This window comes from Mus musculus, chromosome 2 (assembly GCF_000001635.26).
Source record: "Mus musculus strain C57BL/6J chromosome 2, GRCm38.p6 C57BL/6J".
Classification (NCBI taxonomy): Eukaryota; Metazoa; Chordata; class Mammalia; order Rodentia; family Muridae; genus Mus; species Mus musculus.
Genome location: NC_000068.7, coordinates 167835206 through 167906033, shown reverse-complemented (window position 1 = coordinate 167906033; position 70828 = coordinate 167835206). Strand labels below are relative to the sequence as shown.

Here is a 70828-nt window from a genome sequence, read left to right as displayed (position 1 = left end):
CTGTCATCCACGAACATGCGCCCACAACCCCCACAACCCCGCCCCCCAAACACACACAAGCACGTATGTGCTCAGGCATGTACACACACACACACACACACACACACACACACACAATCAGCCTAGGCCAGGGTGTTTTCCATTAACATTCTCCTGCTCTCCGTTTGGGACCCAGGCTGTGTTCCCACATCCTTAGCCTGGCTGCGCCCACCCCGAAGGCATCAGTCGGTCACACCCTCGCAGGGGCTCCTTTGTTGCATTTCCTAGAAAGTGACTCTCACTGGAACAGAGTCCCCTGGTGGCTGGCTTTTGAGTCTCTAGCCTGAGGTGCCCCTGCTCCTGCTGGGAGGCTTTCTGGGAAAAGTCACTTGAAGTAAAAGTTGGCCCGAGGAAATCGGTTTGGTTCTACACTTGACTTTGTTAGAAGATGTTATGGAGGAAGGGGGCGGCTGGGGGTGGGGTGGGGTGGGGTGGGGTGGTGGTGGTTTGTGCGTAAAGAGTTGCTGGGTGAGCAAGAAGACCTGAGCTTAGATCCCCAGAACCCACACAAAGCCTGTCTGGGATGGTGAGCCCATCGCCGCAGCCGTCCTATACAGAAATGGGAGTGGAGACAGGAAGGGCTCCAGGGCTCTATTCTAGCGCACAGAGCAGCAAAGGACAAGACAGACACTGGAGGTTGTCCTAGACTCCCACAAGTGCACTGTGGACACATACTCAAACTGGAACACAGGTCTGTGCATTTATAGACACAGAAATGTACACAAGACTCAGAATTGGGGTTGGAGAGCCGGCTGGAGAGCACTTTTTCTTTCGGAGAACTGGCTTCAGCTCCCAGCACCCACAACCCTCCGTAATTCAGTTCCAGGGGATCCGACGCCCTCTTGTGTCCTCTGTGAATACTGCACCCATGCAGTGCACAGACATTCAGGCACCTAAAATTAAATACATCCCAAATAAAAGTTGCAAAAGACCAAAATTGTCATCTTTTGTGATTCTCTCCACTTCCCAGTGTGTCAGTTCAAGTTGTCTGCTGACTCCCGACCCTGCGTCTACAGCCTTTGCCTCCTGCTAGAACCTGCCATTTTCTGGTAGAGAGTCATTTATTCCAGGAGTTTTTTGTCTCTCAAAAAATTCCCGTAAGCCTCCGCTCCAACAAGGAGCGTGTAACTTAGCACCAGCCAATCAGAGGGTTCAAAACACAATCACTACGGTGATTGGCTTAGGGTGGCCATATGGGATTAAACTGGTCCAATCAGAGCTCATCTTAGGGTTGATCGCCAATATGGCATGTTGGGGCTAGGTTCCTAACACTGTTTCAAAGGACACACACACACATGCACACATATATACATATACACACACATATACACATATATATATACACACACACATATATACATATGTGTACACATATACATATATATGTGTATGTGTGTGTGTGTGTGTGTGTGCATATTTATTTCTCACCAAACACTGCTTGCTTTGAGCAAAGTCTACCTTTACAGTCATTTTTGCTTGTTTTAAAACAAAATCTCAGCCTGGCAGGTGGATCCCAGAGTTTGAAGGCAGCCAGCCTGGTCTCCAGAACACGTTCCAGGACAGTCAGGACCACACTCAGAAACCTTGCCTAGAGAAATTGAAACCTAAAATCAAATTAAATTGTAGTCTGGGGGCTGGGGAGAAAGCTCATAAGTAAGGTGCTTGCTGCACAGGTGTGGGAATCTGAATTTGAGTCCCCGAACGAATGTAAAGACGGTTGCAACTGAGCCCATCTGTTCTGCTGTGGGCAGAGGGGAGGCAAAAGGACCAGTCCTACGAAGGCTCTTGGCCCAGATAGCCTGGCACATGCAGCAGTGAACAGGAGACTCTTAAACAAGACTGAAGGGAGAACTGACCCCCAAGGCTGTCCTCTGACCTCCACACAGGGGCTGAGGTGCTGGCAAGTCAGTGGGACATGGGAGGGTCCCCTGTCCTGGATTGCAACTCCTTCAGAGCCCTGCAGTCTTGTTGCCAGCGCTCTGAACTCTGCCTCCCAGTCTAAGGTCTGTGAGGGGCTTTCGGCTAGGGGTGAAGGCCTGGCTGCTTGCTATCCTGGGGTTGCAGCAGCACAGACCCTATAATGGCTCCTCTGCGGGGAGTCCTGCACTGAGGTCCCCCTTTATCTCTGGACTACCGGTACTGCTGGCATCCAAGCTGGTTGGTCGGTGCTGGGGCCGAGGCCCGCTGTGCTCGATCTTAGGTGAGATGCCCGAACCTGCCCTGGTTCTGCAGGACACTCCCAGGACACTCCCCAACTCCCAGGGCACAGTTGCTATTTTCAGTGTCAAGTTCAGTGTCAAGGGTGCTCTGTGGGTCCCTCCCAGCTGGCTTCTGGAGAGATCTCTCCAGCCTTTTATACTTCCAGGAAGCCTAGTTTCTCCCCAGAAACTAAGGAAATAGGAATTTGCTCAACATCTGGATAGCCTTTGGGTGAATTAAAAAAAAAAATCTTTAATATTTCTTTCCCACTATTCAGCAGACAGGACAACAACTGAAGGCTGAGATTTCAAGAGTGGGGTGTGTTTGGGGTGGAGTGTGGCCAAGCAGTAGAGTGGGGGGTGGGGCTTAGCGGGAGAGCGCCTGGCCAGCATAGAAGGCTTTGGGGTTCCCTTCCAACACCTCTGTCACCAGTACAACACAGAAATCCAGGGCTAGGGAGATGGCTGCACCCACAAGCATTTGCCATACAACCACAAGGACCGATGGATCTCTGGTACCCGTGAGCTATGAGAGCTGTGGTGTGAGCTTGCAGTCCCTTAGCTAGGAAGGCAGAGGCAGAGGGATGGATCTGTGGGACCGGCTGGCCAACCAGTCCAGCAGCCAGGGAGCTCCAGTTCACTGAAAGACTGTCTCAAAGGTAAGGTGGAGAGCTGGAGGGGAGGCTGAGAGCAGGTACAGCAGAGGACTGTGTCCATGGTCCCCAACCACCTGCAACTCCAGTCCCAGGGGATCTGACACCTCTGGCCTCCAGGACACCTGCCTGCCTGTAGACACACCCACCCATTCCACTCTCTTCCAGAGAGGCTTCCCACAGCCACCCAGTCAGCTCCTTCCTGGAGCTGGGGAAGAAGAAAGCTCTGTTTCCTGTAGTTTCCTCCACGGAGGTTGGTGGCCAGCAGCCCTAGGAGAAGGCCTAGGATGATTCCATTCTCACTTATGCAGGGAAACCATACCAAGCAGAGCATTATGAGCCGAGGCAGCCAGAGAGGTGGGGATTCACCAGGCTCAGTCCTGGTGTTCCTCCCCACGGAGGCAGGTTTGGGTCCATCTCTTGCACATTTGGCTCAGTGAGGCCACTGCAGGAGGCTTGACCTGACGCTAATCCCTCACACCAGGCCGAGGCCACTCTGTCTCTTGGGCCTCAGGTCACAATGTGCATTTTCTTAGTGGCCACTCTTGTTCTGATACAGGGTCACTTGCAGCCCAGGCTGGCCCTAACCTTGAACAACATCTGCTCTTCCTGTCTCCACCTCCCAGGCGCTGGCACGGCAGGCATTTCAAGTACTATGTCGGGCCAGCCACACTCTGGAATGGTATGACTTGCTGATCTTGAGAACAGAGCCCATGTAGACTCAGTTGCCAAAATAACATTTAATTATTGTTATTATTATCGTGTGTGCTTGGGTGTTTTGCCTGCACGCATGTGTTTACAATGTGTTCAGTGCCTGCAGGGGCCAGAAGAGGGCGTCGGATCTCCTGGAACTGGAGTCACAGATGGTTGTTAACTGCTATGTGGGTCCTCTACAAGAGCAGCAAGTGCTTAAACCTCTGAGGCAGCTCTCCAGTTTCAAGACAGCATTTTAAAAATAACTTGAATGAGGCTTAGAGAAAATGACCCCATCTCTCCAGACTTCACCTTTCCCTCTCTGAAATGGGCACAATGATGGAAGTTATTTTATTTCGTTATTTTATCTTCTTTTTGTTTGTTTGTTCTGTTCTGTTTTTTGGGTTTTTGTTTTTGTGTTTGTTTGTTTGTTTGAAACAGGGTGTCTTGGGCTGGTGAGATGGCTCAGTGGGTAAGAGCACCCGACTGCTCTTCCAAAGGTCCAGAGTTCAAATCCCAGCAACCACATGGTGGCTCACAACCATCCGTAACAAGATCTGACGCCCTCTTCTGGTGTGTCTGAAGACAGCTACAGTGTACTTACATATAATAAATAAATAAATCTTAAAAAAAAAAAAAAAAAGAAAGAAAGAAACAGGGTGTCTTTATGTAGTCCTGGCAGTCCTGGAACTTGCTCTTTAGATTAGACTGGCCTCAAACCCAAAGAGATCCTCCTGCTTCTGCCTTCATGTGCTGGGATTAAAGGTGTGTGCCACTACACCTGGCTCAGAGCTAGTTTGTGTGCACGAGTATGCATTGCTGGAGATGGAGCACAGAGCCTTATGCAGTCTAGGTAGGAGATCTGCCACCGTACACCTCATGTTTTGTTTTAAAGTAGCATCATTGTAAAGTATATAAAGTGCTTCACAGGAAGGCAGAGGATTTGAACATTTCAATGGTCAAGACTATGTATTTCTCTTCCAGAAGGATCCATGCATGTTCAGTTCCCAGAATCTGTGTCAGGCAGCTCACAACTACCTGTAACTCCAGCTTCAGGGGACCTACTACCTCTGGCTTCTGAGGACACACACATGCATGTGCACATACAAACACACCTTTAAAAAAATAAAGAGCATCCCACAGATCTGTGGAAAGAGCAGTACTGACCCTGGGAAATTTCTCCTCTCTCCACCTGAGGATGCCTCCCTGACTGCTGTCTACCCCCCCAATGTGAAGTTTTCACTTTTCCCAGAATCTCTTGGAATAGCAGTGTGCATTTCACAGACGCTTGAGAGATGTGTTGGGTGGGAGGCTTGGCACCATGCTATCACGTTTTCATTTGTGTGTGTGTGTGAGTACACACTTGTGAAGTAATGGGTGCTGTGCAACATGTGATGCACAAGATGTTTTAGCGATTACAGGATGTGTGCACATGCTTGTGCGCTTGTGTGCGTGTGCTTGTGTGCATGTGCATGTTCGTGTAAAGAATATGTGCACTAAGGTGAACTCGCAGGCCATGGTAGAGGTGGCTCACAGGGGCGCGCAGACTGGGACAACTTGAGGATGCTGCTGTGAGCATTCCTAGCTGACCCTTGGTGTTCATAGGTCTGCGTTTTAGGACAGGCAGGGACTGTAGCTGGGATTCCCCACCATATATCTTGTTTATGCAGTAGAATCTGTTCTTATCCGTTCCCCTGCTTGCTCTGGCCTCACTGCCCTCGTGTGGACTTACTGATGTCATTCTCCGGTAGATGGTCCGGGCATGGGTTAATCATGGGTTCCTCTCTCAGATCTTTGAGCCCACAGCTAGGCGAGTGTGTCCCTAGCCACACTGAACCAGGGCTGGTGGCACTGTGGCTACAACACTCCCTTTAGAGACTTGTCCTGCTGTCATGGCCTCCCTGGCTGGATCTCACTGAACCATCCCTCCTCCTGTCCCCTGAAGTCATCCCAGCTTCCTCCCTGCCTCCTCCGTGATTCTCTCCACGTGGCAGCAAGATACTTCTGGAATGAGAACCAGTCATCTTCTTTTGAATGCTTTCCCACGCTTGGCCTGGACACCAGGTTCCTCAACGGTGGTCCGCAGGGCTCTGAGGCATCTGGCAGCCACCTGCTGCCTGTCATCGCTCCGCCGCTCCCTCTGGGGTCCTGAAATATAACACCCTTCAGTTATCTCGGGGTGGGGAGTGGGGGTGCGGGCCTCTGTGCACACTGCTCCCACTGGCCCTGCCTGGTTGTCCTCCACGGGGATGCTTGCTGCACCCCTCCCCCGTCCCCCAGTCTTCCCACCACACAGGAGGCTGTGGATGGTCTGTGCACCGCTCTGCACCTGACTCCTGAGCCCTGGCACTGCGCATGTCTGCTGACCGGCTCATACCCCACTCTCTCTACATTCTCCCCGCACTGCACTGCTCTCCCATCAGGGACTGCTGTTGCTCCGCACTAGCTCTCCACTAGCGGCCACCTGTTCCTGCGACCTTGCTGTTCAGAACTCCGAGGGCAGTGAGGCAACTTAGTGGGTTAAGGAACGTGTCCGTGTCCGTAAGCCTAATGACCTGAGTTTGTTTCCTGAGACTCACATGAGAAGGAGAGAGCTGACTCCTGCAAGTTGTCCCCTAGCCTCACCACAAACGGCACTGAATGCACACCCCCAGATACATAAATGTAAATTTAAAAGATCACGGCAGTGACGAGTCTCAGATTTGCCACAATGTGCATCTGAATTCAAGGTAAGTTCTAGAAGCAGGCCTGCCAGGGTCTCAGCCAAGGGCATGCTCAGTTTAATGCCACCTCCCAAATGCTTCTTTAGGAAGGGAGGCATTTTGTCATGAAGGCCTGAGCTGGCTCATGGTCTCACACCCATAAGTGGCACATGGTCTCCCAGTGGGATTTCGTGTATCAGAGTGATAGGGTGTGGCTTTCTCTCGCCTTTATTATTTGTAAAATGTTCCTCATTTTGGAAGTTTTTTCCCTTTTTCTTTTCTTTCTTTCTTTTTTTTTTTTGGTTTTTGTTTTTTTGTTTTGTTTTGTTTTGTCTTGTTTTTGTGTTTTGGTTTTTTGAGACAGGGTTTCCCTGTGTAGCCCTGGCTGTCCTGGAACTCACTTTGTAGACCAGGCTCAGAAATCCGCCTGCCTCTGCTGGAACTAAAGGCATGCGCCACCACCACCTGGCCTTTTTAAAAAAAAAATTTTGATTATTCTGTTTTCAGATTGGGTCTCCCTGCAAAGCTATTTCCAGGGAGAAGACAATTGGGGCTACCCTGATAGGATAAGGGCGGTAGACCAAGAACCAATCTATCCAAGTCTGTCTTGGCGAACTTTTGGATGCATGGGTGAGGGACTCTTACAGGATCGTGGGTGACTCCCCCACACACCCCTGCGTCTGCAAGGCTGCAACCCCTCCTCATTGTTTTTTCTTTGCTTGCCCATTTTCAGGCCACTTGGATACTCCAGAGGATTTAACCACCACGTGAAGCAGGGTAGGTACGGTGTCAGCTTGCTACAAGCTAGCATCATCTGGGAAGAGAACTGCAGTGAAGAATTGTCTGTACGGTGCTAGCTTGTGGACATGTCTGTGGGGGATTGTCTTAACTATGGTAATTACATTAGCTGACATGGGAAGACGCAGCCCGCAGCAGGCACAAGCAAGCAAGCAAGCAAGCAAGCAAGCAAGCAAGCAAGCAAGCGTGCAGGGAGCATGCGGTCATCCTCTATGCTCTTGACTGTGGATCTGACTAGCTGCTTCAAGCTCCGGCCTCGGGAACTGACCTGGCATTGTGGATTATAATTTGGAACCTTAGTTTGCTTTCGCCAGGATACTTTATCTCAATAACAGAAACTAGGAAAGACACACATCATCCTACAAGGGACCAGTAGGCCGGAGCCTCGTGCAGGCTCTGCCACTGGGCCTTACTGCCAGTTACTGTACCCTGCCTGCTGTCAGAGTTGCTTGATAACCCTCGTTAAGGAACTACATTTCGGCTGCTGGGCGCATGGTGCGTGCGGCTGCTGTGCGTATGCTCAAGTGCGCGAGGAGGAACCTTGGTGGTTCTCTTCCACTCATCCTGTTCCGACATGGGCTCACGCAACACGTGGGATCAGGGTTCCCCCAGGAAGTCAACTTTTTCAATTGGTCACCCAAATTCGCACATCTTCTCTGTCCTGAGCACGTGGGAAATAAGCCAGTCTCCCAGCGGATATAGGCGCTATGGTTGTCCTCATTTTACCGACTATGGAGAGGTTAAGTAACCCACTCAAAGCCGCACAGCTGGCCTGGTGGGAGGGCTTTTAAAACGACAATTCACCAGAACCCATCTGGTTCTGCAAAACTGGCCAAACTCCCGGGAGCTGTTTTCAAAAGGCGCCCATTCAGCCAGCCTGGGCATCAGGGCCTGGGGACTTGTAATGCCAGACAGTGATTCTAAAAAGCAGCTGAGACTTGGGGGAACCCTGGCTGGTGGCTTTCTTTAGATGGCCATAAGGATTTTCTCCACAGGACTCAAGTGACAAAGGAAAACAAACCTACCTACTACCACTTCCTGTTTAGAGGAGAGAAGAGAGATCTTCATGGACGCATGTTATGGAAATTTCCAAGCACACGAACGTTCTCAGAGCTGAGTGATTAAGAATTTTAATTAAATTAATTAATTAATTAATTAATTTTAAGAATTTGTAGACTCCGGAGCGCAGCGCAGAGCTGTGTGATAGATGTGATGGATGCCTGGGGGATGGGGTGTGTATGGGGGTGGGGTGAGGGTGAGGCCTGCATCTCAAAGGTTTCAGAGGTTGGTAATCACGCTTTGGGGTCCTGTGTTCTACACACATCCTATCACCATACCTTAGTCATGGGGCAAATCCTCGAGGCAAGAGCTGCTGGGAAATGCTAACCAGCAGTGGGCCTCCCCATGATCCTGTCATGAGGTGCAGAGAAAGGTGTTGTCATGGGTGTCTCCGTGCGTGCCACAGGGCCTGTGTGGAGTTTGTTCTTCTTTTCCACCTTTGTGTGGGTTCCGAGGTACTTAGCTTAGGTACCAGGCTTGCATGGTAAGTGCCTTTATCAATGGGGCCATCTTGCCAGCCCTTCCCCACCTTGTTTTTGGAGGCAGGGTCTCTCGAAGGAGACCGTCCCTTCTGCTAGGCTACCTGGCCCTAGGGGTTCAATTGTCACCACCTGCCCAGGCCTGAGACTACAAGACTGTGCCACCACACCTAGCCTTTACTGGGCTGTAGAAGCTTAACCCATGCTCTTGGGCGTTCATGACAGGCAGCTGACTGCCCGAGCCATCTCCCCTGCTCCTGCCCCCCCAGGCACCACAGAAGAGCATAAAGTTTGGACTCTGGGACACAACACATTCCTCACCCCCTGGAGGAGCCTGTGCCATATGGTTTCAGGATCGCATCTAACCATGACTGCCAACTTCAGGAGGCCCCACTTGGCCGGTCTCTGGCTTGGGCTATGCCGTATGGCTGGATAATGCAATAGACACATGTGGGGCCTTTGCATTATCAACAGTAACAGATTAGAGCCAACAACGCTTATTTTAAAATTTCTTCTCTGGGGTATTGTCATCAGGGTTAGGGTAGACATTAATTAATATTTTGCTGATTATGTAAGAAGCCACATGTGGGGACTCAGATCGCTTTTGGCTGGAGACTCTGACTCCCAGCAGCTCTTGCACCAGACGAGGGTAAGGTTTGTGGATGAAGATGAGGAGGGTGGACTTGATCTTGAGGCCACGAGGGGCCATGCAAGAGGTTATATCAGGAGAGAGCCCTGAACAGCATTTAATGCAAATTAAATACAAGGTGGCAGTCAGGCAGAGTCTATGCTGTGATCTGGACAATGTTTGGGAGATCCCAACATGAACCACAGCAACGGGGAGTAACGATCGTCACACTTAAAACGCTGGTCCCGTTTCTCCACCCATTGCCGTCTTTCCTACGTATGCTGCCATGTCTAGGGCACGTTCTTCTTTTAAAAGCACATATTTTTCCCTTACTTAAATATTTATTTTTGAGACAGGCTCTCAGGTCGGCACTGAATGCTCCAAAAAGTATAATGTGGTGTTGAACTCCTAGTCTCCTGACTACATTGCTCGTGTGTGTGTGTCCACCCCAGCTAACCTAGGGGTTTGTGCATGCTAGCCTGAACAAACCCTCTACCAACCAAGTTATCTCCCTAGCCCCAAGTGAGTTTGGTTTCTAGATTGTGTGTGTGTGTGTGTTGTTGTTGTTGTTGTTGTTGTTGTTGCTCTTGGAGATCAGAGGAGGAAATCCGATGCCCTGGAACTGGAGTTACATATGGTTACATGCTGCCAAGTGGGTCCTGGGAACTGGACTCCAGTCCTTTGGCAGAACCAAAAGTAGTCTTAGATACAGAGTGGTCTCTTCAGCCCAAGAATTTAGCTTTTAAAGGAAATCGCCTCACTCCATTGTGCACAACATCCCAGCTGGGGCTTTGCTGCCACTAAGAGACCCCAGATTCTCAGCAGCTTGTTAGGGGTGCTGGTAGCTGTCCTAGAACTCCTTCCTGGCCCTTCAGCCTCAGCCTCTGAAATGTTGGGGTCACAGAAGAGCACCCACACCCACTGTATGACTGGCTGGTCCTGGGATGGGCCACGTCTGTTTGTGTGTCATCCACCCCTGTTCAGCCGCAGACTCAGGAGCACAACTCCATCAAGCCATTGCTGCTACAGAGAGAAAAGAGTCAGACCCAAGGATGGCTTCCGAAGATCCTGTTCAGAAGTTCAGCTCACCTAGTAAAAATCTCCTGTGCCACGCCATCTACTACATGGTCTGCGATGGGAGCCGGGCTCTTGGCCTGTTGTAGTGTTATGTCTTCATTGGATCAGCCTTGTTCACTTGCAGGGATCTATCCTTATCAGGCCCGGGAACCTCAGACATTCCCTAGGAGAAGTGGGCGGGGGAGCTTCTCAGCCCCTCTTCCCATGCGAGTGTGTGTGAGAGTGAGTGAGTGAGTGAGTGAGTGAGTGAGAGTGAGTGAGTGAGTGAGTGAGTGAGTGAGTGAGTGAGTGAGTGAGTGAGTGAGTGAGTGTGCTGTGGTGTGCGCCCTGAGCTGGGCCCACCCGAAGTTCCCGCGTGAACGAACATCGATCGGGTGGGCATTTGCGGAACGATACTGCGGTCCATGAGCAGTTCCAGGCGCGCCCGCCAGGTGTCGCCCCTTCCCAGCGGTCGGAAGGCGCTGCTGAGCGGGCGGGTACCAGGGAGCCGGTGACGCACTGTTTGAACCAAGCTCATCCAGTCGGTCGGTCTCCCAGGTTAGGTTGCTTCTGAAGCCTTGATGCTCACGAGCCGCCCAGCATTTCTACGCGCCTCGTGTTGTATAGATGGGAAGTGAGGTTGAGGGAGTTGTAGAGCCTCAGGGGTCCCAGCTAGTAAATGGGAGACAGAATTCCACCTCGGACTGAGTCAGACACACGAAGAGTTCTGACACCCAGCAGGAGGCAGTAGGATCCATGTTATTTTAATAGGTACTCCGTCTCAGACAGACACTAGGCAAAAACAAACAAACAAACACCTGGGAGACTTCAAAAGTTTGTTGTTGTTTTTTTTTAGTCACTTAACTCTACTTTGAAAATCATTATTATTTTGATTTAGAAATCTCTAGGAGGTTGAGGCATGAGAATCAAGAGTTGAAGGTCAGCTTGATCTTCATAGAAGACATCCTTGGCTCCAAGGAGGAGGAAGAGGAGAAGGAGGAGGAGGGGGAGGGGGGAGGGGGAGGGGGGAGGAGAGGAGAAGGAGGAAGAGGAGGAAAACTACCCACTCTCAGGTCTTGAGGCAGTGCCTTCCTGACAATGATGTTATTCTTATTTCTCTTTGAAATCTTCATGGGCTGGCAAGATAGCTCAGTAGGTAAAGGTGCTTGCTGCCAACCTGGACAAACTTGATCCCAGGGATACACATGGTAGAAAGAGACTGCTTCTGCAAGCTGACCTTCACAAACATGCTGTGGTGTGAGTGTGCATACATACATACACACAAATAAATAAATAAATAAAAGAATGTCATTTCTTTAAAATTGTTTTTTTCTTCTTCTTCTGGTTTTTCCAGACAAGGTTTCTCTGTGCAACAGCCCTGGCTGTGCTGGAACCTGCCGATTTGTAGACCAGACTGACCTCGAACTCACAGAGATCCTCTTGCCTCTGCCTCCTGAGTGCTGGGATTAAAGGCATGCACCACCATGCCTGGCGTAATCTTTTAATCTTAAAATAAATCAGCTAAGAAATGAACACATATGGGAAAATGTTGTAATAGGAAACTGAGACCAGGGTGGGGGGGTGTTGACTTTGTAGTGCATGGCTCCTACGTGTAGAGTCACAACTCTACCCTAGACTGAGTTAGAGGGCTAGGACTCGGCTGCCTAAAGAGAGTGGGTTGTTCTCTGCGTCTGCTGACTGCCAGACCCGGTACCTCTCCTCCACCTCCCCTCCTGCAAACCCTCGTGGTCACTGTGTCTCAGGGATTGTTGCTGAGAGAGCCAGGAGGTAGGTGCTAGGCACGTGAGCAGATTCCTGTCCTCCCTGTTGCTCCACACCCTGTTCTGAGCAAGTTTGTTTTCTTTTTCCCCCTCTTAACAATGCACCTTGGTGATCCCTCCAGACCAACACCAGGAAAACGTGCTTCACACATTCCACAGTGCGAACATAAACTTGAACCTCGATGGGTGCCTGGCCATAGCTGTTTCTAAGCTTTGTAGCTAATAAACACCACACAATTATCGCCTGTGCGCTCAAGCCACTGCTCTGTTCCCTCTGATGCACTCCTAGAGACTCTGCTGTCCGTCACAGGACACAGGCTTTTGAAACTTCCACAATGATTGTCTAAATGTTTAAGGTTGAACCTACTCAGAGACATTCAGCCCAGATGCCAGGGAGGCCCTGGTTTTTCCTGCCTGGAGCCCGGGCCCACTACAGTCAGGCTCTATCTCCACCTGGCCAGTAGAGGACATAACTGTCCACAAGGTCTAGCCTGGAGCACTCATCATTTTATGTTAGGGCTTGAGTTTTAAAGTGCGTGTCCAGGATCAGTGAGGCGGCTCAACGGGTGAAGCAGCTTGCCACCAAGCCTGATGACTTGAGTTCGATTCCCTGGACCTGTATGGTGGAAGGAGAGAACAGACTCATTTGACAACACACACACACACACACACACACACACACACACACACCATGGCCTGCACATGCCCCTTCCCGGCCAAATAAATTTGAAAACATACTCTCTAAGAGATGCATGTGTGGGCCATTTGCCTTGCTTTTCTGTAGAGAGGCGAGTGTTTTGTTTATTCGTTTGTTTTCCCTATTTCTCTACTTCTAGCGAACAGTTGTATTTCTGACGGCTTGGCAGGATTGCTTCTTAAATGTTTATTTTAAGACAGGAGCTTGCTCTGTAGCCCAAGGGCTGACATGACAGGTGTGTGTTTACTCGGGGCTGGGGGGGTCTTTACTAGGGCTGAGGGAGTGCAGAGTTTGGCATCACATATGTTAGCAATGTACATGTTTTAAGCATATGTATGAAACAAAGACAGAACCCTCACGGGCCATGGCGGTTCACCCTCTCTTCTCTAAGTGTGCCTTTGCACTAAACTTATTTATTGTCTGTTTAAGGATTTTTAGTGGTGTAACAGGAAAGTCAGAAGTCCAAGGTCATCCTTGAGGACATAGCAAGATGGACCACGACAAGTCGCCCTGACGAACACAGCATCTGATCCACACCACCCTCCACGGGGTCTGACGAACACAGCATCTGATCCACACCACCCTGCACGCCGTCTGACGAACACAGCATCTGATCCACACCACCCTCCACGGGGTCTTTTTGTTTGTTTGTTTGGGTTTTTTTGTTTTTGTTTCGAGACAGGGTTTCTCGGTATAGCCCTGGCTGTCCTGGAACTCACTCTGTAAACCAGGCTGGCCTCGAACTCAGAAATCCGCCTGCCTCTGCCTCCCGAGTACTGGAATTAAAGGCGTGCGCCACCACGCCCGGCCCTCCATGCGATCTTAAGAAGATCCTGCCAACAAGACCAACCACCCGCTCCAGCTCCATTTTACAGATGGGCAAACCGAAGCTCAGAGGAGAAAGGTTTCACCTAAGGTCTCATGGCTGCTGAGTGACAGAGGGCTCAACTCCATATCCATATTTCTTTGCTACTTCTGCCATTACCCACTGTGACCCTTCTGCCTGAGGAACAGCCTTGGTGAACCGAGAGGGGTCCCACTCTGTACCCTCCGCCGGAAATATCTGTAGTTCAAGGTCCTGGCCACTGAGAGGCGCTGGAGACACGTTCCTTGCCTGGTGAGTAGGGCCAGGAACAGACTCCCTCCAGGCAGAGTCTCTGCTAGCTGGGGTGGCTCGGGGCAGAGCGACTATCTCCTGTCACACATGGGCAGCTCCTTCGGCCTTCACTTCCCTACAGGGACTTCAGGGTTGCAGAGCTGTGTGGCCCAGCTCAGCTGGGGACATGCTTTCCTGAGGCCGTCATCTTTCTCTGGGGATGGGGCTGTCCTGCACCCAGCAGGGAGTTTAACAGTGGTAGCTCTTCCCACTGAAATAGAGTCCAAGCCGTCTCTAGACTTTCCCGTGTGCCCCGTGGGAGGGCAGCGCATGCCCCCGCAGATGAGAATTTCTTTTGCACAGGTCACGTAGGGGACAGAATTCAACTCTGGCTCTGCTTCACACACAAGGACAGACCAGTGGCCTGCGAGGCAAGGATGGGCGCCAGACACCATGGTGATAACAGAGGGTGGAAGCTCAGAGAGGTTCGGAACCTGCCCACCCAGCTTCAGTGTCTGCGCCCCTGACCACTATGCCCCGTGGCCAGCAGAGAAACACGCAGCATTCATTCATGCCTCTCACTTTAATCACCTCCTCCACTCATACAAAACACACCCTTATTGTTAGTCTTCTTTTCTTTTTACATCTGTTTATTGTGTATGTAGAGGTCAGAGGACAGTTGTATGGAACCGGTTCTCTCTTTTCCCATATGGGCTCTGGGGATAGAACTCACGCAGTCAGATTTGGCAGCAAGCCCCTTAACCACTGAGCTCTCTTGCAGGCCCCTGCTGTCATTTCCTCGTGTTGTCGTTTTGGTGTTTTGAGTCAGGATCTCACTGTGTAGCAGAGGCTGTCCTCAAAGTCTTCCAGCTTCCTGCATGTTGGAATTCCAGGTGTGAGCCCCACGCCTGACTCAGTTTCCCACTTTTGATGAAAGCCAGGTTTAGAAGCAGAGTTTCATTTCCCCTATGGTTTTGTTATGAGGAGAACACTGGTGCCTGGGAGATGGGGAGTGGGGGTCCCCTGGGGCCAAGATCATTGTTTCTGATTCAGTTTTGCAAGAAAATCTATAAACACTTTCATGTGAGTTTCCTAATGTTTAATGGGAGTTCATTAAGAAATTAAAACTCCGGGAAGACAGCTCACAACTGGAGCCTGCTGCTGCTGAGAGCTGCCGGACCACAGACTTCCCCAGGACACAGGGACAGTCGCCAGGGACAGACGTGTTCTCCTCTGCCACTCAGCAATGGTTTCTTCTACTTGTCATGGGTGTCCCACCCTTCTATTGTCTACTAATCTGTCATTCACCTGTCCTTCCACCTACTCACCCACCTACCCACCATCTACCTCCCCACCCCCACCCACCCAACACCCCCCACCCATCATCCACCCCCACCCATCATCCACACATCTACCCACCCACTCATCCATCACCCACTATCCACTCACCCTTCCACCACCCACACACCATCTACCCACTCACTATACACACACATACACACACACACACACCCCCGCCCATCAACCATCTGCCCTTCCCCTATCTGCCCATCCTTCATCAATCCATCCTTCATCCACTCTCTCACCCGTCATCTACCCGTCAGTTTGGTCCCCACACTGTCCTCATGGGTTCTTTTTGTCTACCAAACCCTAGGCCACGTCCTCGGGTCACGGTGAAGGCCAGTATCCAATTCCTGTCCTCCAGAAGGCCATCGTGCAGTCCCTCGGACATGAGAAGAAAACCAGAGACAAAGATAGAACCAAACGGCGTTCCACTCCGATTCTATCTGTCAGCTGTCACGGGCGAACTCTTAAATGTTGGAGCCTGTTTTCCTTCTGTGTCACAGGCTGCCTTTTCCATTTTCCATTGCTGTGACAAAATCCTGGAGGCCTGGTAGCTGTTAAGTAACTGTGGGTTATCTTGGCCCACAGTTCTACAGGAAGGAAAGTCCAAAGTCACGAGGTCCCATCTGCATGCTTCAAAACATGGCAGAAATCACAGGGCAAAGGCGTAAATGGAGAAGCGAGACAGAGGCTGGCTCTATCACCAGGGGGCTCCTCTATTCAGCTCCCTTGGGACCACTGGGCACTTCATAATGTCGCCTTTGACAGGGTTGCACAGAAAGCCAACAAAGCACATCCAGACACCTGGGGGCAGGGATGGTGACCAGGGAGGCCCAGCTGAGGACTTTGCTCTCAAATGGTCTCAGCAGGCTTTTTGTGGGGTGGTATCAGAACACCCCAAAGCTCTGGGGTCAGCTTGTGACTGTCTAGCACCAAGCCCCATGCCCCAGCACTGCCTCCCCATCTCCTTCATCACTCTGAAGGGACCCACCACTTCTGGCCCCCGTGTGGGAACAGCGACAGAAAGGGAGGCCATGGCCCATTCGTTGCTGGATCCGCTGTGATTGAAGTTCCCATTTCAATAGAAACTGCTTCTGGAGGACATTAGGAAAACACATCAAACGTGAGAGAGGGAAAAAATTTCTTGTTTCATCCCTTCCGCTGCGACCACAGGAAAACAAGATAGTGTTGTTTTCTTCCTCCAAGCCAGGCTCCTGAGGCGCGCCCGCGCGCATGTTTGTGTGTGTGTGTGTGTGTGTGTGTGTGTGTGTGTGTGTGTGTGTGTGTGTTAGTCCTGTGGGGTTTTTCTGTCCCAGGCCCTCCTTCCCCTAATCATCTTCATGAACATATCTGGGGGTCACTTTAGTTTGTCTGCCAGATGTGAAGTGAACCGTGTTGAGGCTTTGGGGGGTGGGATGGGGAGCCGGGTGTAATAATGGCGCTGACTGATGCCTGGCACCTCTAAACATGTGTGTTAACTGTCATCTTCCTCCCATCCCGATGTGACATATGTACTATCACTGCCTGCTCTCCAGATGGGGGAACTGAGGTAGCATGGGATACTACTGGGTCACCCACAGAGCCTGGGCTCTGGCCATCCTGGCCATTCATGCAAACCGGAGCTTGGTCAGGGAGGCTGTGGCTACAGATGATCCTCTGGAAGAGGGACCTGGATCGTTTGGAGCATCCGGGAGGAGGAGCTGACGTGAGTGGGAGGTGGGAGGTGAGGGCAGCAGGCAGAGACCAGCGCTCTGGACTCTGGCTAGGGAGGGGCAGGACTGGGTGGTGGCCTTCAGCGTTTTAGATTTCCTGGGGAGCCAGAGAGTTCAAGCAGGACCTGACATGCCTGGGGAGGCCTTGCAGTGTCCCCTGCTCTGACCTGCTACCTACCTGTCCACCTACACACCAGATCACAAGCACATTTTTGGTGACAGAGCCTCATGAAACCCAGGCCAGCAAGGGTGACTTTAAAGTTCTGACTCTCCGGTTCCAGCTTGCGGAGTGCTGAGATCCACACAGCACCACTGTGCTTGGTTTATGCCACACCAGGGATGGAATCAGCCTTGCATGTTGAGCAAGCTGACCATTCGCACTACCAACGGAGCCCTTCCCCAGTCCAGCATCCTTCTCTCTCAGCCCTCTGGATGGGTTTAGTCCCCTGTTCTAGCCCAGATCACTGTCTAGCAGGCAAACACCACAAAGAGTTGACCATGGATGTATATCCGCACGGTTGAAATAGTGACATTCGGCCTACCACGCCATGTGGGTACTCGTGGAATCAGCTTCTTTGCCAGAAGGGTGCAAATCTCTTTGGGCTATGCCTTCAGACCTGTGGGACGTTGCTCTAACTTGCCCAGAGGGTCTGGTTTAGCTCGGGAAGCTGCAAAGATGGCCACATGTTTGATCTAGCTGCCCTAGGAGGTAGTGAGAAACTGGGGGCCCACGGCTGGGGTGTGGCCACCACCAACTTCTTTTCCTCCTAAGGCAGACCGTGACCCACCACCAAGGACACACAGCCCACTGCCCACAGTTACTAGGTACTTCGTCTCCAAGCCCCGCCTCTCCTGCCCCCTGTGCTCCCTGCCTTCCCTCTCTCTCAGCCCCTCAGCCTCAGCCAAGCTCGTATCTTATCAGCAAGCACTTCAGAGTTCAGGCCAAGAAGCCAAAGTCAATTTGAAAAAAAAAAGTCTGTAAAAGCCCAAACACAGCCAGCAGAAGGCGGGGCTCGGAAAGGGGAGGAGCTTAGGGAAGGGCGATCTTATCTCGGGTAGACTCTGAATCTACAGCTGACCTAAGTGGCTCTGAGCCATCGTAGGGGACAGATACATAAACAGCACAGGTCCCACTCCCCAAGCAAAGGACGGTTAATAATAGGAAAAGTCTCCAGGACAGACTCGGGTGGCAAGGCAGCAATCTTGTCATCGGACCCTTGGTAAACGGGACTGAGCGGGACACATCCCCTGCAGCCTGCATAGAGATGTGTGGAAGCACCTAGAGCTATCTGGGGGGCCGGAGTCAGAAGGACACAAACTCCCGTCCCTTGAGCCTTTTGAGCAACTGCACCAATGAGATCGTATAGGAAGAGGTGATAGGAACCTGGGGGAGGTTGCAGGTAACCGACCAATAGAGCAAAAGATGGGCGGGGTTTCGGTCGCAAAGGTCCAGAGCTCTGGGTCTTCAAGGTCTGTCTACCTCAAGTGGAATCCTAGACCTGGCCCCCCACCTCCCCCTCTGCTTCTGGGGAAATGTGCTGTATGCAAGCAATTCTTTCTGAGTTCCCTCGTGCTTTATAATCTCCCTGTTTTAAAACGTGGTTTCTGTATGCTCACTTGTGTGTCTAGTGTGGGCCAGAGAACAGCCTCAGCTGCCAGTCCTTAGATACCTTCCACCCTTTTCGTTTAGTTATTTATTTTTAGATTTTTTTTTTTTTTCAGACAAGGTCTCACAATGTAGCCCTGGTTGGCCTGGAGCTTGCTTTACAGATCAGGCTGGCCTCAGATTCACAGAGATCCACCTGGCTAAAGGCATTTATCACCACGTCAGCTGATTTTTTCCCCCACTTTGAATCTTTGTGAATGCATAGCACACATATGCAGAGTCTAAGGAGGCTGGAAGAGGACGCTGGATCTCCTGGGGCTGGAGTCACAGCTGGTTATGAGCCATGTATGTGCTGGGAGCTGAACCTGGCTGCTCTTAGACATCAAGCCACCTCTCCAGTCCTGACCTTGTTGTTTGTGTGTGTGGTGGGGTCTCTCCCTGCCTGGAGCTACTGAGTAGGCTAGGCTGTCTGCCCAGTGAGCCTCAGGGGTTCACAGGTCTGTCTCCGCCTCCCCAGCCCTGGGGTCACACACTTCTGGAACCCACACTTAGCTTTTATGTTGTATGTGGCCTCTGGGAATTGAACTCTGGTCTTCTTACCCAACAAGCCATCCCCCCAGACCCCGTCTCTTGGAAACTTCTGAGGGTTCTATGAAGCGAGGAACCAAACAGAGACAGGGCAGGAAACTGAGGCTCAAGAGGAGAAGTGACCAACTGGCCCAAGGTCCCATACTCAGCAGTGACTGAGCCAGGCTCTGAAACAAGGTTCTTGGTGCTGCTTCCTGTTCTTGAGATACATACAAGTGCCCCTCGTGGCAGAAACGTGAGCTGTGCACCCGATCAGCACAGCTACTACACCCTGAGAGCAGCTCATTAAAAATGTCTTCAGACACACATCCTACAGACGGGGATGAATCCTCACCAAGTGTACACACTTGTGCAATCCGCCCCCAGATGAACACAGAACATTCCAGAGCCCCTGTCTTGCTCCCTAGAAAGTCCTCTAAGGTTACCACCCACAGGTCTGAACTCAAGCCCTAGTTAGAACTCAGCAGAAATGGAAGCCACAGTGGGTGTTCCCCCGGTGTGGACTCTTAGTGCCTCACCAGGTTTGTGGGGTTCAGCAGAGACAACTGTGGTAGCAACTGGGGCAGAGGGAGCTTGCAGCAGTGTGCAGGGTGCAGCAGCAGGGTCTCTAAGGGAGAATGGCTGCACAGAGCCTCAAAGGGCTAAATGGGAGCCCCTTCTACTGTCACAGGCCTGTCATCCCGGCTGCTGGGGAGGCTGAGGCAGGAGGATCACAAGGTCAAGCCCTGCCTCATTTTTTAGAGTGAGTGCAAGTCTGCTTATCCTGTTTCAAAATAAAAAGGAGGAGGGCTAGGGATGTGGCTCAGCGGTAGATTACTTAGCACGCACAGAATGCTGTGTTCAGCCCCCCAGCTCCCACGTGTACACACCACACACCACACACACACACACAAATACAGTTGAATTTTTCTATGATTGAATTCCTGGATATCTATATTCGAGAAAACTATATATTAATGTAAAAACAAATGTCCATCAAACAACGAAAGGAAAACCAAAATGTGATCAGTTCCTACAAGGGAGTGCTATACAGCCACAAAAAGGAACAAAGGGCTGGTTGCTGCGTGAACCACTTTCCACTTTCCACGATAAAGGCAGAAGAGGCCCTGTGCGGTGGGATCCCTTTACGGGAAGAGGAAGGAGGCGGGAGGGGGGGGGGTGGTGGTGGTGGCTTCACAGCTTCGTGAAGGCCAGAAAACCCTGAATTGCACAATTTAGAAAGTGGATTTTTCTCTTTGGATTCTTTGTCAACAATGCTATTATGTTTTAATTTTTTAAAGTCATTATTGGGGATGAGGGGGGTGAGTTCTTGCTGAGCCATCTTGCTGGCCCCAGGCTGATGGGGGTGGGGTGGGGAGAGGAAGATACTGCAGGTGGCTCCAGCAACACCAGGTGAGCTGAGTGTGGTGCGCACTTGACGTGCAAGCACTCAGAAAGCTGAGGCAGCAAAGTCCTGCGCTTGAGGCTAGCCTGGGCTCCCTAGTGAGAGATACTATCTCAGAACCCCAAATCTGAACCCAAACAGAAACAAAGACCCAAGATCAAATCGTGTGTGTATGTGTGTGTGACTGCCACACGGAGTGCTCAGGATATGCTATCTTACACGACAAGATGAGCCGGGGTACAACGAAGCCTTAGACAGGAGGCTCCAGGTTCCACCGCTGCTAAGTGTATGGATGCAGCATCCAGGACTGAGCCCCGGCTGAGGCTTCATCTGCTGGCTCTCAGTGTCACTGTCTGCTAAGTGGGGGTGAGCCGCAGTGCCTCCTCCTCTCCATGACGAGGGCTGGGAACAGTGTCTGGGTGCACGGGTGTGGGGGCTGCTCTATCATTTCTGGCACTCGGTGCCCTTTGGGGAAGCTAGGGTCACACAACAGCAAAGACAATGACTGCAGAACCCACTTATCCGCTGTGGGGAGGAAGGAAAGGGAGTTGAGGGGGATGGAAGGCTGGGAGGGTGAGAGGCAGATGGAAGGAAGGACAGACAGCCTGGATGGAGGGTACAGCATCCCAAAGTGCAGAGGTTCAAGTCAGGAGGCTTCCAGGTTGCACAGCAGGGAAAACCCCGAACTCCAGCCTTGTATTGACATTGAACTTGCAATATTTCTCCTTGGCTCTGTGGGGACCATGCTCTTACAGCCACGTGGCCATCTTTTTTAAGACAAGGTCTCTCTCTCTCTTTCTTTCTCTCTCTCTCTCTCTCACCTAGGATACCTTCAAACTCATAGCAATTCTTCTGCCTCTGCTTCCTGTATGTGCATATGTGTGGATCACAGGTGTGTGTGTGTGTGTGTGTGAGACGGGTGTGTATGTGTGGATCACAGGTGTGTGTGGATCACGAGTGTGTATGTGCGTATCACGGGTGTGTATGTGTGGATCACAAGTGTGTGTGTGTGTGTGTGTGTGTGTGTGTGTGTGTGTGTGTGTGTGTGTGTGTGACGGGTGTGTATGTGTGGATCACAGGTGTGTGTGGATCACGAGTGTGTATGTGCGTATCACGGGTGTGTATGTGTGGATCACAAGTGTGTGTGTGTGTGTGTGTGTGTGTGTGTGTGTGTGTATCACGGGTGTGTATGTGTGGATCATGGGTGTGTATGTGTGGATCCCAGGCCTGCCCAGCTCCCTCTTGCTCTTCAGGCCACAGCAGCAGCACGCAGACCTCACCACAGGCTGAGTCAGATGCTCATGGTCCTTTGCTGTGACAGCCTGCACCTGGGGGACAAATCTGGATGTAAGAGTCAGTACTGCTTACAGAGGGGACACACTAGACATAAGCCACATAAACAAGGTGTCCCTGGTGGGCCTGGGAAGGTTAAGAATGCCCCTCGCCCTCCTGCTTTTTTTTTTTTTTTTTTTTTGGAGGCGTGTGTGCCTGCCCGTATCTGTACGTATGTTGATGTCGATAGACTTCAATTGCTCTCCACTTTAAAACAAACAAGCAAACAATTTAGATAGAATCTCCCAGTGGCTGTCTTGGAACTAGCTATGCAGACCAAGTTGCCTTTAAGCTCACAGAGACCCACCTGCCGATGCCTCCTGGTCTAGACACATAAACACACACACACACACACACACACTCACAAACACACACACACACTGTTTAAATGGGTGGCATATATGGGATAATGTAGGGGTAGAAAGATTGAGCAACGGTAGGGGTTTCTGAGCACATAAACCAAAGCTTAATTTAAAGTCAGGGACTTAATGAGTCAGGTGTCTCTGGTGGCACTCGCTGTAGCACCACGTGACTTGTCTGCAGCCCCAGTTCTGCGTGCTGACTGGGCTTCACCTGCCACCATGCCACACAGTGCCATTGACACTGCCCAAAGCACTCAGCCCCGACCCGACCCAGAGACGAGTGCTGCTGACAGGCACATTTTCAGTCCACAGACAACACTTCTGCTCCCATAGAGACAACAATTTAATTAGAGAAAGCAAAGGCTTCTAATATTTTCCTACCATTAACCCCCAGCAGGTGTGAATCATTGTCTTCGAATGTACATGTTAACATGTTTTAATTTTTAAAATTACTGTCTGAGTCGCTGAACCCCAGCAGGTGTGAATCACTGTATCTTCGGTTATACATGTTAGAATGTTTTAATTTTTAAAATTACTGTCTGAGTTGCTGACATGGTTTTTTATTTAAAAAAAAATCATTTGAAAAGCCAGGCATGGTGGTACATGCCTTTAATCGCACGCATGTGAAGCCAGTCTGGTATATGTAGCAAGTTCCAGGCCAGCCAGAACAGCATAGTGAAGCCCTGTCTTGATAAACAGAAACTTGTTAACTTTCTGTTAGAAAAAAAAATCATTCTTGGAATGGCCTTAAGAAGGCTTCTGCCTTTTGTATCACATGTGTGTGAAGTGGCATGCTGGATAGTTTTATGCCAACCTGACACAAAGTAGCATCATTTTCCATTAGGGAATCTCAACTGAGAAAATTCCTCTATAAGATGAGCCTGCAGGTAAGTCTGGAGAACAGTCTCTTAATTAGTGACTAATAGGGGAGGGACCAGATCACTGTGGGCAGAGCTGTCCCTGGTCTGGTGACATTGGTGCTGTAAGAAAGATGGCCGAGCAAACCATGAGAACAAGCCAGAAAAGAGCACCCCTTCATGGTCTCTGCAGCAGCTCTTGCCTTGACGTCCTGCCTGACTTCCTTCCTTCCTTTCTTCACTCTATGGGGAAATCAGCCCTTTTCCTCACCCGCAACTTGATTTAGTTATAGTGTTTCACGGTAGCAATAAAACCCTTAAGACAACTGGTACCAGGAGTGGGGTTTCACTATGACAGAGCTGACTATGTGTTTGGGGGAGGATTGTGTTGGGATCTGAACTTTGAGCTGGAAAAGCTGTCAAGTGCTCAGATGGGATGTTCTGTAGGAGCCTAGAAGAGGAGAGTCATGGGAGAAATATAAATGGTGGAGGGCCTGGCCTGTGAAGTTTCAGATGGAAGCCACGACTCCTTCAGGGCCATTTATGTGATATTTTGAATTATTAATCTGAGTTTCTGTGATTAATAGGGGACAAGATCATTTAAATTAATGCTTGGCTGGGACAAATTATGCTGGTCAGCTGGAGCTGAGAGATCAACCATGCTTAAGAGATTGCCATCATCAAGGCAAAAGTCTTCTGGGAAGTGTTTCCTCAAGGTCAGCACACAAAAGCTGTGGTCCAGAGGAGCAAAGGTTGTACCTTGTGCGGCCCTTGGTCATGTGTACGAAGTTCCCAATTTGCACTAGTTTTAAAGTCATGAAGGGGTCATGGAGAGAAGCTCAGGCTTGACACTGGGTGGCAGGGCTTGGAGAGACCATTGGTAAAGGGCTACCCTCAGCTACAGCAGAAGCCCCATGATTGAAAGGCTCACAGAGAGGCGCAGAGGCCAGGCACCATGTGATAGGGTGACAGTCCCTGAAGAGAGGCTGATGATAAAGGTGCAGCCCAGTTGTTGTGGACACTTGCTGTGTCACAAAACTTTTTCTGGGAAGACACAACACACACGTCTGCTCACCTACATCAGGCCAAAGTACAGTGCCACCAGAGTCCAACCTGATGAACCAATGAGCTTTACTGGGGTCACTTACATGGGTGAAAGGTTACTCACAGGAGCAGGAATGACTCAAAGACAACTACATCACCAAAGCCCACTCAGCACGGGTGACAGCTCACAAAGCTGTTAACCTGGAACCCACTGCACAGCCTGCAAGCAGCTCAACAGGTTGGAGAGTGTCCTCTCAGGTGTCTCAGCTGATCTCTTCTAGCAGCCTGGCTGGCAGTCAGCTCAGCCAGTTTCTGTGTCTTCCAGGCAGCTAATCTGGTCTGAGTCTTCTTTGCAGTTGGGCTCTGCTTACTCTGGCAGGGCAGGGCCTAGTGAGTCTGCTCAGCTTCAGGGAGTTCTTGAACTACTTTTTTGTTGTTGACCTCCCTGCTTGAGGAACTCCCTGAAGGATGGAATATTTTAATCTGGGAGGAGACTGTTACAGGAGACCCCAGCATTTTGGAGGTGTCAGCTCCATGGGATGACACTAAGGACAGCAGCACCGGTGGAGTGGACCTGGCCTGAGTCTGGGATAGCAGCAGTGTGTTTTGGATGGCGAGGCCAGAGAGGTGTTGTTGCCCACGTTCCTCGGAAGACTGCTAGAGGGTCCCAGGCAGCAAATGCTGAACTCTTTGCTGATTTTTGGTTTGGCTTCAATGACTACGGCTGTGTCCTGGTTCTTTCCGCTCAGAAGACAAAGGCATGTGTTTTATCATCTTTTTCTTTTTAAAAAATGTCCAGGGCCCACAGTTAAGGGATTTTGGAATTTTCGAGAAACTTTGAATATTTTAGAGGACAATTTAAACTTTTAGAGAGCTTTTGGATACCTTAAAGAGACCAAACTTTTGTTTGAATTTTTAGAGACTACGAGACCTTGAAAAATAGCCGAATGCTCAGTTGTGGTGATTATAGAATCAGAATATTAGTCAACCCTGAAGATGTCCTCTGCCCTGTGGTGTCAAATATTTATTCACTATTCACCTGTTTGTGTGAAGATAAATAACTGGGTTCAGGCACGTGGGGGAGAGACGTGTGGGAAGAGAGAAATGTTAATGAAGTGTGATGGGTAGGTATGCAAATGTACAGAGATAATAACCCTGTGGGCTGAAGGACCAATACAAATGTAAATAAGGCAGAGGACATGGCTCAGCAGCATGGAGCACATATGGTCCTTGCAGAGGAGCAGAGTTCAGTTCTCAACAGCCAAGGGCATCTGTCCATGCACAATGTCCATGCACACATGCACACTCACGCACACACACACACACACACACACACACACACACACACATACACACATACACACACACACACACACTCATACACTCACACAGAATAAATAATTATTTTTAAAAATTACATCTCACTTGTATACAGATTTGCTTTCATCTTTTTTTAAAATCACACTTTAATTTGTTTTGTGACCGTGCATCCGTATGGGCAGGTGTGTGCATGTTCCGTGCACACACGTAGAGATCAGAGGACAAGTTGAGAGAATTGTTCTCTTCTTTCATTACATGGGTCCCAGGCATCAAACTCAGAATGTTGGGCTTGGTGGCAAGCTCCTTTACCTACGGAGTCCTATCGCCGGCCCATGCTTCCACCTTTAATAAAGGATAAAACTGTATGTTTACAACAAACTGCTTTAAAGTGAATCTCCTTACTTGTTATCAGTATTGTTTGACTGGTTTGATGTTTTATGATCTCTTTAGGAGAAGGGGGTTGGTGAGGAAAATCTTTAAGAACTTCAGGGTAGAGTGGGTATGGGTGTGCTCTTGATCATGAAGGTACTTGCAAACGGTCTTCAGAGCTACTCCCCAGGGGGCTGGCTGCTTCCCTGCTCTGCAGCTCAGGCCGGAAGTCAAGAGAACCTTGCTTCTCCTGAGACTGGGACAAGGAACAGCATGAAACAGAAATGGTGAGATTGTTCTGCCTCCCATGGCCCCCGGAACCCCTCTGACTCTTCAGTGATCAGTTTCCTTCGTTTCCTAGGTGATAGCGGAGACCGAACCCAGGACCTTACAAATGCCAGGCACGTGCTCTACCAATTGAGTGACATCTTAGCTGTTTATAATTTTAAAAACGGCTTTTGGTTTTAATTGTGTGTATGTACATGTTTGCATGTATGAGTGCATGTGTGCGTGCGTTTGTATGAGTATCAGAAATGTTACATCCCCTAGAGCAGTTGTAAGCTGCAAGACATGTAGGCTGAAAAATCATACTTATGTCCTCTGGACACATAACAGCAGAGCCTGTTTCCAGCCCCACCCCCCTTCGAGACAGGGTTTCTCTCTGTATCTCTGGTTGGCCTGAAACTTGATATGTAGATCAGGCTGGCCCTCAAGTTCACAGAGGTCAGCCTGCCTCTGCTTCCTGAGTGCAAGGCTACACACACACACACACACACACACACACACACACACACACACACACACACAATTTTTTTTTTTTTTGAGACAGATATTCAATGTAGCTCAAGCTGACCTGGAACTTGCAGCAATCCTCCTGCCTCAGTTTCTCAAGTGCTGAGATTAACAGGCATGTTCCACCACAACCAACTAACGAAATTGTTAGGATGAGATATATAACATTTTTTTTGAAATGAAAAGATTTCACATTTTGGGGAACCTTGAAAATTCCTACAGGGACTCAATGTCCAGTAGCCTAGATGGGTGCCCCGCCTCTAGCGCCCTACAGTGGTGGTACCTCACGAGAAGTGGGGGAGGAGACCATGAAACCCTAAAACCCTCTAAGCCACTGGTGACATGGCAGAAGGGGATGAGCCCTGCTGCCCGGCCAGCAAGGAACCTTCCGTGTCCCAGTACCAAAGCTTGTCCCTTATCCCTATTCCCCCCCCCCCGCCCCACTCCCCCCCCATACCATCCCTCCTACCCACATACAGGAACACTCCCATCTCCTCTCTCCATCCCACCTTCTCCTCTACCCTCTGCCCTCACACTTCCACCCCCCCACTCCTCCCCCACATTCCAGCCTCATCCCCCGACACCCAGCCCACCACCAGGTACCTTTGCTAAACTTTGGAAAGTGCTGGTCTGGCACTGGGGACCGGTCTGTCAGCTGCCCTCGCTTCCTGCCAGCTGCCTAGTGCTGACCTCTTCCAGCTGGTCATGGGCTCAGGCCCCACGGAAGAAAGTGTGATTGATTTAAGTCCACTCAAGCAAGCCCATCTTCCTCAGCCTGGGATTGGTCCCAGGGGGGTGGGTGGGGGCATGGGTGGAGGCGTGAGTGGGGGTTCTGTGACCCATTTCTGGCCAAAGACAAACTCTGCGGGAGACTTCTGGGAAAGTGTTTCCTTTCTGATAAGAAAAAGGCAAATGGGGAGAGGCCGGGTTGCCCCTTCTCTTCTCTTCCTGCTTTGGACATGGTGGATGAAGAGGTGATGTGTGAGCTGTGGCAGCCATCTGTGACGTGAGGACCAGTCATTGACGAGCTCGGGTCCCATACAGCAACCTTCAGGCGCCAAACACACTCTCCAGCTCCGAGCTCCAGATGGCTCTTAAACAGTAGCTGCCTAGTCTAGTCTCCAGCATGGCAGCTGTGGCTCAGGTAGCATCCTGGTGTGGGCTTTCTGCTTCAGAGACAGGCTCTTGGGCTACTCTAGGGCTAGTTTGGGCTCATTCTTCAATACACCTTGTCTTCTGTTTGACCATGCTGGGCAGGTGAGTTCCCCTTTCCCAGCCTTAGGTTGTGGTTGGTTAGTTCTGAGACAGGGTCCCATGGAACCCAGGCTGGCCTCGACCTGTTTTACAGCTGAAGATGGTACTCAACTGATGCCCCTGCCTCAACCTCCCGAGTGCCGCCAGGCTGAGTTTTACGTGTGCCTGTGTAAGTAAAGCTTCGTGTGCAGCAGCAAGGACTTGCAGAATACAAACTGCATTCTCCAGCCGGAGACCTTAGTTTTCTGTCTGAAGAAGGGACATCTTTTTCAAGGAAAAAAAAAAAGAAGACTTAAAGTACTCAGCACATAGTAAACGCTAGCAGCCCTTTCTTTCAGGACCACGGCATCCTCAGTATTTAGCATAACGTGCTAAAAATAGGGGAGACAGCATGGACAGAGGCAGGAAATTAACTACACCTAATTAAAGGCCACCGGCTGGGTACAAGATGAACAGAGAAGGAGCTGAGTGTTGGAGCTGACCACAAGCTGCTCATGAGTCAGGGCCTTCAGAAGCCGGGGGGGGGGGGGGCAGGGAGGGGGGAGCTGGGTACCAAGCAAGGGAGGGAGCGAACGAGATAGCAGACTCCTGAGAGTGACCCCAGCTCTGTGACCGTGACTCACTCCTCTCCAGGAGCAGCAGATACACTGCTCATCCTCTCCATCAAAGGATGTGGGGAACTGTTCTGGGTCCCAAAGCTTCAGCAGTGGCCTTGGGCTATTGACACACAGACAGGGAGAGCAGGGCAAAGGTCAGCTCTGCCTCCTCCGGGAAGGGCTGAGTTCTGGAGCAGCTGATGGCTGAGCCACCAAAGCCTGAAGGAAGAGACAAAGCCAAGAGGTAGGAGCCTCCGGTGAGCTGGGGAACACGAGGTTCTACAGTGTGACCCCAGGAGCAGGTCTCCGTGCTCCAGATCTCAAGCTGTCCCTGTGTGTGGTGTGATCCATCCAGATCTCAAGCTGTCCCTGTGTGTGGTGTGATCCAGGCAGATCTCAAGCTGTCCCTGTGTGTGGTGTGATCCAGGCAGATCTCAAGCTGTCCCTGTGTGTGGTGTGATCCAGGCAGATCTCAAGCTGTCCCTGTGTGTGGTGTGATCCAGGCAGATCTCAAGCTGTCCCTGTGTGTGGTGTGATCCAGGCAGATCTCAAGCTGTCCCTGTGCGTGGTGTGATCCAGGCAGATCTCAAGCTGTCCCTGTGCGTGGTGTGATCCAGGCAGATCTCAAGCTGTCCCTGTGCGTGGTGTGATCCAGGCAGATCTCAAGCTGTCCCTGTGTGTGGTGTGATCCAGGCAGATCTCAAGCTGTCCCTGTGTGTGGTGTGATCCAGGCAGATCTCAAGCTGTCCCTGTGTGTGGTGTGATCCAGGCAGATCTCAAGCTGTCCCTGTGTGTGGTGTGATCCAGGCAGATCTCAAGCTGTCCCTGTGTGTGCTGTGATCCAGGCAGGCAATGGTTCCAGGGGGGAGGACAGACGGTAGTGCATTTGGCTGCAAGTAACCAGAGAGCCAGTAGGCTGTGGCTCAGCCCAGAGTTTGACTATGGGCCAGTAGGCAGCAGAGGTGGTTCTCAGGACCCTAGTGCTCTTAAAGATCACTGGAGACCCAGAGGTGGATTGCTCTTTGTATACAGCCAGAAGTTTTCAATGTAACCTAGCCTCACCTCCAACTCTTGCCACAGCCTCTAAAGAGTGGGCCTGTGGACTCATGGGCTCGTACGCTCAAGTGTTAATGGGCTCGTGGCTCATGGGCTCACAGGTTCATGGGTTTGTAGGCTTTGGGCTCATGAGCTCATGGGTTCATGGTTTTGTAGGCTTGTAGATTAGTGGGTCTGTGGGCTTGTGGGCTCATAGACTCATGTGAATGTAGGCTCTTGGACTCGTAGGCTTGTGGACTCTGGGCTTGTGAGTTTGTGGCCGCATGGGCTCATGAGTTCATTGGCTTATGGATTTATTGGCTCATCGTCCTGTAGGCTGGTGGGCTCATGGGCTTTGGGGTGGGAAGCCTGGGGTAAATTCAAAGCATTTCAGCCTCAGGATGACTTAGCTCTTATCTCACAGGCTGCCACGTGGCTGGGGATCCCAGTAGGTTTACAGAAAGCCCAGGGTGGAGTTCTACTGACATCCATGGCTGGAATGCATCCTAACCCTTCCTGCCTGCCCAGTTCTCTTTCATTCTGCTTGTGGGAACCTTCTAGAAAGCTTCTTCAACTTGAACCTCTGGGCTGCACTCTCTGGAGAAGCTGGTGCAGAAGGAAGTGGTTGGAAGGTTGAGCCAATGCCTACCTTGTGGGCATCATAATCAGATGCTAACACATGCATGCATACATGCATGCAGGCTACATGCATACATACATATATACATGTACATACACACACTCATATATATATACATAACATAGTCATTCACACACATATACATGCACAGATGTACACACACACACACACACACACACACACATATATATATATATACACACACACACACACATAGACATAGACATACACACACATTCATCCAGAGACATACACACATAAAAACATAAGCATACACATTAACATACACATGTACAGACACATAACTACATGCATATACACATACACATGTGCACATACATAGACACACACACACATAGACACACATACACACATGTACCATGCACATACATGTACACAGACATATACACACATGTGCACACACATATATACATATAATAGGCATACATAATACACATGCAAAACATACATAGCACACATATACACATATACATACCACACATGAACGCATACATACACATGATCTGTGTATGTACACAAACACACACACACACACACACACACACACACACACACACACACTGGTTTAAAGATCACAGTAAAGTGGTGGGCAGGAAGGCTCAGCACTTCTAGCTCCAGCAGCCCCCACAGCATGACTTTCTCCTGAGCGGTCAGAACTCTACTTGCCCACACCTTCCTGACCCCCATAGCTTGTGGTCAAAAGCGGGCCCACCCTAGGTGCTGTCCTATGGCCAAGGGCAAACATCTGGTGACACACACTTACCCCTCACGTTTTGCCAGAGTTAACTCAGCTGGGCCTGCCCACCACCTGGCCAAGGGGCCACCCCAGGAAGAGCCTCTTCAAGCTCGCTGCCAAGATGGAGAATGCCCTTTAATGCGATGAATAGTCTTCCTTCCCAGAATCCCCACCCCCAGCACAGCCCTGCCAGCTGTGAGGTTCTGTTGGGCCTGAGTCAGAACCGGGTACAACTTTGCCTTCTTCTGCCTTTCTTTGGTGCTGGCCAGAGCCCAGCTTGCCCTCAGTGCCCTGGGCTTCCCTGTTCTTCTGAAGACCCCCCCCCCCCGCCATGTGGGCGCTTGTCCTCCATGCTCCCCTCCATGCTGAATGCAAAGAGTGCGGCTCTCACCTACGAATCTATGATACATCTCTTCCCAAAACTAGTGCTCTGTGGTCTGTGAACTTCATTCTTTGAATTTTTGAGACAAGAACCTAAAAGCCACAGATTCAGGGCCACCTTGATGGCCGTTGCATTTTCCAGGATTCTATGCCCTGCACCCCAGGCTGAAAAAACTCTCAAAGACACCCCATATTTCTGTGTCCACATCACCTGGGGCCTTTGCACAGCCCAGAACTCCCTAGCTCTGGTGGCTCTCTCTCTCTCTCTCTCTCTCTCTCTCTCTCTCTCTCTCTCTCTCTCTAACTTCTGGCAAACCCTTTCACCATCCATATTTTCTCTTTTCCCATTGGCCTTCTGATATTTAAAAATTGCCTTTTCTTGCCATTCATGACCTCGTGTGAGCCTGCAGTGTCCACTCAGAAGGAAGCACTCTCAAGTCCAGGCCTCACCTGGGTTTTGTTTGCTTTATCTGCAGCGCTGGGGGTGGAACCAGGTCCTGCTCACACTGGGCAAGCACTCTCCCACTGAGCCACCTCCCAGCCCTAGGATGGTTGAGATAGGGCTTCACTCTGTAGCATAGGCTAGCCTTGTGCTACAGAAGTCTTTCTGCCTCTGACCCCCAAATGCGGGAGTTGGGGGTGTGTGCCATCTCACTCCTGGTCAGTACCGTGGTGTTCTCAGATGCGACCTGGGGTGGTGGTAGGCAGGAACAAGACAGCACACAAGCATGGCTTTAGAACTAGAAGCTGGGCAGGGAGATGGCTCAGTGAGTAGAGCGACTGTCACACAGGTGTAAAGACCAAACTCTATCCCCAGCACCCCATAGAAGCTGGACACTTGTAGACTTGAAAAAAAAAAAACCAACATTGGACCAGTAAGATAACTGAGCACGCAGAGGCAGCAGTCATCAAACATGATGGCATGTTCAATCCTTTGGACTCATACGGTAGAGTGTAAGAACTGCCTCTTGCGAATTGTCTTCTGATCTCCACAAACAAGCCGTACTTCACACACACACAAACACACACACACACACACACACACACCACACCACACACACATATCACACACACACAACCACACGTACACACTACCATATACATCACACACACACACAACCACACATACACACTACCATATACAGCACACACTCACACACACCCCACACACATGTACATATCACACACATACCATGAATATATACACACTACACACACAATGCACATACCACACATACACCACACACCATACACACCACACACACACCACACACACATATGCACTATACATACATACTGCACACTATATACATATATCCCATACTACACACACCACATATATCACACACTACACACACACATACACACACCACACACACACACACACACACACACACACACACACACACACCCCAATTTTAAAAACCCAAGTAGGTGGCTTTTAAGAAACAACACTAGTGACAGTGGTAGTGCACACCTTTAGTTCCAGCACTCAGGAGGCAGAGGCAGGTGGATCTCTGTGAGTTCGATGCCAGCCTGGTCTACAGAGTGAGTTCCAGGACAGCCAGGGCTACACAGAAAAAAATCCCGTTTTAAAAAAACAAAACAAACAAACAAACAAAAACAAGAAAAAACGAAAAAGACAAGGAAAGAACCCTGAGGCTGACCTCTGACCTCCACAAGCATCACAAACTAAAAGATCAGTAATGCTTCAAAAATCTCCAGAAATGAGGCTGAGACGTGGCTCAGTGATTAAGACTGGCTGCTCTTCCACAGGGCCCAGCTTCACTTTCCCAGATCCACATGGCCACTGGTTGTGAGTCCAGTTCTAGTGGGTCCAACACCCTCTTCTGGTCTCTGTGGGCACCAGGCATGCACACGGTATACAGATGTACACGCAGACAGAACACCCATACACATACAATAAACAATTTAAATCCCCAGACATCCACAGGCTGGTAGGCTAGAGCTGAGCAGAGGGAGACCTACACCATGGGAAGCCAAGTCCTCAGCCACCCACAGAAGGCTGAAGCTGACAGGGGAACCAGGCTGCCTGGTCCAGCCATGTGACCTTGGGTGAGTAACTTAACCTCTCTGTGTAACTTAGCTTCAGGGCTTGCCTTTTGGCCACAGTCTGTGTGATAGGAGCCCTCTTGGCACTGTGCAGTGCTAGGCTGTCCCTGACTGCTCAAAGCCCCTGTCTGGAAGACTGACCAGGTAATGGGGAAGTGTCCCAAAGAAAAGTGGGGCCATCATTTCTTCCCCGAGTCATGCGCTTACAGACATTTAGCATAGGAGTCACCCACTTCAAACAAGACAGCGAGAGCCTCAGAGGGACTTAGTCACTCACCTGGCTCCCAGTTAGCAATGGCTGGGAGCACCAGCAACGCTGAGAATGAAGCCCTGGCAGTGTATGCAAGCACACTTCTGTGACCCAGCACTTGGGGGGCCCAGGTGGAAGAATCTGAGGTTCTAGACCAGCCTGGGCTAACTTGAGGGAGTGAGGGAGTGGGGACAGACCAAAAAGGAAAGAAGGGAGGGAGGGAGGGAGGGAGAAGGTGAGAATCACACACATTTTGGACCCCGATTCTCACACCCGTCTCCTTTGCTGTGGGCGCCCGAAACTCCACTCGGTAGCAGAGCCGGATTGGTTCCCACAGGCCTGCAGGTGTGAGCAGGAGTCAAGTTCTTGGGGTTCACGGCCCAGTTCCCGACTGATTGCCCCGTGACCAGAGACTCACCCCAGCTTCCCTTTCATCCTCTATTTCAAAGCTCTCAAAACTCAGGCTAATTAGAGAAGACACCTTGGGCCGCAGTGAGGTGGGTATCTTCTTAATTAACTGCGTCCAGCCGCAGGGCCAGGAAGGCTGCAGACACAGCTCATTCCAGGCTGCCCACTCCCGGGATGTGGCCCAGGTTGCCTTGGCCTGGCTGACATTTCCATAGGGTCCAAGACGCCTTCCTTGCTTGCTGTTGCTCTGTTGTTTCTGCGTGGTGTTTGACTTGTGCGCTTAAAAAACTGGGTTTGTTTGCACATTGACCTAAAATAACAGCCACTCTCGTCTACAGTCACCAGGCTGTACACGATGTGTTCCTGCCTCCTACAGCCCGGAGAGCATCCCACTTGTTTGTTCATATCTGTGTGGTTAGAGTCTGTCTCCCCCACAACGACATTCATCTTGGTTACTTCCTGGTGCTCAGGGTACGAGCAGTGCCACACACACAGTAAGTGCCTTGAAATACAGATTGAATGAATTTGGATCCTGTGCTTATATGAGAGGTGTCTGTACAGACACAGGCAGCTCCTTCTGCCCAACTCCTTCTCTCTGTAGTTAGCTCAGGGACCAACAGAGCTGTGGCTTTCGGGTCCAGCTGTGGCCCTTCATCTGGGTTTGTGAATAAAGTTTTATTGAGACGCAGTCACGTCTGTTTTGTTTCAGGGTGGCAGAACTGCAAAGCTGCAAGAGACCCGGGAAACCAAACCAGCTAGGACCTACCTGGTCCAGGGAAGGTGTTCTCATCCCACTGGCTGGCTTTCCCTTGCCGAGGTGCATCCTCCTCCAGAGGGTGCACTGACTTCCCAGGTGAAGCTAAGAGCCTCACTGGGCGTTCCTACATGCCTCATCCCATAGTGCTTCCAAGTCTTCTCCTATCCCTAAGCCTTTAGAATTTTCCCAAGATCAGATTAATTTGCAATATAAACCTCAGGCTTGGCAGCTTGTCTGTGTTGTGAAGATACCTGGCCAATGTCACAGACGGCCACTCCATCTGTAGACCAAGCAGGACTCACAAGCCACTGTGTGGTCATGAGTGTCAGCACTTTTGAGAAGGCCAATTCAGGCAACACGTACTGTGTTTAGCACCTGTTGAGAACCTACTGTGTGCAGACCGTGTTCTAGGTTTGGATGGCACATAGTGAGGACGGCAATCATTCTCCTGCATCTGTATATAGTTCCTGGGGATGGTCCCTCAAACTTTTAGCAGGAGATCGGGCCCAGACTAGTTTACCTTCAGTGACAACTGTTTCCCAGAGGTCAGCACATAGTAGGCGCTTGATGAATTTAACAATTTGTTTCCCTGAGAGGCTGGGGAAGCTTGCATGGCTAGGGTGAGGCCAAGAGGGTAAATTAAGAGCCAGATATTGTTGGGTGGATAGTGGGTTTGGTATATTTCAGTGTGCCTACTGGAGGTTACTCAGTAAATCACCGTTTCGTTTTTTTTTTTTTTTTGTTTTTTGTTTTGTTTTTTTTTGTTTTTTTGGGGTTTTTTTTTTGTTTGTTTGTTTTTTTGGTTTTTTTTGTTTTGTTTTTTGTTTGTTTGTTTGTTTGTTTTTGGCGGTATAACCTGGACTGGGGGATGAGCAGCATCATTCCCAAACCTCTGTGATGTGACTGTCACACTTGTAGCCTCTGTTCAGATTCGTGCATCGATTTTTCAAAGGTTAAACAAACAAAACCACACGCCTGTGCTCACATGTGTACACACACACACACACACACACACACACACACACACACACACATAATTTTAAAAGTGACACATGTGCAGAAAGTAGATGTCTTGTGCCTGTTGGGAACTGGGACACCCTTGTCGAACTGCTGTGGGTCCTGGACAGAAAGGTCGGGACACCCCAGGCTCTCACTCCTCCTATTCCCACCTGTCCCCACTGTCAGCCCCATCCACTCAGCTGCCTTTCCTGTCCAGTTTCTAAAGCCACCTATGGCTCTGACCCCAGGTGTCATGGAAGGCCACAGACAGTGCCTCTTGAGGTGGGAGCTCTTCAGTTCCCCGTCTCCTCCTAGCCAGAGCAGCCATTTCTCCTGCTCCTTTGTGGTTCCTGCTCAGACCTGGCTGTTCCCCAGACCCTCCATTCTCCAGCCCTCATTATCAGCTGACTTCTAGGATGTAGTGCCTCCCCCCCGTCCCTCACGGCCCTGGGGGCAACACCAGCAGCCACTGCCTCTCAGCCCCTGTGCGACTGTGGCAAGGTCTCGGTTGCACTTAAGAAGGGGCTAGGAACCAGAGTTGGAAGCAGAGCTGGGCTTCTCTGGGGAGTCAGGAGGACCTCAGGCTCCTTGGTGCTGCGCTGCCCCTGACTCCAGCTTCTGGGAGTAATAGAGCAGGAGGAAGCGGTCCCCGAGGAGGTGTTGGTCACAGACACTTGCATGGGACAGGCAGGGCCAGACAACTGGAAAGGCTGCATGGGGGAGGGGACAGTGTCCCCAGGGATCATCCCAGAGAGTTGGGATGGAGAGGTGTGTGCTGAGGTCTAGAGGCTGGAGAAGGGGTTGGGTGGACAGAGGGGTTGACACGTGTTGATCCTTTACACAGAGCCCACTAGAGCCTTGTGCCTGCCAGGCTCTGGGCAAAGGAGAAAGAGGTTATAGGGGTAGGGAATATTCATGTGAGTGACATGGCCTAGCCCAGCTCCTTGCTTCCGGGAGACTACCACTCTGCCTGCGTGGAAGGTGACCTCAGCATGGAGGGTGACCAACAGGATCACAGGACAGGGAAATTTGATTTTGGAGAGCCAGGCCCAGGCTGGTCCCAAGCTCACAACCCTTCTACCTCGGCCTCCAAGGCGTTGAGTTGATACACCTGGCTCCTTCATACCTGTCTTGTATGCAGTTCAAGGAATTATTCATTTTTGTGTGTGTTTGTGTGCATGTGCACACATGTGCGTGCATGTATATATGCACACATGCATGCAATGCTTATGCTGTGTGTGTACACGCATGCATGTGTATATGTACGTGTATGTGCATTTGTGTGTTGAATGTGTATCTCCACACAGCATTTACCTCGGTTCTTGGGGAGCCAGCTGTGTGCAGTTCCAGTCGGCAGAGATATGCTGATGCTTGTCAGTCTTTGGGCATCAACATCTGTTCCCTCTCTGCTTGGCAACTGTCCTACCCTCTAGCTGGGGCTCCATGGGACAGCAAGCTGCCTGTGAGCCCAGCACACAGTAGGTCCAAAATGAGTGAGGAGCGCCTGGGGTCAGACTGGCTTGCCCCCCTTCACCCCCTGCTGCATCCTCTCGAAACCCCTCTGGTACTGGCACGCGAGGTCCCTCGTCTCCCATCTCTTCTTCCCATCTCTCTCCATCTCTTCTCATACGTCAGCTGCAGCATAACCTCCTCAGGGAAGGCTTCCCTGAGTACCAAGGCACAGCTGGGTCCCAGCAAGGCGTCCTAATCAGCCCCTAGTCTTTCCTACTGCTTAGACATGTCATGGACTTTCCAACACGCCCATAGAAGCCGGGATTGCTCTAGGTTTTGTTCAGGGTTCGAAAGTAATAGCTCATCCCCCTACCCTAGCTCTTAGCCCAAGATCGTTCAGCAGCACGTTGGCTTCCTACTGATTTGTGCTATTCAATGCACACAGGGGAAGGACAGTGAGGGAATGCCCAGCCGGGGATGGGCAACAGGCACCCAGGGAGATGTCTGAACACACAGGGCCCTGGGTAGCAGATTGGAGGAGGAAACACAAAGCCCTGGGGAAGCTGTGAGTGGGGTCTGGAGCTCAGGAGACAGCTCATATAAGGGGGGTGGCTCTTGTCCTGTGGTCCCGGGACCCTTTTGAAAGGTGAATGATTCCTTCACAAGGGCCATCTAAGACCATCAAAAAAATACAGGTATTTGCTTTATGATTCATACCAGTAGCAAAATTACAGTTATGAAGTAGCAACAAGAATAATGTTATGGTGGGGGGTCACCACCACATGAGGAACTGTGTTAAAGGGTCGCGGCATTAGGAAGGTTGAGAACCGCTGATGTAGATTCTTGAGAACAGAGGGCAGGGCGGTGTAGAGGCTTCAACACAGGGCCCAGTGTCTCCCTGAAGTCTGGTGTTGTCCAACTTCTGAGTCCTGGGCATTTGGGGATGGGGTGGGGACAGCCACATCTATCTGACCTACAAAATCCTGGGTCTCAACCTGGGACTGAGGCTGTCACCAGAAAGTTAAGGATGGGGACACGAGGCTAATGGGGGAAGGCAGCCCTCGCAGGGCCATTCTAGAGCTGGCACTGCCCAGTGGCCACTGAATCCCACAGAGAGTTCCTGGTCCCCGTACACAACACAAAACAACCTCCAAGACATTCTCACCAGGCAGCAGGGACTGGATGGGACAGACCCAGGCTCCATCAAACCCCTAGGTATTACCGAACTTGGGGCTCACAACCTTTGCCTCAACTTAGGTTCAGCCACCGGTCTCAGCCAGTTTTAAAGTAGAAAATAGAAAAAGAGCCTTATTCAGTGTGGTCATATCGGGAAGAGGGACAGAGAGATGTAGTGAGCTCCTGCCCAGCTCATTAATGTGAGGAAGATGGCTGTTGAAGGCACAGATGCTCAGTCACTTCCTGTGTGTCTTGTGTGGCCCTCAGAGCAAAGAGACAGATGTGCTGGTGACTGACGGCCATGAGGTGCTGGCACAGGGCTGGTGGGTGGAGGGATAGAGCAGCCACGGCTGCGGGCATAACCATCCCTGGGTAAACAAACAATTTTCCCTCAAGAAGAGGACCCAGAGAGAAAGAGCACTTTAGTGTGGCCAGCATACCCTCTTGCATTTTTTAATCGACTCCCAGAACTCCCCAGCCAGGAAGCTTTTGTTACACTTTCTTGGGAATATGTGAGGCTGGGATGGAAGATTCTGGAAATTTGCCCCACTGACCCAGGAATCTTGGGGCTTGCCACATCCTGGGAACTTGGGCAGAAGAGGTGAAGGCATTTCTCTAGGAAGCAGTCTGCAGTGGTCAGCACTCCGTTATCAGCCGGCCCTCTCCACAGCTTGGCGTGGGTCCCGCATTCCAGGAGCAAAAGGCCTGTCTGGCTTCCAGCTGGAACCGCCTGGGGGCGGATGGTACTGTGCAATGCACCCACCACATGGAAACGGGCCTGGCTGGGGGACAGACAGAGTATGACATCCTGGAAGTGTGTCCTATACCACCTTGGGATGGGCGGATGTGGCTGTTTACTTCAGAGATGGGCAAGGTAGGCGGTCCCCAGATGGAAACGTGGCTGAGGGGACAGAGGGCAAGTAAAAGACTTCCTAGCATGGGTGGGGGGGTCACACTTCTCCTAGAGCCCAGCAGACTCCCTGCCTCCCTAGGGTCACAGACACTGCCAGACACAACCCTGTTGGCAGGCTGGGCCCGATCTTTCTCCGCTGTTCTGGGCACAGGAAGAGGCATATTTGTCCTGGTGTCCTTTCCTAAATAGGGCCGTCAGTGAACACTCCATCACTACCAAGTGTCCCCCAGGGAGGCAGTGTCATCCTGGATGGCCCATGACATTGGGCCCAGGGTGGATTTGCTTTAATATTTTGCAATGGTCAGATGTGGATGTGCCATTCCCCACCATGGTTGCTGGGAGACAGTCAAATTTCTGTATCTGGCACAAGCCCACAGCCAGGTTCTCTGATTCCTAGACAGGAGGCAAGGGATGGGGTGCAAGTTCATGCGTGGACACCAATACCCTTGATGTAAACTCACTTCCCAGGTGGAAGTCCTGGCCCTGGGGTGTCTGCTGGCTAGGGACTGACTCCCAGACAGTGCCTCAGTGGGTGTCTGTGAAATGGGAGGAGCCACTGCAGGTGTGTCCAGGCTGGACTCTCACACTAGATTCTAACACTACATTCTTATGATGCCTAAGGCAAAAATGAAGATTGGGGACAGTACTGCCTGGCCCTTAAGAGACATGGTCTTCTCAGAGTATGAATCCCAGAAGGGCTTCTTGTGGTCTCACTGGCTAGAGCCAGGTCGCAGGAGATGACTGGCAAGCTCTTCCCTTCATCAGACACACAGCTCCAGGCTCTGCCCAGAGCTCCCCAAGTCTGCCACTTGTCACTATCTAAGATGGACATCTAAGTGTGAAGCCCAGAGAAGACTGTTCGCTAGCCCTGGTGATGCAGCTGGTATGGAAGACCTGGACTCCAGGGCTGGTTCCTGAGGGATTTGCACGCAGCACCCCTAGATGAGTTGCTGAGCATAGACTTACACGCTCTAGTGTGTCTCTGTCTATGCAGGACCAGATCCCCAGAGAAAACAGGCTGAGTCAGTCACAAGCATTGTTTGGGCACATAGACAAAGAAGTCATTTCTTGTTAATCTGTAAGTCAAATCCAGCTGTATCCTGTCTCCTTCTTCTTCTCCTCCCCTGCTTGGCTCTCCCCTCCTTTCTAGTTCTCTCTCTCTCTCTCTCTCTCTCTCTCTCTCTCTCTCTCTCTTTCTCTCCTTACCTTTACTAGTGGCTGTACCTTGGGCCTTGTGACTGCTAGACAAGCCCTCTACAACCAAAGTGTCCCCCCTCCCAGGACCTAGCTTCCCAGCTTCATCCTGGCCAGAGTGTCCTCCCAGACCTCCTACCCCTGATGCTCCCACCCCATTATCTACCACATGAGGGTTCTTTTGTCCCCCCTTTTAAGATTGGGTCTCGTTAGTTGACCAGGCTAGCCTTTAACTTCTGATCCTCTCTCAGTCTCTGTAGCAGCTGGCTCTGTATCCTATAATGTCCTATAATGTTGACAGCTCCACAGGTGTTCAGACGCAGGACCTCTAGTGTGACATGAGGTTCAGCCCACTGGGTGACAATCAGCAAGGACTATGAGGAAAGAGGGAAAGGGAATTGTCTTGTTTTTCATGGATTATTCTGTGTGTGCATGTGTGTGTGTGTGTGTGTGTGTGTGTGTGTGTGTGTGTGTGTTCGCAGGGGCATGTGTGTGCACGTGTATGTGCATGTGGAGGTCAAAGGTCCACATGTGGGTGTGTTCCTCTATCTTTCTCCACCTTAGTTTTTGAGATAGCGACTCTCACTAAACCCACTTGGCTATGGGTTGGCCTGCCAGGGAGCTCTGGGGATTTGTCTGTGTCCAGTCAGGTTTCTATGGCGGCGATAAACACCATAAGCAAGAGCAACTTGAGGAGGAAAGGGTTTGTTTCAGCGCTCAGATCATAGTCCATCCCTGCGGGAACTCAGGCCAGGAACCTGGAGGCAGGAACTGAGCAGAGGCCATGGAGGAGCGCCTCTTACTGGCCTGCTCCCCATAGCTTGCTCAGTTTGCCTTTTTATCCAACCCAGACCCACCTGCCCAGGGGTGGTGCCACCCACAGTGGGCTGGACCCTCCCACATCAATCACTAATTAAAAAGAAAAAAAAAGCCCCCACAGACTTGCCTGCAGGCCAATCATATGGAGGCATTTTCTCAGTTAAGCCAGCTGGGAAATAAGAATTCAGAACACCCGTGGGGTGCTCAAGTATTCAAAACAAAGCTCTCGGGGACACTTCCGATCCAACCCTTAATGGCCTGGCACCGGGCCCCGTGTTTAAACGGAAGTAGAAATGGAGTTTCTATGGGAAATACTTTAATCTGTGACGGTGGCTGAGATGGACCGGAGATGTCCTGTGGGTGAGAGGAAGTGCCTGTGCAGCCTGGCTCCTGTGTGTTCCTCTCTCCCATTTCCCCACTTCCATCTCCACCTCCCTTCCCCTCCTCTCTCCCTCTCCCCTCCCATTGTCTCCTCCCCTCTTCTAATCTCCTCTTCTCCTCCCTTCCTCTCCCCTCTCCTCCCTTCTCCTCTCCTCTCCTCCTTTTCTTTCTTTCCCTGTTTCTCATCTTCAATTCAATGAGGTAAAGACCTGGGCCTCAGATCCATTTCCACTGCATTCTAGAGGTGAGACCCTGGAGAGAGAGAGGTGTTCTCTTCTTGGGCCCCAGTTGCCCATCTGAGAGAGCAGCAGTTTGGTTGGAGGTCTGGATACAGTGCCAGGGATCTCCAAGTCACAGAAAGGTGCATGTCCCCTGTGAGCTATAAACAGGACAATGAACACTGCCCCTGCTTGTCCTGGATCCACTGCAGACCCTGACCAGGAATCGGGGATGAAACTCTAACTACGTCTCCCTTCAATCCGTCTCCCTCAGGACCCAGCCTCAGTCTCGGCTTGGCCAGAGCTCTTCCTCCCAGAATTCCTGTCCCTGACCTTGTTCTCGGCCCCCTCAAGGTCTCTGCAAGGACTAGTCCCTCTGCCTGAAGTGTTTGTTTCTTAGAGGCCCTAGATCAGCTTCCATGTCCTTCCTTGTCGTTCCTGTGGGAGGTAATGTCACCTCAACCAGAAACTCTGTTTCCCTGGCTGACACCTTCTGCCAACCCTTAGGAACAAACACCCTGACCAACTGTGAACTATGCCCACCTCCCGTCCCCTCCTGGTGGCTCCCTTTTCCTGTGTGGGACCAGAGGGGGGTGACACGGCTGCCCCAGCTGGGCACCTTGCACCCAGCCAAGTACAGAGCAGGCTTAGTCCATGCTTACTTCAGAGCAAAGGCACCGAGGGCTGCACGGAGCTTGCAGAGCACCCTGGGATTCCGCGCCCTCTCAATCTGGGTCACCATGCAGGCCGGCGGGCACTCGGCCTCCACGTCTGACACCTGTGGCTTCAGGGCTCCCCAGCGTCAGATGCTGGATTCATTTCTTACCCCCACAGGCCTGAGCAGCATCCCCGTTCCTTCTGCCTGAGGGTGCTGTTTCAGGTGGTGTTTGGTGGTGTTGAGTAGTGGGTGGCATGCAGGGTACATACGCTGCCTTTGGTCCAGGCCAAGGCTGTGCTGAAGTCACGAATTCCGATATAGGAGAGTGCAGCAGAAACTGCTCAGGCTTGTTACATGTCTGACTTTGAACTAAGTTTTGGTGGTTATGTGCTCAGAAACATTTCACAGTTGCTGAATTTTTTTTCACAACCCCACACTCATTTAGGTGGCACCGTGTGGGCTCAGGACCCACGGTGTAGGAAGATAACCCTTCCGGTTCTGCAGAACCTCAGCCGGAAATATCAGAAGGAGGAGGGGCCATTTACCTGCGGCTGTACAGCAGAGAAGTGGCCTGGCTGGCTTCAAACACCAGGGACCCAGATCCTGACCCCAGTTCACTTCCCAGAATTCCTTGCTGGAGACTACCTGAGACTGACAAGTGTCATAATTCTGGGTAGGTAGCCCTTATGACTCCTCAGGGTCCAGAACATGTTGGAAGTGACAAGGGCCAGTGGCACTGCCTGGCAAGATTGAAGCCCACCCAGCTCTGCAGGCTGGTTACTGTGCAGCCTGAGGAAGAGCCTCACCCTCTCTGATCTTCAGTTTCCCAGATGTCCAGTGTGTCCTGGAAATGTCAGTGGGGATGCAGGCTCTGTAAGGAAGGGTGAATGTCTGGCTCTCCGTGGAGCATGGAGTTCTGCTACATTGGGGTGGGGCTGTCCAGCGTCACTCACGTTAGGTGCCAATTAATTATAGGGCCAGCTCCCAGTTCAGATACTGATGTTGCCGTTAGCATCTGTGCGATCAGAGACATATCCGTTCCACAGCACCATTTCTGATTTTTTTTTTATCAAATAACGAACATATACCAGGCTCTACATCATATCAGGGACATTTCTAAGTGTGGGAGACTCACTGATGGACAAGGTCATTCCTCTTCTGAGAACAGGTCAGGCCATTCTCCACGTCCCCAGCATCCAGAAACGCCTGATGACAGATGACAAAGAAACAGCTGAGGAGATGGGTCAGAGGTGAGGCGCTTGCTGAGGGCCTCCATGTAAAGCTAAGCACTAGAGAGGCGGAGACAGGAGGATCATGGGACTTAGCAGTAGCCGCTTAGCCTGCTTGGCACAGTCCAGACAGGTGAGAGACCCTGTCTCAGTGAACAGTGTGGACGAAACCTTAGGAAGGGCACCCAGGCTGACCTTCAGCTTCCACGTGGTCATGCATACACGTGCCTCTTACCTCCCAGCTTAGTCCTTAACCTTGCCACTCCAGTGTTGGGGGCTGGAGGGTTCTCCGTGCTGGGTTATCCTGTGCATAGTAGGGTATTATGTGTGACTTGGTCTGTGCCCTTGAGTTGCCAGAACATCTCCATGGTGGAGATGTTTTCAGACAACCAAAGGTCTTTGGAGGGGGCAGGAGGATCAGCTCTGACAAAACTATGGCCATGTACGTGGTGACATCGTCATGGTACACAGTGGGACACAGGTGATACTCAAGCTGTTCAGAAAACAGAACTGTTACCTGTTCAGGGGACACTGTCTCTGCTTCCCCCTTGGGCAGTTGTCTGCAGAACTGCATACTAGTAGCTCGCTTAGTATACAGTAGGTGCTCGATTCTGAGGATGAAGAGGAGGAGGAGGGAGAAGAGAGGGCAAAGGCTTCTGGGACAGTGTGAAAGCATCGGAGAGGTGAGTGCCCCTGGGACCCTTGGGGGTCCCTGCACCCACAGAGAACACAGGTTTGGTCCCTCAGGGGGAGCTAGCTTAGCCCTCAGCCCTCCTGAATTTGATAATTAAGATGTATAAGTGTTCTGTGGCTGGAAGGCCAGAAGTGACCAGGCCTGGCCTTGCTTGGCTTTGGTGACGTGGTGGCCCTGAGACTATGGCCTTCTTAGGCCCATAAACAAGGAGTTGTGTGCCCCAAACCAGGTCAGCCAGGCGAAGGTCTGCACCATGGCCTCATGTTAAAGCCTCATTGTCAGAAGAGGGCTCTCCAGTGCTGGGCAGCAAGGCTGCAGAAGGCACCTCATTCCCAAGAGGCCACTGTCATCTCCCTCTCTCCCCACAGCCTGTACTTTATTAATCCCCTGCTGTATACAGGGCCAGCCAAAGCCTTTTCCATAATGTCCCCTTCCGCATCATGACTGGGGCTCTCTCTCTTGACCAGATGAGAGGCTTTGACACTGTCATCTCCAGGTCTGGGCAATGCTCCCAGGCTCCCAGAGGTAAGCCACCGGTCACCAGGACACAGCTAAGTAGAGTGGAGGACTGGAGTCCTCTACTCTGGCCCTGGCTCTCTTTTCCATGTCCGCCTAGCTTTCTCTGTTGTATTGCCTGTGGTCTCGGTCTGATTCTTCCTCTGTCTCCCCGCCCACCCCATTATCCACACCCTCTCTGCCTCCCTCTTCTCTCTCCATGTTCCTTCCTCTCAGCCTGTCTCTTCTGCCCCCTCCATCCCCGGTTCTCTGGATGGCCCCACCTTGCCTCTGCTGCACTCAGTCTTTGTCCTGACGCCAGCACATTATGTCCCTGGTCTGGTCAGAGCCTGACGTCAGGCAGGGCCTGGCGGGCAGCCATGGACACTGCTGCTGCTGTTGCTGCTGCCGGGCAGGCAGAAGAGCTAGGTTCCTGGTCCCCCAGCAGTGGCTGGTCCTCCACCTCAGCCTCAGCCTGCCCTGAAGAGGACAGTGCTCAGTGGCTGCCTTGCCTGTAAGTGGAGCTGCAGGCTGCTGGCTTTTTCTTTCTCTTCCTTGGACCCCCAGCTACACAAACAGCTCCTGCTGCTGCCAGGCCCAGAGAATGGATCTCACAGGGTCCAGTCCTGGCTGTGTGGCATTAGGCAAGTCACACAGCTTCTCTGAGCCTCTGTTCTGTGTAAGAAATGAGGCAGGCTAGGCAGTTCACCAAGCGGCTGGCTGGTGTCTGAAGGCCTGGCAAGCATGGGTTTAAACCATTGCCTGTCAAAGCCTTGCTTCTCCAGGAGAGGATGGCCAGCTGAGCTAGGAGAAACTGAGGTCATAGTGACAGGGCTCAGATGGCCATTGGCCATTGGCCATCTGTGCAGGCCTCAACGGTCCCAGGCAGAAGGGAGCCCTTTCCAAACTCCAAACAGGGTCCTGCTGAATGGGACATCCCAAGTCCAGCCTCTGGTCTCAGCCTGCCATAGGCTAAGTAAGTGGGGTTTTTAGAAAGGCCTTGTTTTTAAGTCACACACACACGTGTGTGTGTGTGTGTGTGTGTGTGTATGTGTGTGTGTGTGTGTGCAAGTGTGAGTACAGATTCCCCACCCCCACCCCGTAAAGAGTTACAGGCAGTAGTGAGTCTCCTGATCTGGATTCTGGGAATGGTACTTGGGACCTCTGGAAGAGCTAGAAGCACTTTTAACTGCTGAGCCATCTCTCCAGCCTCCAAATGCGTGCTTTGAAAAATGCAGCGTCTCTCGCTCACATCCCCACGTGTTTCTGAAGCAGCCGTGGCTCCGCTGAAGAGCGCTGAGGCCCCTGATGACATCATCAGGAAGCTGAAGCTGCCTGGTGGTGAGGTAGCATCAGGTTCAGACTTGGGTCTCACATAGCCAGCGGCTTTGTGTCCCAAGTCTGTCGGGGTGAGTTTTGGGGGGTGAAAAAGGAGTAGACCCTAGGAGGACAGACAGAGCCATGCTCTCCAGGGGGCCCAGGTCTCAGTGTGATGATCCGTCCTATCCTGCACACTTCCTTCCTGTGTCTAGTTCTTATTTGAAGCACGAGAGAAACAGACAAGTCCCAGAGAAACAGACAAGTCCCAGAGGATAAACTGGGCAACCCAGAAACATACTCTACAGCTTTCATGGAAATGTGGCTTAGTAACGTGTGTGCACCCGTGTGTTTATGTGTGTGTATGTATGTGTGTGTGTGCATGTGTATGTATATGTATATGTGAGTGTCTGTATGTGAGCATATATGTATGTGTGTGTTTAGGGGTATACATGTGTGTATGTGTGAGTGAATGTATATATGTGTATATGTGTGGGCAGGTGTGTGTGTGTTGTATGGGAGCATTTGTGTGCAGCTTCGCCTGTGCACACCTCATAGAGAGATGAGGAGGACCTGTGTGCCCTGCTCTCACTCCCTCTGCTGTGTTTCCTTTAAGACAGGGTCACTCACTGAGCCTAGAGTTAGGTTGGTGGCCAGGAAGCCCCAGGGATCCTCCTGTCCCCACTCCCCATGGCATCAGGGTTAGAGGCAAGGGAGTGACCATACCTTCTGTTAATGTAGGTTCTGGATATTTGAACGCAGGTCCTTGTGCTTGCTCAGCCAGCACCGTTTCCTACGTTTCCTACGGAGCCGTGGATTTGATCTTCCTGTGGCTTTCATTTGCATTTTTCACGAAAGCAAAGCGGGGGCCTTCCTATAGCTTTATCCTAGGATGCCTTCACCTGCCAATATTGTTTGGACCCGTTAAGGGTCTGGAGATGTCCTGTGCGAGCCAAGCCTCCTTCTGCCCCAGGCTCTGCTTTTCCTTCCTGCTAATGAAGTTGTCAAGTTCTTTCTCCGTCAGTCAGACACATGGTTCTCCAGGACCCGACTCCATCTCCTCTACACTTTGTTGCTGCTTTTGAGCCCCTCCCTATGACAATATAAAAAGAGGGGGGAGCAGAAGGAAGCCAGGCTCAGCCATCATCTCACTCCCTCTTCTGCAGGCCGGGAAGCATCCTGGCACCCCTCTCCCTGATGTGGAAGCGCTGTTCCAGCACGGAAGTCTGTGACGTTTGTGTGTGTGGTGTGGTTGTTGTCACGGGAGGCAGCGGCAGCCATGTCACTCTCCACAGACACATGGTAGGTCTGAGGAAATGAATGGATGAGCGTGTAGGTTTTCCAAAGAGTTCTCCAGCCTACGACTGCCCAGAGAGCTGCCTCCAGCTTCTCATTCTGATGCCTGTGCTGGAGACACCACAATAAACATCGTTTTGAAGTCGACCAGAAGCCTCTTTTGCTGCACAGATTTTTAATAAATTCCTTATGATCCGCTGCGCCCCAGCCCTCTGGCCAGCTGACTTGTCCCTGTCTCTACTCCCCATTGTTTCCTAGGACAAGTCCAGATTTACTGTCGGTCGCCCTTGACATCATGTTTTTCCAGAGAAGCTTGAGTAAATAATTGTCCCCTCCCCCACCCCAACCCCAAAGCACTGGGGTCACGAACCTGGGTATAATGCTGGCCTCTCTGGCCACCTAGCTAAGGATGGCCTGTGCCACACCTGTTCCTACCTGTGGTGGTTTGTACATGCTCGACCCAGGGACTGGCACTATTAGAAGGTGTGTCCTTATTGGAGTAGGTGTGTCACTGTGATCGTGAGCTTTAAGACCCTCATCCTAGTTGCCTGGAAGCCAGTATTCTGCTAGCAGCCTTCAGATGAAGATGTAGAACTCTCAGCTCTTCCTGCACCATTCCTGTCTGGATGCTGCCATGCTCCCACCTTGATGATACTGGACTGAACCTCTGAACTTGTAAGCCAGGCTCAATGAAATGTCGCCTTTTATAAGACTTGCCTTGCTCATGGTGTCTGTTCACAGCAGTAAAACCCTGAGACACTACCCTAGGGCCTTTGCCCTGGCTGATCCATCTGCCTGCAGCCTGCTTCCCGTGGAGAACTGCTGGGCTCACACCGTTACTTTCTCTGGATCTCTGTTCTCCTTCTCAGGGAGGACTTACCGGCATCTTGACACCAGTTACACGGCTTCTTTTTTTCTGTGACCATTGCTCTCATCTGCTCTTATCGTTTTGAAGTCGACCAGAAGCCTTGCTGTGCTGTGTTAATATGCAGGAGCTTTCTTTTTACTGTGCTTTGCTCCAACGAGGGCCTGAGGACTTTTCTCTCCTATGGAAGAAGACCCAACCAATAGACAAAGCCAGGCCTGGAGCCTTGAAGGAGCTAGAACTTCATTTCTGGAGAGAAATGGCCTCTACCCACGCACTGTAGTTTCTGAACACCCGTGCAAGCCTGGGCTCCCAGCCACTGGAGGCACTGATGTTGTGGTCTGGGCCCTGGCTCTCCCTTATCCTTGCAGAACTAGGTGACATAAACATGCCAGCCCTCTCTGTGCTGTTCTCTGACTTGAGCTGAGGAGAGGTTCACCCCGGTCCAGGAAGGTGCTGGAATCCTTCCTGCATTCCTGTGCAGGCCCAGCCAGGCCTTTACCTGGAGAGCTGACCTTTGCCCCACTTCCTAGCCTCCAGCATCTGGCCCACGCAGAGGGAGTTTCCCTGCCCTGAGAGATGCCAGAAGACTTATTTTCCCAGCGTCCCTTGCGTCGTGGGTACGTGCACCGAAAGGTTTTGCCAGTCTGGAATCCTCACCAGAGACATTTAGCTATGGGAGGGCTGCAGAAAGGCCCAGGGGAGGCCACCCAACCTCAGGGGACTGTAAAGTGGACACTGGATGGAAGTGTCACTTAAGTTGTCAGGTCAGAGCATGGAGACAGTGACATGCCAGGTTCAGCTACTTGCTCCGACAGGACAGTGAGAGACAGAATCATGCTGAGGAGCATAGACATCAGATAAACAGCCCCAGTGACCCCCAAATCCATCTTTGGGGCCCCAACACAAGGTGTAGGTTTAAAAGAGGGAAAGAGGTTGCAAAGCTAAGCAGTTCCAGTCAGGGAGTGGCCCCATCAACCGTTTACTGTTTTCTTTTAAGACACGGTGTTCTGTCTGGCAATGTCGGCCCACGTCTTTAGTCACAGCACCTGGAAGGCAGAGGCAAGCGGATCTCTGTGAGTTTGAGGCCAGCCTGATCTACAAACCGAGTTCCAGGACAGATAGGGATGTTACCTAGAGAAAGCCTGTCTTTAAAAACAAACTAAAAACAAATAAACAAAAGGACAGAGTTTTCTGTAGTTCAGGTTGGCCTTGAACTGTCTGTAGCCGAGGACAACCTTGAACTTCTGCTTATCCTGCTCCTGCTCCTGCTCCTGCTCCTGCTCCTGCTCCTCCTCCTCCTCCTCCTCCTCCCCATGCTCCTCCTCCTCCCCATCCCCGATCCCCTCCCCTGCAGGATTGGCAGGCATAAACCTTCTATAGAACTAGGCCTCCCTGCTGGCCACTCCCCAGCTCCACTGGACTCTGGTTACCTTTGTTTGGCTCCAGCCTCTGCTGAGAAATGGTCTGACTGTTGTCAGGACCGGAGGACTAGGTGAACTTTCCCAGAGTCCAGCTCCCCTCTGGCAGGAACTAGGGCCAGCTTGGCCTCTCTTCACTGTGCATGGGGTTCCTAGAAGGTAAAGCTTCTCTGAGACGTCTGCCACGAAAGGGGAGCTGTAGTGAGAATTTTGGTTTTGTTGAAAAACACGGAAATTTTATGGGGCTGGGTTTCAGCATTACCCAGGTGTGGGATACAGGCTGCTTGTCCACAGCTGCTGACTGTACTTCCATTGTGTGCTCGCAGGGCTGTGATTTTGCCTTATGCAGATAGTGTGCCGTTTCTGCAATTGTGTGACGTTTGAAACTCTAAGGACTTTTCAGAGGGCCTATAAATGTTAGGGCCCCGAGAGGCAGGGTGGGCTGTTGGTTGCCATTGGTTGAGGTTTGTTAAGGAGCCCTGTACAAAGAAGAAAGAAGAAATTAGATATCCTGACATTGAAGACTAAACTTGCCCCTAAGGAACTCAATGCCCCGCCGCTCATCAGCAGGAATTAGTCTAACAATACTGGTACCCCCTCTCCCCTCTAGCCTTCTTTCTGTCTTACTTAGTGTTAGGGGTTGAAAGGGTGGAGAAGGGTAGAAGAAAGAAGATCCTACAAAGCAGCCAAAGACTAGTTACAGGGAGCAACACAGCATCCCTGCTAAGATTATACTTACAAGAGCAGAAGATAGAACCCTGTGCCCTGTGGATGGAGGTGTTCACAGAGAGGTCTCCCCTGGATCCAGCTGGTAGCTGAGTCTCCCTCAGGTTCTGTCAGCCAACAACAACCTTTCCCAACACCCCTCCCTGTGAACTAGTTAGGTGGTGGATTTGGTCATCTCCAAGGCACTGACAGACACTGGGTCATCACGGGCGGGCAGCTTTGAGATGGTTTGTGTCCTCTGGTTACCAAGTTCTTCCTCTGGGGTCCCCTGCAGAGGAAATTATCACTGAGGGTGAAGACTGCACAATGGAATTCATTACAGCTACCTGCACACCCCACATGGGTAACTGTCATGGTAAAGACAGATCTTCACAGTGTAACAGCAAAACACAGGACTCAGGTCACCACTCAGTCAGAAAATCCCCAATAAATAGATGAAATGAACCCTGCTCCTCTCTTCCATAAAGTGGAGGAGCGGTACCTGGGCTGGCAGAATGGCTTCATGAGTTCATTAGGTACTGGCCACCCTTTTCTCTATTGCTCCTCTTTGGCCCAAGATAGTCACACAGATTCTAGCCATCACATCTGCTTTCCAAACAACCAGAAGGAAGTTGGTAGGAAGAGACACCCTTCTCTATAGACATGTCTTAGCAGTTACTCAGATGCTATTGCCCAGAATTTAGTCACATGGCCACACATAGCTGCAAGGGAGTCAGGAAAGTGTAGTGTTCCCCACCCCATCCCACCCCCTGCCTCCGACTGACCCATAATCTAGCAAAAGTTTGGGATTCCTATTGTGAAAGAAGAGAGAGAGAGAGACAGACAGACAGACAGACAGAGACAGAGACAGAAACAGAGACAGAGACAGAGACAGAGAGAGAGCAAAGCAGCAGGGAGGGACAGCAGGGACCTTAATAAAATTAGTAACAATGAAAACAACAATCTAAGAAGAGTCTTCAGTCACAGGGTACCACTGTACAATGTGGGGAACAGAAGAAGGGCTTGGAGATCCATATAAACATGATTGTAACTTTCTAATAAAATTTCAAAATAGGGTCTGGACAGAGGGTGGCTCAGTGGTAAGAACACTGGCTGCTGTTATAGAGGCTCCGAGTTGACTTTCCAGCACCCAGGTGTCAGCTCACAGCCTTCTGAAACTCCCTCTAGTCCCAGGGGACCTGCTGCTCTCTCTGGCCTCTGGAGACATCAGGCACACATGCAGCACACAGACACACAAGCAGGCAAAACACCCCAAACACATAAGAAAAATTTTTAAAGTTTTTAAATTCAAACTGGAGAAGGTGACTCAAGGTAAAACTGGCCTTTAAGGGACACAATATGATTTGTTTTGTTTTGTTTTGTTTTCCCTGCTTTTATTTTACAAAGTGTCTTTTGAAGATGTGTTTGTTACTCATGTATTTTGCGGATTTTCACTAATTGGATAAACTTAATTTTCCAAAGGAAAGGACTCCCTGTCTCAAAAAAGAAAGAAGAAAAGATGGAATGGAGGGGGAGGGCACAGAAATGGTCGGCAATGACCTGACCACTCCGGTGCGGTTCATGCTGAGAGCTCTGTCCTACAGTGAGCTGGGGCAGCCATATGGGAAGTGCCTGTGCTGTGGCACTTGCCCAAGAAGCAGGTCTTCCCGGGAGTGGTGCTGGAGAGGGTGACCCATGATGCTTTGCAGCTTCCGTGCCCAGAACAGTGAGCTTTAAACCTAAGGGCTCAGCCCAGGCCATTTTGTCCCCAGGGACTTTCAGCAACATTTGGAGGCTGAACTGGTCCTGACTGCGTGAACTGGGGAAGCTGCTGAGGCGGTGCCGGACATCCATGCCTGAGGACATGTGTGGGCATTTCCCCAGGATAGTACAGCGTCCCCATCTCACCCCTACAGACCTGGCACAGACCTCGCCTGTGCCTCCTCCCCCTTCTCACTGTGGCCCTGTGTCAGAGGTGGGGACAGTGTCTGTCTGCACCAGGGAACTGGAGGAAGTCTGGCCGCAGGGCAGGCACTGTTCTGAGTGCCCATATGGGCCCACACATTTGTTGACGGCTTGATTAACATCCCTGGGTCACAGGTGAAGAAAGAGAGGCCCTAGGGCTAACCGGAGTCTGACCAGCTGGACCCCAGCACCCAAACAGTCAGAGTTACTGAAGAGCCAGGCTCCCTGAACCCTAGATCCTGACCTCACACTGCGCTTGGAGCTTAGACGGAACCTTGGCTTTTCCTTCTCTGCTGTGTGGCATTGGCTCAGTGACTTGACCTCCCTGGGCTCTGTAAAGGGGCGGTGGGCTTGGTTCCCACCTCAGAGGACAGCCAGGAAGACTCAGGCCTCTGGGTGTGGGTGCTCAGTCAGTGCTGGCTTTATTTGACTCTGAGCCCATAGAGGGACCATCCCAGCTGCTCAGTCTTGAGCACAGCAGCAGCGGACTGACCAAAGAAGCTTCTAGAGATGGGGCCCAGCTTGAGCCAAGCACCCGGATAAGTCTGCTTTGCGTCCCTCCCTGACAGGGCCCCTAGGCTCCTTTCTCTACATCTGCAGGGCAGATCAGTGCTGGTTCAGGGGCCCTCCTGCCTTACCAGTACTGGGGAGAAAGGGGCAGGGCAGCCGAGACCAGAACCCAGGACAAGGCCTGGACCGCTGCCCGCCAGCCTTGGAGACGGTCCCACAGTGACCAAGGTCCACTGGTGACATTGAGGTTGTTTGTGTGACTGTGTTCCATTTGTCTTAACAGTGCCGTTCAGCATGAAAACAGCTCAGTGACATGACTTATGACCCTGGCTGAGGACGCCTGGGCACGGCAGGGGCCCTGGCAGGAGCCCTGGCAGGGACATGGACTCAGAATTAAAGGACAACAGCGAGTACTTGAACTTCATGTAGATTGGGTGAAAATAAGATTCAGACCATGCAGATGGGTAGGGTCATTCATTCACTCACTGTTAATTCATTCATTCCTTCCTATGACAATTCTCTGCCGGGTACTGAGGGAACAGGGACATAACAGATTGACTGCGCCTTCCTGGGACCAGAAGGGACACAGACCCAGCCTTACACAGTCACCCATCTTGGAACACAGGCAGCCGTGAGCTCTAGCATTTACTGAGTGCCTACTGTGTGCCTGGGGAAGGTGCTAGATGAGATGAGCAGGATAGTGTGATGTCTGCCCCTAAGAGGTGGGCACCCGGGAGAGGGGATGGAGTCACAGATAATAGCGGCCCTGAGAGGGGAGCATGGTCCCAGGTAGGCAGGGAGGGCTTCCCCGGAGGATGAGGAAACACCAGGAGCTGGTTAAGTGAATGCCATGGGTAACGGTCAGAACACGACCAGGGGGTGTGGGGAGGAGAGACACTGATGCCTTGGAAGAAAGTTGGGGATCCCCTGAAGAAGATGAGGCTACAGAGGAGGCAGGGGGTGTGCAGGGGATATGGTGGGCAGGTCTATCTTTCTCTCTGTGTCATTCTGTCTGTCAGTGTCTAAGTTTCTCCTTCCCTGCTCATTTCCTACATCCCTTCTCCTTCATAAGATGTCAGCAAGCGACAAGGTACTGGGAAAACCCAGGGCAGCAGCAGGCAGGAAGCGAGGTCAGGGCACAAGGGCAGCAGAGCCCAGGACAGGCGGTAACTGAACATTCTGTTTTGGAAAGACAGGACTGGTCAGGGGCGAAGGTGGCTGACCAAGAAACCTGACACCCTGGCAGGCTTTATGCTGGCCACAGCTCTGGCCCTCCACCCTGCAGCTTGGTTGAATCTTCCCAGGAGAGGCAAGGGGGGCGGGCGACAAAGGGACAGAATGGGAGCCTGTGGGACAGCACACTGTGGCCGGAACAGGAAGCCCTTGCTTATCTCGCTGGGCTCCTCCACACTCTCACCAACTAGTTAGCACTTATTGAGTGCCTGACAGGGTATTTGTGATTTAAAACCAAGGATTCAGCCGGTCTGCCCAAGGTGGGGCTGGCTCTGCAGACCGCTGGCTCCATGGCCACGTACAAGGACTCTGCCTCTTTATGTCTGAGAAGGAGGAGCACACCCCTCCTCCACTTTGGTAAAGATGAATGATGGTCAATGCTTGCATGAGCTTGAATCATTCCAGCACACAGGAAGTACTCAATAAAACACAAGCCTGGGCTACTGACAGCGGAGATGGGCAAGCCCAGGATGTTGGAGACCTTGGGGCCACCTGGCACTCCACTCCTCCTGGCTGTGACCTTGGTCAGGATGGCTCACCTCATTGGGGTACCTTTTCCTTGCTTGAAAGCAACTCTGGCCTGGAATTGAGCTGTGTAGAGACATTATGAGTCCTCTATCCTATGACTATTGTCTCAGAGGGGAAACTGAGGACCAAGGAGAGAAAGTGGCTCTCTAGGACACCAGGACTTTATCCATTTTCTCCTGATTTTAACCAAACTCCTGTCACATCCTATCACCCCAGAAGAGCCAGCCCTGGTTTTTGGATACTTTTGGTCATGGCCACTCAGAAAGTATGAGAGGACCTATAGGAGTGTCCTGGGCCCCAAAGCCTAAGTGCTTTGTCTAGCTGTGTGACACTAACCATGCAATCTCCCTCCCTGAGTTTTGATTCCCACCTGTAGAGTAGATGCCATCATCAAAATGTCCACCCGGGTGATATACAGAACTCAAGAGCCAAGTCTGGGCAGATACTCAGAGTCCAGAGAAGCTGCCACCATGGGGAAAGGACTGCATAAGCCCCCCCCCCCCAAGCTATCCTAGGCTCTGCAAAGCCAACAGGGATTCCTTGTAGGTAAGGGGCTAGGAGCTTGAAGGCAAACCGGTGCCACCTTTGTAAGACACAGTTCTAGACTATACAGCACTATTCTTTGTTCTCGATGGGGCACAGACGTGATCACACCTGCCTGCATGGTGAATGTGACTCTGTGAATATCAAGGGCCAGGATTCCCTCCAGGTACCTCGGTGAGGCCTGAGGACGAGGGCACTGCTGTCTAAGGAATGGAGAAGGGATTGTTGGCTCAGTCACAGACAGACACATTTATAAGGCCAGGGACCAGATGGGGGAGGGGGAGAAGAATGTGGACCTAAAACTGGGTGGGAGTGTCAGGAAGTGAGGTCCATGATTGTACAGGGCCTGGGAGGTGGGGGACAACTGTGGGGCACCCTGTCTGCTCAGACAGCTTGGCAAGACGGAGGCTCACAGGCTGGTGAGATAGATGGCTCAGTGGGTTAAAGTGCTTGCCTCTAGGTCTGACTGAATTCAATCCCTGGAAATGACACGGTGAAAGGAGAACCGATTTGTCAAAGTTATCCTGTGACCACCACAGGAACGCAGTGGAACATGTGCGCGCATGCGTAATATGCCCACAGGCATGGTGCAAACACAGCATACCATATACACACATTGTGTATGCATACATATGGCATGCACTTACATATCATTCACACATACGTTATTTGTGCATGCACCCACACAGACACCACACACACACACACACACACACACACACACACTTTCCCGCACTGATGGTAAAGTGCTCAGAACTGCGAAGCCACCTGGATTTCTTTATTTCTATCACCTTCAGCCCAGCAGCACTTGACAGAACCTCCCTGTGCCCCACTCACTCCAGCCCTAGCCTTGATTCTCCACATGCACAAGAGGGCTTCTGCCTTCTGCTCAGAACTCTCCATGGCTCCCACCTACTGCAGAGACAGACCCAACAAGCCCTCCTTTGAAAAGGCACACACCCCTGCCTCACTTCCATCTTCGTGTACATGGCCCCAGCCACACCACCTCTCCTCTGTTCTCTTCACATATTCAGGGCAGGATGGAGCCCCAGGGCCTTGGCACTTGCTGGTTCAAATGCTACTCACAGAGCCTCCTCCTGCCCTTCATGCTTACCCTGGCTGAGCTGAGCCTCTCTCACCCCAGTCCTCTCTTGGATAACCTCTCCTCAGCAGCCATCGCTGTCTGAAGCAGGAGGGGTCTAGTTCACCTGCTTACTCATGCGTTACCTTAGGTGTTGATGTCCCCACCGGCACGAGTGAGCACAGAAGGCCAGGGACAGAGGCAGCACTGTTTCTGAGCCTCACTTTCCCCATTTGAGCTGGCTCTCCTCCCCCTAAGGCCATTACAGTCCCATGAGCTCACACCTCTGGAGAGCATGGCCCCCAGTGGGAAGCAGGTCACCTCTGGCTCCTTCCAAGTCCAGTAGCAGGTCTGCTGTTATTTTTAACCATGGCTCTGGTGGGCTGGGCACACTCTGGCTCCTAAGGCTGCAGTACAGGGAGGTCTCTCAGCAGCCTCCGAGGCTCACTGCGCTAGGGGACCCTGGTGTGGAGACTTCAGGGAGGCTGCCTAGCACCCAGATCTGACTGCTCACTTTTATTCTAAATCAGGCTATGTTACCATGGCTATTTCTATGCTGAGCACTGGCCTATCCCAGACAGTGCCACCCTGGGCACTGTCCCTAGCAGCCTAGTTCCTGAGTGTCCACCTCCCCGACTCCACAGTATTTTTAAACCCTGCCCTAGGCTATCCTTCTTGCCACATTCCTTTGGACTGGGTTGGGCTGTACCAGTCATTCCAGCCAGGGGGCTCAGCCTGGTGAGCAGAGGGATCTAACAGAATTCCAGGACTTGCAGGCTGACTGTGTGCTGGCCTCACATGGGAGAAAGGCCCCCCCCAGAGCGTGACCCCAAGGTGCTTACTGTCTGACAGTGACAGTGTCCAGTCTGGAGACAGGGGCTGAGATGATAGTTGAACTGTCCACACAGCCTTCTGACTTCTGTGACTGAGAGGGCATCCCGAGACTCCAGGGAAGGGTGAGGACTGGGGCAACTGCCAGCTCCTGCCCCAACTGACAGGCAGTAGTAGCCTTGGGGCTAGGAGGTACTGGGCCCACAGTTCAGAGAATCTGCAAACCTAGACAAGGGCACAGGTGGGGGTTGTGGGCAACACTGCCAACCAAGCTACAGCCCCAATGCTTAATACTTGAGATGTTCTGAGAGCCAAACAACATTCTTGCATGATGCGGGCTCAGTCCAGAGCCTTGTCCCACACCCAGACTCTGTGTATGCCTTTCCCAGTTCTGGACTTTGGGAAATGGATTTAAAAAGTAGATAGAGACTGTAGTCCATTCCTGAGGTCTGGGGAGCTGCTGAGCCCCTACTTCTAACCTGTGGGGTTTGTGAGCTGATTGTCACAAACAGCGCTTAGCAAACATAACACTCTCTGCCCTTAACATCAGAGAAACCACGGTTAAAAAGATAGGCACTATTCCATGGACCTATCACATTCTTTTCTTTTGGCTCTTTTAAGTTGTGATTTTGTTATTTAGCTTGGGCTGGCTTTGAACACACAACCCTCCTGCTTCAGCCTCCTAAGTCCTGGGGTCACAAACGCGTAGCGTCTCTTCTTTCTTTCCCCTTCTAATCTGTCTTCTTTCTCTTGATGTTTGTGGATTGCGCTGCTGTTCGTCTCACCCTTCCTATACCCTTGAGTAATCCACACTTCCTGTCTTGCTCTATCAGGTGGAAACAACAGATTATTTCCATCACAGAAATCAGTAAATGTAAAACCCAGCATGCCCTTTTGCCTAGATGAGTTGTTAAGTGTTTAGCTGCAACTCAGACAAAAACAGTATGCAGAGAAACTCGCACTCTGCCTGCCAGTAGAAACTGACTACAGTGGAGAACAGAGCCATGGGGGCTTCGGGCAGCACCGAAGATGGGAAGGTCCTGGAAGGCCTTCATAGGAGGTGACCAGAGACTCCAGTAGAGGGGAAAGGGAACTGGGCAAACGGTGGCAGGAGGAGGCTCAGGCCAAAGGACAGCCACCTCGAGAAGCGAGCCTATTGGCTCCAGAATTGGAAGGATTTGGGTGGCAGGGGATAGAGCAAGTGACAGTTGGGTAGCAATGGTGTTGGGGTGGGGGTTGGGCAAGAGTCAGTTGGGCCACAAAGGACTTACAGGCCAGGGAGAGGAGAGGGATTCTTGTGGAACTTGGGCCAAACATAGTTTGCCTTGTCTTTTCATGCACTGTACCTACAGTGGAGCAGAGCTGGAAGCCAGGCTGCCAGGCCAGAAGCCAACTGCTGCAGTCCTGCTTGGATAAGGAAGCTGGCGTTTGGGCTAGAGTGGCTGTGGAGGTGACTGTGAGAAAGTGGGTTTGAGCTGCACTGTCCTCAATCTTCATGCGGGTTCCGGGGCCTCTGTAGACATCAAAGTCCTCAGATGCCCAAGTCATTAAAGGATTCTGGCTCTTCCTTTGAATATTCTAGAGACTTCCACTCCTGCTACAATGGTAAACGCTGCTACATTGTGTCATTTACTGATAACAAAGGAGGAAGGTTGCTGGAATTCCCTGTGCAAGACACCCTTTTTTGAGTAGTTCCATCCCAGGTTAGTTGAGTCCACAGGTAGAGAACTTGTGGCTAGTGGTGTGTACAGGCGTATGTGTGCATACACGCATACCTAGTTTTTTCACACACCGGGTCCTGAGCACCTGCCTGGCTGGACATTGAGGGTAGGGCAAGACTTTGGAATTTGAGATGATCTGGGGTACACGGGTGGAGGCTGTGTCAGCTAGCCAGGTGTGAACTGTGGACTGAGGGGGCACAAAGTGGTCTAGAAGCCATGACTCTGTTGCCATGACAACTGATGGGGCAATGCTGCCAGGAGAGGTTGCAGTGAGAAGGGATCCTGGAGTGCAGAGAGAAGCATGGACAGAAGGGACTGTGAGGGCCCAGGCCCAGGAAAAGCGAAAGCCTGGTCGTTTAGGAGGATGTTTTGGGGGTTCATGTGGAACCCCAACCTACTAAGCACAGGCTGCTCTACTGATACCTGTCATGAGCAGCCCAAGGGGGTGAACTATATGAGGAAGATCCCTTGCTTAGGAAAACAGAAGGCTAGGAAACCGGCAGGGGCAGATCATAAAAGGTTACTTTCTGTAACTAAAGAGTTCTGTAGAATGGGCTGAGCGGGTGCCAGAGCTCTGTTTTTCCCAGTCCTCCAGGACCCAGCACCCCATTCACCTAGTCATGGTGTCACAGTTCCTGACAGTATTTTAGAGACTTTCTGTGGTAGGGACCCTGCCACACTTGTTTGTCCTGAGGACTGTAGGTCCAAGATCTCATCCTGGAACCCAGGAGTGACCATAGCATGAACTCTGGTGCTCACAGGGCAGTTCTCATGGATTTAAAGCGTCATGATCTGGCCCTGGAATCAATGCCCCCCAAGTCTTCCTGTGAGACTGAGCCCCAAAGCAGGTTCCTTGCTCTGAGCCTGCTAAGATTGATGGAGGGCAAGCTGCTTCCTCCCCAAGACTTATTTTTAAAAGTGTGTGTGTGTGTGTGTGTGTGCGCGTGCGTGCGTGCGTGCGTGCACATGCGTGCACAAGCACCATAGTTCATATATAAACGCCAGAAGACAACTTCAGGAGCCAGGTCCCTCCTTCCACCATATAGGTTCTGGAGTGAACTCAGATCATCAGGTATGGTAGCAAACTCCCTTGTTATTAGCCATCCTGCTGGCCCTTCAAGACTTAATTTTTTCTTTTTTGTTTGTTTGTTTTGTTTGTTTCTTTGTTTTTGTCTTGTGTTGTGTTCTGAGACAGAGTCTCACATAGCCCAGGCTGGCCTTGAAGCCGTTATGTAGTCAATCATATGATCCTGCTGCCCCAACCTCCCCAGGGCTAGGATTAGACATTTACCAACATCTCTGTTTTACATGGCGTTAGGACTACAACGCTGGGCTTCTGCACGTTAGGTAAGCACCCTGCCAATTGAGCTACACTCCCAACCCAAGCCTTAACTTTCTCACTGTGCAAAAGAATAGCAATGACACCTGTGAATGTGTGTCCCTGTTCCCTGGGTGGCTAGCTGTGAAGAGCGATGAAAACTCATCGGTGTTGGCCTGCCCTGACCCAAGATAAGCTTTCAATAGATGTTAGCTGTCAACCAGGGTTTGCAAAGCAAGTCTTAAGTTTTGAATACTTGCTGTGTGCCAGGCTGAGCTCTTTGTGCCAATGCAAGCCTCACTCCCTCCTGTGAGGGAGGGTTATTGTCAACCCCATTTACAGGCAGGGAAACTGAGTCTCTGGGAGTTGATCTAACCTGCCATGGTGAATTGCTAAGAAGAGACACAGTTGCACAAGTTAAAAACTATTCTTAGCCGGGCAGTGGTGGTACACGTCTTTAATCCCAGCACGTGGGAGGCAGAGACAGGCGGATTTCTTAGTTCGAGGCCAGCCTGGTCTACAGAGAGAGTTCTAGGATAGCCAGGGCTATACAGAGAAACCCTGTCTTGAAAAACAACAACAACAACAACAACAAAACCAAAACAAACCAAAAAAAAAAACAAACAAAAACTATTCTTATTCTATCTTATGTTCTGCTGGTTAGTTAGTGAGTGGAGCTCCTGAATTTTGGGGTGCAATTGTCTGTGTGAACTCCAGTATCTGTATGTACCGGGGGGATCCCCAACTATCCTGTATCATCCAGCTTTGGCTTCATGGCCTCTGTATGGGCTGTAGACAGGGCATTCACAGTGGCTGTTCACTCGGAAGGAAGGACATGGAGACACCAGCAGGCTGGACCAGTTCTGGGCCCTCCTCTTGATTTGAGAGCCCAGCTGGGCATCATGTCCTATCCATAAACGTGCCCAAAATAGCTCACTGGGGCCCGCCAGGCAGGAGGACCAGGACGTCCTGTTCCCACCAGCGCTGGCCAGAGTGACCGTGTACTTGGCCTTCCCAGTCCAGGCTTCTGGAAGAGAGGGCAGAGCTCACACTGCCCAAGCCTGGCGGGAAGGACTTGGGCTCCCAGGCACCAGCAGCCAGACCTCTGAGCTCACTGCTGGCTGGGCACATGACTCTGGCTGAACCCAGAAGTCTCCAGGGAGGTAGAAAGCCTGGCTCTTGAGTTCAAATCCCAGTTTAGGCTAGTATGGCGGACCATGCCTTTAATCCCAGTAGTTGGGAGAGAGAGGCAGGCAGATCTCTGTGAGTTTGAGGCCAGTTTGGTCTATATAGAGTATTCTAGCCCAAACAGGGTTGCATAGTAAGACATCCCCCTGTCTCATCTCAAAAACAAAATTACACAACAACCAGAAAGCAAAATCAATCAAATTCTCTCTCTCTCTCCCTCTCTCTCTCTCTTTCCCTCTCTCCCCCCCCTCTCTCTCACACACACACACACACACACACACACACACCCCAAATGAACAAACAAAAACAAGCCCAGTTAGCAGTCTCTAGCTTTATAACTTGGGACAGTCACTTCCCCTTCCGGAGTCTTGAGTCTTGTTTGTCTCACCTCCCAAGAAAGTGGATAAATATTCATAAGTCGTTGGCTGTGAGTGAGTGCACGTTTAAGAGACAGCTGGAGATTTTCTGGGTTTCTGCTCCTCTCTGCCCACCCCTAAAATGGGAGCCTGTGGGAGAAGCCAGGGACACTAGCCTGCTGTTTGCAGATGGATTCCAAAGCCTTGCAGGGGGTGGGGGCGGGGGGGGATGAGAGGGGTCAAGGCCCGAGGGACATGACAGGTATTCTTGGGACACGGGCAATGAAGGCAAGAGTGACTAAAAATGCCACTGTGCATTTGACATTTAAGCAGGTGAGGTTCAGGCACCAAAGGACTGAGGGGCCCTGAGAACCCGCTCTGGGCATGGCAGACACTGCCTGGAGCCCAGAAGCATGAGAGTGTGTGAGAGTGTGCGGGAGGAAGGAACTCCATTGGGCATGTTCCTCATTTGACCCTCTGGGTTGTCCCAGGTGCCCTGAGTCCTCAGGACCCTGAGAGAAGACAGCTGCCAGCAGTCCCCCTGTTCTCAATGGCAAACTGAGGCCCAGACATGTTGTGAGGATGGTCGGGGCTTACACGGTTGAGTGACAGAACGTGGGCTGCCCAGCTAAGTTCTCTGGTGTTCCCTTCTCTCCCCCAAGGCCACATGTGCTACATCCATTGTCCCTTGACTCCCAGCAATGTCCTGGGCTTCCCCCACGGCCAACCTCTCCTCAGCTCTACTTCAATGGCTCCTCCTCAGGCCGCAGGCAGCCTGTTTCCCTCTCCTCTGCCCACCCCTCACCAGTTCATATTGTCCCTCACTGGCTGTGACAGTCTGTCACTATGCTCTTGGGGACAGGAGAAGGGGTCCGGCCTGAGAGACTTGGAATATGTGAGGCAAAGCTAGTCCCTACCTCCAGTGGACAAGGCTGGTCCTAGAGACAGGCTGGCTGGGTTGTTTGTTTTGGAGACAGGGTGTCAAGCAGTCTAGCCTGACCTCAAACTTACTTTGTAACTAAGATAACCTTGACCTTCCGATCTCTCTGCTTCTACCTCCTCCTGCTGGGACTATAGGTGCACTCAAGTGCATCTGTTAATGTGAAACAGGGGATGGAGCCCAGAGCTTCAGGGAAGTCCTCTATCAAATGAGCCACACTCCCTGGCCAAGCTGCTCCTATTATGGGCTGGTTCATAGGTGGGAGAAACTGAGGCTGAGACACAGTGTAGATAGCTCAGAAAGAATGGAGTGGGGACAGTCTCTCTGCTTCCAGAAACTTCTCCCTAAACCACTGCCCAGATCTCTACCTGTCAATGGTCCCCTAAGGGATCAGAGGCACCCAGTCAACCCCCACCCCCACACTCCCACCCCCTCCCCTACCCCCCTACCCCACAACAACTCCCAACCCAGCAAGAACCTGTCCGGTGTGCTTTCTACTCCTGGTGACTTTGCCCTGAACTTACTGCCTCCTGTCCTGAACCTGGCAGGTTCCTGACCTCACACACTACAGGACCCTGGATGCCCTCAGCAACAGCAAACAGATCTATCTGCTTGCAACTTTCTGGACTCCAGGCTCAGGCATGTCCAACTTCCCCTCCTGAGGCTGCCCCAGGGCTCTCTGCAGGACCCCATTTGACCCTTAGCAACCCTGTGGGGACACACCAGGACAGATGTGGAGAGTGAGGGTGGTCAGAAGTCACAGGGTGTAGCAGGCAGGACCGGAGCTACAGCCATGGTGCTTTTGAGTGAAGAAATGGTCTCCACCACAACCTCCTCCCAGGGCCAGTTTCAGATTTACTCCTCTCCCCAGAAGCCCCAGGCCAGAGATTCCTGCTGGGCTGGGCGCTCTGGAGCCCCTTTCAAGCCCTGTGTGGCCTCTTTGTGTGGGTTCCCTGCGGGGAGTGGGGCATCTTTTTTGTTCTCCCCCTGACTTGGGTCTTTGCTGACAACAGAAACAAAAACAAAACAAAACAACAAACAAACAACCCAGCAACAACAAAAAGGAAACCAAAGACCCAGTTTAGGAGTCCCGGATTCTGGGCGAGATGAAGCGGGCTGGAGGGTGGATTTCACAGGCTCTTATCAGAGCCCCCAGGCCTGCAGGCAGGCAGGTGATGCAGCCACAGGAGGCCAGTGGGTGCCCTTTCCCAGTCCTGTGACCAAGCAGATCAAAGTCAGACCTCTTCTCCTCACTCCCTCTCTGCAGTGTTTCCTTACTAGGAAGCTCATGGGAAGCCCGGCGTGAGCTAGCAGGAAGGTTGCCCACCTCGGAGAAGGCTGGCAGACAAGGCTATCCTCACAAGTTCTCAGTCCCAGTCGCCAGTCCTAGAGGAGCAGAAGGTAACAGGGAGCGTGGAAACAGACAGATGATAAAGCCCTCGAAAGGCTCCAACCTCAGCCACTGCCGCCTCTGAAGGGAGAGACTCTTGTGGCCTGGATTTTGGGGCCACGCCAGAGCTGACAAGTATTTCATGTTAAATCTCTGTGTTGTGTTTTGTTTACTGAGACAGGAGCTTATGTAGCCCAGGTCTCTAATTTGTTATACCACTAAGGCTGACTTGGAACTCTCCACCGCCCTGTGTCTGGCTCCTCCCCCGCCCCGCCCCGCCCCGCCCCGCCCCCTCCCCATGCCCCACTGGGATTTTTGTGGGTCCTACTTTTATCGCTTTGCTGACAGTGTCATGCCAGCACTGTGCGTAGATAGTCCACTTCCCCAGCCGGTTTAAACAGGATCTCCATCCTTCCCTCCCCGATTTCTTATTGATCTTACTTTCCTTTATGAATGATTATAACCCATCAAAATAATCCTGTGCGTGCTGACTGGAATACACACAGTTCCAGTTGTCAGCCCCAGGGCCGGGCTGACATAAATAAGCCTTCCTGCCATTTTATCTTAGTTTAGTCTTATTTTGTAGACTTTGGATTTTTTTCCACATTATCCCAGAATCTCTAGTTTGTTTTTTTTGTTTGTTTGTTTTGTTTTGTTTTTGTTTTTAAAGATTTATTTATTTTATGTATATGAATACACTGTAGCTGTCTTCAGACACACCAGAAGAGGGCATCAGATCCCATTACAGGTGGTTGTGAGCCACCCTGTGGTTGCTGGGAATTGAATTCAGGACCTCTGGAAGAGCAGTCAGTGCTCTTAACCACTGAGCCACCTTGGCAGCCCTTGTTTTTTTGTTGTTGTTGTTTTTTTGTTTTTGTTTTGTTTTGTTTTGTTTTGTTTTAAAGACAGAGTCTCTCTCTAGCTCTAGCTGGCCTGTAACTCACTATGTGGACCAGGTGGCCCTTGAACTCACAGAGATCCATCATTCTCTGCCTCCAAGTGCTGGGACTAAAGGTGTGTATCACCATGGTTGACTCTAGATTTTTAAGAATGACATAAAATCCTAAACTGTGGGACCATGGAGTTCGATACCACCAGACCTCCAGTGGGCTATGCTTGGCCAGAGGCTCCTTTAGGGCTCCCTGGGGTCAGAGTCCCTTCCCATGAGGTAGCCTGTTATTCGAAGATAACCTGTCCCAAACAGGGAGGTCTTGGCAGCCAGAAGACAGAGCAGGCGAGGTTAAAAGCCTAGAGGGTTCCGGGCATGACCACACTGTGGGGAGCGGGGCACCCACTTCCTTCACACGCGGCCCAGATAAGCCAGGCTGGTCTTCCTGCAGAGGCTCCAGGCAGCTTGTTCATCGCTCAGTCATTCCAGACTAGCCAAGGGGCTGCTGTCTAAAAAGCGAAGCAGACTTTACAAAGCAATGGACAGTTGTTTGGTAAAGCGCCATCCATCAAAGCCCACTGGAGCTGTCCTGGGGAACTGAGTTCCCACCCCCATGGGTTTTAAGCCCAAGGGTGACCACAAGTGATAAGTCTGGAAATGAAATGTACAAGGTTAGTCCAGATGACATCAGGGTGACAGAGAAGACAGGTAGGGAAGGGGTGGGGGCTGGAAGGCCTTGGTGTGCGGCTTAGTTAGTTAGCAGAGAGCTTGCCTCAAAGCCCTGGCTTCCACCACCCCCCCCCCCCCCCGTACCGTGTTCACCAGGCATGGAAACTCACACCTGCATTTGGAAGTGGAAGCAGAGGGATCAGGAGTTAGCCTCAGCCACATAGCCACATGGGCTATCAGGCGCCTGTCTCAAGCAGGATCGGGGAGGAGGGGTAGGAGACTCTGAGAAGGGTTTGGAGAACTTCAGGCTTTTCTCTGCAAAGCAGCCTGGGATTTCTCTGCCTCAGTTTCCCCTCTTGGTGGTAGTGGAGATGGTGGTGGTGGTGGTATGTATATAACCCTTATCTGATGTCACAGGTTTTGGGACTCAAACCACAGGCATAAATAAGCTGTCCTTTGGAGAATGAGATAAGTGAGCCTAGGCAGAAGCCACAGCAGGAACCAGGAGCTGTTTGGCTCTTCGGAGGTAAAAGGGTAAGAGGGACTCCCCCAGAGTCATTCTGGGGGAGGCTCCGGGAGGGGGGCCGGGGGGGGGAGCCACAATCATAAACATCTTCATCTTCAGTCACTGTGGCTGGCGTGTCACACCGTGAAGAGCACATATCCAGACAGCAGGCACAGGGCACAGCAGGCACAGGGCACAGGGTGGGGCAGCACGCATCACTGTCGGCATCCATGATGCCGTGGGGAGGCAGTGGCTGGGAACCGGGGACCAGGGGAGGCACCCTCCTCCTCTGCTTAACCTGAAAATCCTGTTTGGTTTTCCTGAGCTTTTTGAGACTGCCAGTCATCCTTGAGTTCTCTCTAGGACGGGAGTGTCTGAGGCAAGCCGAACCCTACTTCCTGCTTCTGTCCCATGCTGCACACGGCCTGTTATCCACCGCAGCCAGAGGGATTCTGTGGAAACCTGTCAGGGCACGTTGGCCCTCCACCTCAAAGCCATCTTCCCATCATGCCCTCCTCCGTCCAAGCCCTTCCTGCCTCCGGGCCTTTGCACCTTCTCCCATCAGACTTTATTCCAAGTGTTCTGTGCCCTCCTCCTGATCTTTGTGTGTGTGTTCATGTGATGTGCTTGCTCATGTGTGTGTTAGTATGGATATGCATATGTGTGATCAGAGAACAGCACCAGGTGTCTGTCCTCACCTTCTGCCTGATTTGAGACAGAGTCTTGCATTGTTCCCAGATGTGTTCTCCTGAATAGCTGGCCTGAGAGGTCCCAGGGGTCCTCCTGACTCTGTCTCTCATCTTTCTGTAGGAGCAATGGGGTTTCAGGGGCACAACACTGTGCCTGGCTCTATAGATGTCCTTGGGATTCGAACTTGGCTCCCCAGGCTTGCTCAGGGAATACTCTGAGCTGTCCCTCCCATCCCCAGCCCATAATCCCTTCTAACCAGAGACCAACTCTGATCTTCAAATGACACGGTGGCCTTTGCTAGAGGCCGCTGGCCCACATCGCTTCTCTGAAGCACTTCTTCAACCAGAAACTTCCAGTTTATTCCTGTGTATTGCCTTTGAGCCCGGTTCCCAGGAACTGGGATCTCTCGGCACCTGGGTGCTACCTGGCACACGGTGTGAATGAACACAACTATGTCTTGTTATGTGGTGAATAGAAGTTCCACCAGGCTGTCTGTCAGAGCTCAGGGTTCACCACTAGGCTCCAGGGCAATGAGAGTCATGAAGTCTTTCAGACTGGGGACAACTGGGGACGTGGATCGGCTCAGTGACGCTCACCATAGTTTCTGTGAGATGTGGCAAGGTGTGGTGGAGTCTTGATTTGGGGTCTCCCTGGGGCATCTCTGGAAATGGTAATTCTCCATCCTTGGGTCCAGCTAACGGGAAGAGCTTGGCCAAGGTCTTTCCCAATGATCACAGCACCATGATGGGTGGATGGTAGAGGCCAGGGACCAGGGCACTTGGTGATACCCTGTGTCTGGGCTGGGCAACCCTGTAGATAAGCATGCTCATCACTGGGACGCAGGGGGAGGACTGGGTCTGAGGGTTTGAGGGTCAGAGTGGGAGAAAAAACTGGGGTTCTGTGGGGTGTCCAGATGGATCCCAGGTACACCTGATTGGCAGCTGACCTCAGCCAACCAGCTAGGGTGGGGCACACAGGTCTGTGGGCTAGCAGGGCTAAGTGACTGATGGATACTCGGGAATGGCTGAGGTAGCCTGAAACCAGAGGGTGAGGAAAATTTGTGGGGGTGGGAGCAGAACTCCAGGGACCCCAGTGTTTGTGTGTAGAGGAAAGCCAAGAACAGAAGGTGCCATGACAGGAACAACTGCTCTGTACCCAGACTCTGGGGTCCCCCTCCCTGAAGAAGGAGGCAATGCCACTCAGCCAAGTGACTCACAGTGACCAAGAGTCAGTGTGATACAGATATGCCCATAGCGCACAAGTCCTCGGAGAAGGATGAAAGGACCAGGGAGCAAAGCCACGCCCACCATACCCAGGCAGCGTCTGGCCTCAGAGTGGAGAGTGGGTAAAGGGGTGGAGCCCCTCAGGCCTGTACTGGTTGCCAAACTGAGATTGACTTCATCTGCAGGAGAGCTGAGGGCTCAGGGGGGGCTTAAGGCAGCATCCTCCAGCCAGAGATGACAGACACACAGAGTGGGAAGGCTGGCATAGCAAGTGAGCAGAGCTCTGTCACACGGCATGCCCTGCCTCAGTCGGCCCGATTCATCCCAGAAGTGGGGGTCCTCTTCTGTTTGAAGGACATTGGCTCCTGTCCTGTCTCAAGGACAGGACAGACAAGGATCAGGACAGAAGTCCACGAGAGAAGGGGGTGAGGCAGAAAGGAAAGATAAAGTGGTGAGCAATGGCTACGTTGAGTTGCCATCCCAGCAACCCTAGCTCCACACCCACCTCCTACATTCCCCCTGCCCAATGTGGCAAGCCCAGGACCACCAGCACCTCTCCCCTCATCCCTCTTAGGCTTGGGGGTGGTGGCATGGGTGCACACAGCTGGGAGTGGCCACAGTCCAGGTGAGGCTGAGAGGGCCTCCTGGTGAAGAGAAGAAAAGTTTGCCAGGGCCCATGGCTGCCCCTCACCTTCCTCCTCCCTGTAGATGGCCACAGGCTGGGGAATGGCTCCGGAGCAACCTGGAGCCTCCCTGATGACAGAAGCCACACAGCAGAATGGCCAAACCAAAGCTGGAACAGACTGAGTGGCTGTGGTATCCAATCCCCACCCCACCCCACCCCACCCCCGCCAGCCCCACATGCCTGTCCCTGGATCCGGGGACAGTAGCACTCACATGGGCAGTCAGTGTCTGTGTCCCTCACAGTTGACACCTGAGGGTTCTGGAGAGAGATGCTTTTCTTCCATGACAAAGCCATTTGAGTCGTGTTTATCTCTCCAGGACTTGACAGTTTCCAAGAACAGTCGAGTCCTGTGGTGAGCTGGCTTTCAGAAGCTGAAGTACAGCCAGGCTTGGGCTTGAGGGACCACGGGGAGGTGTCTTGAGAGAGGCAAGCTGCTTTACTGCGGTCTGAGGGCCTGCCTAAGGGGTCGGATTGGCTCTGCTTTTGTTCTCTGTGAGGGGTTCCTGACTCACAGTTCTTAAGCTTGTTTATATTTCTGGAGGGTTCAGGGAAGGGGAATTGGAACCCAGGGCTGCTTGACGCTAGGACCATCTTCTCAGCCCCTGTTTGGGGCCTCTGTCTCCTCACTTGTAAGGGGCATTAAGATTATTCAAAAGCCAAAGCTTTTCAAAAAATTCCCCCATTAAGGTGGGCCAAGCCCATCGTGACTGAGGCATTACCTGGAATCTGAGCGGCCTGACAGAAGGAGGTGACCATGAAGTGGGTCCTCTCCTGTTGTCACCCCTGCTTAGGTGTCTCTAAGCTGTTTGGAAGTCACTGAGCCCAAAGAGAGCATTTGCTGGCCTTCCAGACAGCATGCGCAGAGAGTGATGGGCCCAGAATGGAGAGCTGCAGCTGTTGTCCTCAGAGTGTTGGGGACACTGAGAAGGGTCAGTAGCCACCTCTGTTCATTCTGCCAGCCCACAGCATGTTGCAAGGCCAGGGTCTTCCCACAGGTGTCATCAGAGGCAGCTCCCCTCATCCCAGGGACACAAGCGCATGTGCACACCATGCGCACCGCTGTCTTAGTAATTTTTCTATTGCTGTGGTGGTTTGAATAGGAGTGGACCCCATAGACTCATGAGAAACCCTGTCTCCAAAAAAAAAAAAAAAGAGTTGCCACAGTTACGGTGTCTCTTCACAGCGATGAACCACCTAAGACAATTGTGGTGGCACCGCTGCTGCTGTGGTAGTAATGTCCTAGTCTGGTTTAGCCTTAGGCAGATTCTTAGGGCAAGGAGGCAGTCACATAAATATGTGAATGGTCTCCACGATCTACACTGTTCTCGGCACTATTGACTTTCAAGCCCCCACTGGTGTGACCCATGAAGCTTTGCTTACAGTGTTCAACCAGTTTCCAAGTTCAAAGTCCCAAAGTCTTCCACATCCCTCCCCAAAACATGATCAGGCCTGTCACCACACATGGTACCAACTTCTATTACTTTTTGGCTGCTGTAAAGAGACGCCATGCTAGTTTCCGAGGGTTAATGTTCATATAGTAGAGGAAAGGCACAGAGGCAAGAACAGCTGAGAGCTCACATCTGGATCCACAAGTAGAAGGCAGAGAGAGCATACAGTGAACAGTGACACACCTCCTCCAGCAAGACCACACCTCCTCCAGCAAGGCCACACCTCCTCCAGCAAAGCCACACCTCCTCCAGCAAGGCCACACCTCCTCCAACAAGGTCACACCTCCTCCAACAAGGCCACACCTCCTCCAGCAAGGCCACACCTCCTCCAGCAAGGTCACTCCTAATTCTTCCCAAACAGTTCCACCAACTGGGGAACAAATACTCAAACACATGAGCCGATGGGGGTCATTCTCATTCAAACCACCATGCTCAGATACTCCCTGGAGCGTGCGTGCTTGCACACACACACACACACACACACACACACACACACACACACACACACACACAGAGCCACATCTCTTATCTCTCTGGTTTGCC

General features: G+C 51.5%; 6 long non-coding RNA genes across 6 annotated transcripts; 4 read left to right on the top strand and 2 right to left on the bottom strand.

Annotated features, from left to right (window-relative positions):
* The first annotated feature begins 28402 nt into the window (after positions 1 to 28402).
* Gm33033 lies at positions 28403 to 47734 on the top strand. The gene is made up of 2 exons (XR_003954119.1): positions 28403 to 28683; positions 42996 to 47734. It is a non-coding gene; the product is annotated as a predicted gene, 33033 (long non-coding RNA).
* On the top strand, positions 32933 to 35074 carry Gm32928. Its single transcript, XR_375290.3, has 3 exons — positions 32933 to 33328; positions 34322 to 34477; positions 34693 to 35074. It is a non-coding gene; the product is annotated as a predicted gene, 32928 (long non-coding RNA).
* On the bottom strand, positions 38053 to 57627 carry Gm32845. Its single transcript, XR_375289.3, has 8 exons — positions 57275 to 57627; positions 50607 to 50861; positions 50130 to 50346; positions 49880 to 50019; positions 48462 to 49495; positions 47012 to 47692; positions 43686 to 43756; positions 38053 to 39149 (listed from the first exon to the last, which is right to left on the bottom strand). It is a non-coding gene; the product is annotated as a predicted gene, 32845 (long non-coding RNA).
* Positions 57628 to 58191: 564 nt separating this feature from the next.
* Gm32800 lies at positions 58192 to 58837 on the top strand. Its single transcript, XR_375287.2, has 2 exons — positions 58192 to 58323; positions 58616 to 58837. It is a non-coding gene; the product is annotated as a predicted gene, 32800 (long non-coding RNA).
* Positions 58838 to 66071: 7234 nt separating this feature from the next.
* Positions 66072 to 66816, top strand: Gm32747. The gene is made up of 2 exons (XR_375286.2): positions 66072 to 66260; positions 66603 to 66816. It is a non-coding gene; the product is annotated as a predicted gene, 32747 (long non-coding RNA).
* A 253-nt stretch (positions 66817 to 67069) lies between these two features.
* Positions 67070 to 69921, bottom strand: Gm32685. The gene is made up of 3 exons (XR_375285.3): positions 69557 to 69921; positions 69050 to 69295; positions 67070 to 67739 (listed from the first exon to the last, which is right to left on the bottom strand). It is a non-coding gene; the product is annotated as a predicted gene, 32685 (long non-coding RNA).
* Positions 69922 to 70828: the final 907 nt, after the last annotated feature.